General features: G+C 35.5%; 7 protein-coding genes across 11 annotated transcripts in view; 3 read left to right on the plus strand and 4 right to left on the minus strand.

Annotated features, from left to right (window-relative positions):
* LOC143464970 (cilia- and flagella-associated protein 221-like) overlaps positions 1–6,456 on the plus strand; it is an 8,126-nt gene extending 1,670 nt beyond the window's left edge. The window contains exons 4-21 of the mRNA XM_076963059.1: positions 1–97; positions 270–438; positions 1,046–1,170; positions 1,258–1,383; positions 1,481–1,628; positions 1,713–1,893; positions 2,403–2,574; positions 2,772–2,836; positions 2,953–3,072; positions 3,186–3,374; positions 3,553–3,792; positions 3,941–4,026; positions 4,339–4,381; positions 4,445–4,545; positions 5,250–5,345; positions 5,449–5,568; positions 5,660–5,713; positions 5,835–6,456. The exon at positions 1–97 is cut by the window's left edge and continues 114 nt beyond it. Of these exons, the coding sequence (XP_076819174.1) occupies positions 1–97; positions 270–438; positions 1,046–1,170; positions 1,258–1,383; positions 1,481–1,628; positions 1,713–1,893; positions 2,403–2,574; positions 2,772–2,836; positions 2,953–3,072; positions 3,186–3,374; positions 3,553–3,792; positions 3,941–4,026; positions 4,339–4,381; positions 4,445–4,545; positions 5,250–5,345; positions 5,449–5,568; positions 5,660–5,713; positions 5,835–5,946 (2,244 nt within the window). The 3' untranslated portion in view covers positions 5,947–6,456. The remainder of the gene's footprint in view (positions 98–269; positions 439–1,045; positions 1,171–1,257; positions 1,384–1,480; positions 1,629–1,712; positions 1,894–2,402; positions 2,575–2,771; positions 2,837–2,952; positions 3,073–3,185; positions 3,375–3,552; positions 3,793–3,940; positions 4,027–4,338; positions 4,382–4,444; positions 4,546–5,249; positions 5,346–5,448; positions 5,569–5,659; positions 5,714–5,834) is intronic.
* A 139-nt stretch (positions 6,457–6,595) lies between these two features.
* Positions 6,596–13,764, minus strand: LOC143464969 (uncharacterized). Of its 2 annotated transcripts, none has more exons than XM_076963058.1 (14): positions 13,444–13,764; positions 12,863–13,064; positions 11,961–12,196; positions 11,671–11,782; positions 10,764–11,536; positions 10,309–10,606; positions 9,970–10,209; positions 9,790–9,892; positions 9,536–9,617; positions 9,235–9,385; positions 8,808–9,002; positions 8,446–8,675; positions 8,155–8,322; positions 6,596–8,042 (listed from the first exon to the last, which is right to left on the minus strand). In XM_076963058.1, the coding sequence occupies exons 1-14, from the start codon at positions 13,616–13,618 to the stop codon at positions 6,826–6,828; spliced, it is 4,182 nt and encodes a 1,393-aa protein (XP_076819173.1). In that variant the 5' UTR covers positions 13,619–13,764; the 3' UTR covers positions 6,596–6,825. The 2 variants fall into 2 exon arrangements, with proteins under 2 accessions (XP_076819173.1, XP_076819172.1); XM_076963057.1 differs by having other exon boundaries at positions 9,235–9,397.
* Positions 13,765–14,516: 752 nt separating this feature from the next.
* Positions 14,517–26,062, minus strand: LOC143465927 (CTD small phosphatase-like protein 2-A). 2 transcript variants are annotated; one of them, XM_076964455.1, is made up of 13 exons: positions 25,932–26,062; positions 25,735–25,809; positions 18,550–18,683; positions 18,387–18,451; positions 17,814–17,903; positions 17,567–17,710; positions 17,168–17,341; positions 16,882–17,021; positions 16,702–16,764; positions 16,550–16,629; positions 16,340–16,466; positions 16,155–16,250; positions 14,517–15,925 (listed from the first exon to the last, which is right to left on the minus strand). In XM_076964455.1, exons 1-13 carry the CDS (start codon positions 26,016–26,018, stop codon positions 15,851–15,853), a joined length of 1,350 nt encoding a protein of 449 aa, XP_076820570.1. In that variant the 5' UTR covers positions 26,019–26,062; the 3' UTR covers positions 14,517–15,850. The 2 variants fall into 2 exon arrangements, with proteins under 2 accessions (XP_076820570.1, XP_076820571.1); XM_076964456.1 differs by lacking the exon at positions 25,735–25,809.
* A 6,207-nt stretch (positions 26,063–32,269) lies between these two features.
* Positions 32,270–39,141, plus strand: LOC143465929 (kelch-like protein 10). Its single transcript, XM_076964458.1, has 13 exons — positions 32,270–32,574; positions 33,446–33,554; positions 33,731–33,873; positions 33,934–34,113; positions 35,593–35,699; positions 35,799–35,953; positions 36,078–36,180; positions 36,365–36,528; positions 36,642–36,733; positions 36,992–37,097; positions 37,365–37,505; positions 37,654–37,871; positions 38,041–39,141. Exons 1-13 carry the CDS (start codon positions 32,387–32,389, stop codon positions 38,303–38,305), a joined length of 1,971 nt encoding a protein of 656 aa, XP_076820573.1. The 5' UTR covers positions 32,270–32,386; the 3' UTR covers positions 38,306–39,141.
* Positions 36,668–42,196, minus strand: LOC143465930 (tetratricopeptide repeat protein 19, mitochondrial-like). Of its 3 annotated transcripts, none has more exons than XM_076964462.1 (9): positions 41,766–42,196; positions 41,561–41,653; positions 40,787–40,857; positions 40,478–40,599; positions 40,020–40,172; positions 39,729–39,939; positions 39,258–39,406; positions 38,970–39,144; positions 36,668–37,193 (listed from the first exon to the last, which is right to left on the minus strand). In XM_076964462.1, the coding sequence occupies exons 1-9, from the start codon at positions 41,864–41,866 to the stop codon at positions 37,156–37,158; spliced, it is 1,113 nt and encodes a 370-aa protein (XP_076820577.1). In that variant the 5' UTR covers positions 41,867–42,196; the 3' UTR covers positions 36,668–37,155. The 3 variants fall into 3 exon arrangements, with proteins under 3 accessions (XP_076820577.1, XP_076820575.1, XP_076820576.1); XM_076964460.1 differs by having other exon boundaries at positions 36,668–38,701; positions 41,766–42,194; XM_076964461.1 differs by lacking the exon at positions 41,766–42,196 and adding an exon at positions 41,742–41,760 and having other exon boundaries at positions 36,668–38,701.
* A 1,012-nt stretch (positions 42,197–43,208) lies between these two features.
* On the plus strand, positions 43,209–52,392 carry LOC143465928 (cilia- and flagella-associated protein 251-like). The gene is made up of 22 exons (XM_076964457.1): positions 43,209–43,536; positions 45,054–45,236; positions 45,963–46,249; positions 46,472–46,620; positions 46,766–46,937; positions 47,102–47,205; positions 47,381–47,483; positions 47,992–48,147; positions 48,374–48,463; positions 48,619–48,706; positions 48,986–49,211; positions 49,367–49,552; positions 49,694–49,753; positions 49,913–49,992; positions 50,111–50,244; positions 50,445–50,609; positions 50,768–50,994; positions 51,084–51,323; positions 51,412–51,646; positions 51,708–51,798; positions 51,868–52,005; positions 52,075–52,392. Exons 1-22 carry the CDS (start codon positions 43,335–43,337, stop codon positions 52,269–52,271), a joined length of 3,513 nt encoding a protein of 1,170 aa, XP_076820572.1. The 5' UTR covers positions 43,209–43,334; the 3' UTR covers positions 52,272–52,392.
* A 1,843-nt stretch (positions 52,393–54,235) lies between these two features.
* On the minus strand, positions 54,236–60,524 carry LOC143466122 (kelch-like protein 10). The gene is made up of 13 exons (XM_076964737.1): positions 60,235–60,524; positions 60,050–60,158; positions 59,806–59,948; positions 58,829–59,008; positions 58,612–58,718; positions 57,855–58,012; positions 56,234–56,336; positions 55,828–55,991; positions 55,670–55,761; positions 55,462–55,567; positions 55,195–55,335; positions 54,771–54,988; positions 54,236–54,629 (listed from the first exon to the last, which is right to left on the minus strand). Exons 1-13 carry the CDS (start codon positions 60,420–60,422, stop codon positions 54,347–54,349), a joined length of 1,992 nt encoding a protein of 663 aa, XP_076820852.1. The 5' UTR covers positions 60,423–60,524; the 3' UTR covers positions 54,236–54,346.
* Between the last annotated feature and the right edge of the window lie 424 nt (positions 60,525–60,948).

Consider the following 60,948-nt stretch of genomic DNA (forward strand, 5'->3'; position numbering starts at 1 on the left):
AAAATACTTCCACTGTCGTCTGATTGTCCGGTTGAATTTGAATTTCAAATTACAATCCTTCAATCACATCCATCTTTTAAGGTTGAACCTCTCTCAGGTAGATTCTTGTTTGAATTTTTTAAGCTTTTTTTTAAAAGACATTAAGTTTGTCTGCTTTACATGATAACATACAACAAAATAATGAAAACAGAAGAATTTAAACCAGTGACCACTGACTTTTATGAACTTGGGAATTCTTTGTTCATTTTTGAGAGGTTCATGAATTGTAGGTGTTGTTCCTGGAGAAGGTAAAACAAATATTCATGTCACTTTCACTCCCACTGAATACGTCACTGCACACATGGCAATGCAACTTGTCATTTCCCAATTTAACACAAAGCCGCTCTTGTGTGATGTTACTGCTAGCTGCTCTCCAACTGCAATGGTTCCACTGAGCAAGTAAGATTTGGGTGTCTTACTTCACTTTTTGATGCACCTAAGCATTTGAACTTACGCATTTTGTTATGTAAAAATACTTGTATTAATTGTTTTATTGTTGCTCTGATTAGAGTGTGATATTAATGACATTAACTTAAATGATGTAACTATGGTAAACTGAGCTACAACTACAAATTATTTTTATAAATTACCTTATCATCTTTGTTAACATATTTTTCAGACTGTACAATCACATTTTTGCACAAAACGGTTCTTGCTAATTTTTAATCTATTTGTGCTTTACAAAAGCTTCTTTAAAATGCTTATAATACCTGGCCTCAGTTCTTGGGTTATATTGTCAGTAAATGTCCTTCAGTTTACTTTATCCTTATATGACAACTTAATAATTGCTCTCACAAGAAGATTTATAAAACCTTTGCTATGCCAATACTGGTAAACAAAAATATTTAAAACCTTACTTAAATTGTGATATAAGAATGCTTGGTTGGTAAACAGGAATAATATTACCATAAAACAATGTGCAGTGCAATTATGAAGGATATGTAATTGGATTTTGAAATACATGCAACACTGATTTTCATAAAATTCCTTCAATGTTGTGTCATAGATCAGTGAGAGATTTGGATGAACTTTATCGCCAAACAAAACTACTTGATCCTCGGTGCATTTCACCGATTCAAATAGCAAGGAGACGACAGAAAGATGGAAGGACAATAGTTCCAAAGCTTTCTAGTAAAAAGTGTTTCATTCAAACAAAAGCAATATGTAAGTTTGTTTAATTTGTATTACAAGTAAATTTTCTCTGATAATTTTTTGAAGAAACACCAGCCAAGGAGTTTGAACATGATGGCCTTCAGTTTCCAACTCTTATCAACTCACAACATGCAGTAAACAGTGTATTAATTCAAAAAAAGGGAAAGCGGCGTGTTAAGGACTTGCGTGAAGGTGGTGGATTTCTGTTCCCAAAATTACTAGTTGCATATGCCTATGTGTTGCAACTGCTGATCAGTGTTTTCCAGTTTTATATCTGTGAATGTTTTAGATCCTGTAGCAAAGTCCAATACTGCAGTTGCGGTTCAATCTTCAGAGTCAATGATTTCGGTGGAGAACACGAGGCAAATGAAAGAAGCTGCGTTTGAAAGAATTGTTAGACAGGATGTGGTTGAAGAAAGAGCCAATCAGCTTCGATGGTGTGTGTTTTTTTGTATACGCAATGAATAGATTAAGAATAAAAATACTTCTACAACTTTAATGAAGTTGATTGTGTTTAAAAGGCAAGTTCATTTGGGTCAAGATCCTATGTCACATCAAGCAAAACTTGATGTTTTGCAACAGAGAGATCTAGCTAATGACGATTATAAATTTGTCAAAAAGAAGTATCCTCGACCAGATGAGGAGTTGTGTCGTACCAGCACAACAACAACCTATAGACGAACGTGGAGAAAAGCAAACCAAGTATGGTAGTCATGAAAACTTTGTTTTAGTATTTGGCATTACATTGCTTCCTTTATTAACTATTCGTACCTTGTTTAACCAGCATTCGATTATCCGATTGCCTGATGAAGCGGCTTTATGACGTAGCAGTATAATAAATCAAACAGACTGTGAAGCCTCCTGCAACTTTAGCTATACAGTGTGTCTGATACAGTCTATTCTCATTAATGTTATTGTACTTGTAGTTCATCATTAAAAACCTAAGCTATATCTTAAAATTTTTGAGATGGCTTCATATTCAAAATGCAACTTGAATTGTAAAACAATCGTTTTATACCTGTATTTTAAATGTAGGAATTCAATTATGCTTTTTTTTGCGTATTTGCTCAAATTTCTAAAAACATTATCCCAACTAGACCTGATAATCAAGGAAGCACTGTAACAGCTGATGGGTATGTTTTCAAGCTTGATTGTTAGTGTGTATGCGGTTAATTTGTTAATTAATTAATTTTTTTCAATTCGTGTTTTAGGTACCTCAATCATCACCACATTTTGACTTGTACAAAAACAACCCTTGGTCTGTTCGACATAGAGCATTAACACGATTTCAGCAAGCAGCCAGAACTATTGTTATTCGTTGCCGGGCTGATAAGAAAGTAGTTATGTTGCGGAAGATGATAGAAGATTTTAAAAGTGGTTTATGTGTGTATTACGTTTTAGTGTATTCTTATAAACAGAAAGAAAGCTTTCTAAAGTGATTGTTGTCTCAATAGAACTGAAAAATGATTTACTGTCTTACTTCTCAAAGTAATTTAGCTACCATTTAATCTCGTCATAATAATAGCATTGATTTTAGTTTGAAAGCTATCATGTTGTAACAGTGGTTTATTTGCTTTCAGTGCCCGAATATTTACCCACAGTTACTAGTGATAATTCATTGTCAGCAGGATTGATGCCATTACAGGTTTGGAACTTTTATTCATACAAATATGCTTTAGTTGACAGGGGGAAATGTAGTGCAAGTAATCTGACAACATTAAGATACTAGTAAAATTCATTAAAATATGCTTGTATGTGTAGAGCGCAAGAAACTCGCAGGATGAATATTCTGTTGAAGATCTATTGGTAAACTTTACCCCGGAAACTGTGAAGCCGTTTACATTTCCTGTCTATGTGTCACCTGACACTAAAGATGACATTGTAAGTTAAAATATGACTAATGTATACATTTGTAGAAATCTTTACTACATTTGTCACTGACATTAGTAGCCATGTTAGAAATTGTTCATTTTACTGTCACTGTATTTACAAAGGCTCCTGATGCACTTGGAGAAGTTCCAGTCGAACTCGCTAAAGTGAATCCAAAAAGATATGTCCCATTTGTTGATTTGGTTGTTCCTCGTTACTATGAATTGGCAGGGTATAAACGACATGATGTCTCCGAAGCATTTCATAATTATGTGCCACCTGGACTTGCAAGACCTTTACGCACTGGAGCAGAGGTTGTAAATATATTGTGTTTGCTACATTTATTATTGGCTTATTGGTATTGCTTTCCATAAAATAAAGACTAAACAAGAAATGGGCAACACTCTTACTATTAAAAAATAGATGTTGTTTAAATAAGTTTATACAGAATGGTTGTTGGTTATTTCACCATATTGCACCTTTTGATCAAAGGATGAAATCATACAAGTGACTCTTCCACCACATCTCGAGCAAAACAAATCTGCTTACATAGCTGAGCTTCTTGACAAACCAATCCCATCAGGAGATGAAAGCAGTGAAGCAATTTTTAGCAAATTATTAGAAGAAAAGACCGAAGTGATGATGGAACCTCAGGAAGAGACTCGGTCATCTGGTTTAATCCCTCCAAGTGGATTGTTTAAGAATCCGCGCTATCATAAACTTCATATATTTGTGAGTGATTTTATTGCTTAAAATTAGTATGCTAACTATTTTGATTGTTAACATAACAAGCTCTCCTCATTCCAGAACGCTTATTAAAATACTCAGAAAGCATCACAAATAACCTACTTTTCGTAAAATGCTTGTTCTGTTTCATTAGAATCCGGTTCCTGGAGTAACACATCATTACCTTCCCATTGCACAAACAGAAGTTGATCCAGATTATCATCTCTGTCCAATTCCTCGGTATGATGTGTTTTATCAACGAAACACTAAATTATAGTTCACTTATTACAGCTCAGATGATAGCACGGATGACAAAAAATATGATTGAAGTAGTTGACTGATGTATGAACAACACGTAGTTTAAAATAAAATCATTGATTTAAAAATTTTAAATACAAATATTTAGACTGCCCTGTTAGGAAGACTAGGTTGAAACAAACTTACCTGAAATAGGATTTAATATATGTATCACTGTGTATATACTTACATATTGCTTGGAAGTAATACCATGTTGAAATGATTATCGTTACATGATACTTTTTGTCTAAACAGCTACACAAGATTGCCAGGAGCTAACAAATTTCTGGATAGAAAGGTATATTTTGCTCAACAGCAAGGTGTTGTATCACATTCCTGCACAAGTTGTGTTTTGTTCTAGGATGTTATTAAAGGAATGATGTCTTGGAAGAAGTTTTCGTCACATGGTTTAGGAGCTCTTGCTCAGGCACAAACCCTTACTGATGTATGGCTTCCACGCTGGTAAGTCCATAAAAATATTGTCCTGCATTATAATGCATTCGCTTTGTTATACCAAAAAGTATGGAAAAACGAATGTAAAAATTGTTTTATGGAAGAGTTAGTTATTTGGGCCATTACTTGGTTACTTTTTCAATGGTTAACAGCTGAACATTTTTGTCAGTGCAGTCGATTTGAGATGAATGTTAATGTATTGATGATGTTTTACATGTTATAATTGATTTGGTGCCACCATGTACTTCTTGATTATTCTTGTTACACAAAATATACCTCACTCAATAGTTTTATAAAAAACTATATATTTCTGCAAGAAAGTATAACCAGACTAAATTTCATATAACCATGATGAATTGTAGTTTACTTAATGCAACACATAATAATAGTAGTGTAAGAAAACTTTTTGAAGTAAATGGCTTTGACCCGACTTTACATGATCCATAGCTTAGGTTGACTCGATTTGAGTCAAAAATATATGATTTTGTTACATTACTTTCTTTCACATCATTATTTGATGTCACCAATCACCATAATGTTTTGCTGTCACCCCTTTTCACCTGCAGAAATTAGTTTTTCAAGTCATTGCTTTGTCATCTGGGGTTTCTGTTATTTCACAAGATCAATACCATTATCTTCAGTGAAACATGGTTAAGTACTTAGCCCTATACCTGATTTATTAAAAAGGCGTAACAGTAGTACTTGTTTTACAGGAGTGATTGTTTTAGTCAGGGAATGATTCCTTTAAATACCCCACAGCTCCTTCAGGAATTTCCCAAGAATGATGAGATCAACTTGTTAGATGATGAGTATGACAATTTTTTGTGTTTCTTGACATAGTAACTATAGTGCCCCCAGCCTCCGAGGATGTTTTGTATGGATTTTTATAAGTAAATCTTGTAATGAATTTAGGGAATCACAATCACCGAATTTTTGTCTCCTGACTGCTGACATGATTCGAGCACAATTCTGCACTGAAGACGAATTAAAGAAAGAGTGGGAGAAGAGTCAACAGGAAGAGGGCAGTAAAGAGTGAGTTTAGGTTTTGGATTAGTTGATTGATTTGTTCACAACCAATCTCTATCTACCAACCAATTTCTCATGTATGTTATTTTTTAACTAGGGAAACAACTGCTTTATCCCAAATCCCCGGAGAGAACATTGGACCTACATTCAGGTATTAAGCCTAAATATAATCACAATAACAGATATTACAGGCACTCTTTATTATTACTTAGTGACTTGTGCACTGTGTTGTTTTATAAGATATATTAATTATTTAAAAATTTTACTTGCAGCAGAGATAAACGCCAAGCAGAATTAGAAAAGGTTGTTCAAGCAAAATATGACAAACTTGGTGAACAAATACGGGAGCATTTGAAAACCCTCGATTTGGATTGTGACACCTGAATTTTTAAGTTTTTATATGCTAGACTTGTTAAAAATCTACTTATGCAATGCTCAAGGCAAATTGTTAAAGAAACTTCTTCCTTTTATTAATATATATTTTAATGACATTTCAAAGTATCTCTTTCATATTGTCAGCGCCCACATATCTGCATATTGTTGCAATGCATTGCTGTCGTGATGAGTTTACTACCATATCAATTGTGTATTCTAACACACAGTTGCTATAGAAGTACTTTGATTGCTAAATCTAAATAACTGCATATCTTAAGCTGGTACTGGAATTTTATCTGGACGTTTTTTTATACTGTTTTGAAAAAGTTTAAGTTAAGAAATGTTTAAGAAAAAGTTACTTATTAAGTTATAATAGAGTTTTTACATCAGCATATAATTCTGCTTGTGAGTGAGGTCTTATTTATTGACACTTGAAGGTGTGCCTCAGCGTGTGTACACATTTTTTATATTTTTGAAATTACATATTGTGTATTAATACAAAACTTATTTTTTAACGTTCACATTGAAAAACTAAAATACTCCCACAGCAGATACAGTGACAATCCCATGACAGCATCTGAATGATAACAGGCAAAACAAACAAAAAACTTACTGGTTGTAAAATCAGAGACACAGTGAAAGTGCTTCAGGTTCTACATAAATAAGAATAAGTACTAACATACATTCAATGTGCCTGGCATGATTTGTACAGTTTTTAGTAGCGATACAAAAATAGAGTGGTGCTATTCAGTGTGTAAGTGCATAGAGTGCAAAGAAAGCATTAAATATTTTGTTTCGCTAAAGTATCAATATCTCTAAAAATTATTTGTCTACATACAAGTGAGTCCAGCTAGGTGAGGGTAACACTAAATTGTTGGTATCATCTTGCTATGCATCAGTAACAGTTACAGAGTCTTCCTCATCCATTCTTACAAGAGGTACTTTGACTCTTATTTTCCTAACGGGTAAAGAATTGTTTCCGTTTTCCATGGGGAATTGATCTATTATGGTGGTGTTTTTATCAGTGTTCGGACTTGAAAAATTAGTATATGAATCAGGGGTTTTCGCACTATTTTGTGTTAACATGTTCTCCACATTTTTGCCATTAAGTTTTGTTTGAATAGATTCCAATGCTCCATTTTTCTTTTGTAAATAAGCACCAACTTTAGTAAGAGCGTCCTGGTTCCTCCTTAAATCTTCATGCTTTTCATTAATTTTCATGAAATCAGATTCATTTTTTTCATCGGTAACAATGCTAATTTTTTTTACTTCATCATCTGACAGTTGCGTCATCAACAAATGTTCCTCACTAGCTTTGTTTTGCAATAGATTTACATCTTTACTGTCCATTAATGATTTGTGTTGCGATAGGTGAACCTCAGTTGGTTTCACAGTGGACACTTCCTCACTGATTGACAGTTCAGCAAGAGCTGCCTCAATGGCTGATACAGCCATCTTTTGTGTTGTCTTTGATATTAATTTGACATTAACATCATCCAATTTCTGTTCTGGGGAAAGAAAATTCAATTTTTCCTTTTTATCTTCACAAGGCAAGGTTTTGGTTGATTGAACTTCTGTGACATTTTTGTCATCTTTTATCTCATCATCACTTATTAAAATCCTGTCACCCCTACTATGTTTTTTTATTGGAGCATGTTTGCTAGCAGGTTCTTTGAGAGTTGTATTTTCTTTTGCAGAACCAATGCTTGTTTTTAGATCAGCATCCTTCGACAAGTCTTGTTTCATGTTAACTGCCCTTGCTGATTTTTTCTTTTTTGGCTTTCTTTGCGTGGTGTTGGCTTGTACATGTTCAATTTTGGTATTCTTATTTGCCTGTTGAGTTTTACCTCCTCTGGTGACAGCCCATGATGAAGTCCTTGGTTTAGCATCATCAAATTTAGATGTTTTTCCTTTCTTTTTAGCATTTGTGGAGATACCAGTACCAGTTTGTTTAGTGTTTGCCCGAGTTTCTTGGGAAATTTTTCTTGTAGAGTTTTGGGCACTTGTTTGGTCACTGCTAGTATCATCTGTTATATTGATGGTTTTGGTTTCCATAGAAATTTTGAATGAAGGTTGGCTGTTAAATCTTTCTTTGTGGGCCTTTGCTACAAACAATTGGAATACGAGTTATCTATATATTGACGTTTTAGATGATTAGTATCTGGTTGTTTTCTTGCTAAGGTAATGCTAATGCTTTATCTTAGGCATTTCACTCACCATTTTCAAGGTGATCACTCTGTAATTCTGCATTGAAAGATTGTCCGTCAGATTTAGTCTTGCGAGCACACATTGCTGCACTACGAAATTGTTGCTTTGGCAAAGATTTTGTGCTTTCTTCCATCTCCCTTATATCTGGAGCACTTTTGGAATATTTTTTCCACCTCACTGTTTCATTCAATAAAATTAAAACAGTATTACGTTTTTATATTTTTACTGGAAGCAATTTAAGTTAAAGTTTATGATACTAGGAGACAAATTATTATTGATTCTTGAATAAAAAAGCATTACATAAAGCCTTAGCTTGCAGTATAGCTCTTTTCATCTTTGCTTTCTGCTCAGCCTTTTCTCGCAACTGTTTAGCTTCTTTCAGTTGCTGTTGGGCTTTTTGAAGTGATAGGGAGTGTTTACGAAGGACCCATTTGTTGTATTCAACTTCTGCTCTTTCTTTTCGATCTTGTTGTACCCAAGATTCAACACGTTGCAATGCCTCATGCTGAGCGTCATCCACTATAGCTAATCTGGAAAACAGAAAATGCCATGATAGATTTTGCACGATTTCTTACCACATAGCAGTCAACTTACAATAAGAAATTTCGCTACTATGTTGAAAACCTATCGTATGTGTTGAGCGAATATTTAATGTATTTTACTTCTTTGCTTTGTCTTTTCCTTGTTTCCAGTTTTCAAAGGTCATAACTGTTGACTTGCTTTTCCAGTCGTCATAAAGTTTTTCATCATTGTGGTGTTTACTTGCTTCTTCAGCCTGAATTTTAAGTTGCTCTTGTTTTGCAAGCTCATCTTTCTTTTTAGCCCAGGCGGCAAATTTTTTCTCTCGCAGTTCTTCCCTAAATCAAAGAAATTTTATTTTATTAGTGTACATAGTAGAATGTACATACAGTAGTCGACTCAGCATGATTGGGTTTCAGGCGAATAATTGCTTAATTTTCCTTAAACTGAGCTAAATTTTGTTTTTTTTAATGGAGAAGCAGGGTTAATATTACTGGAATTTTTAGAAACGATTGGAGTTACTTTAATTAATAGTAATTACGGTGAGCATTTATTATTAATACAACTCACTTATTTTTTCTCTCTTCTTCACTTATTAAGTGGCTATTGTCTGATTTGGAATTCTTTTCTTCATATGCATCTTTTTCTTTGAGCCAATCCTCAAATGGTTTTCCATTTACAACTCTTCGCTTCACAACAGGTTTGTTTACACTTACTAGCTCTGCAATAACACCTGAATTTAATGTACATGACGCACACAGATTAATTGTGCCATCAATATTGTGAATGTGAATAAATACGAAGAAATGTCTAAAAACATTATGTATGATAATTAGAATTTATGTGGGCAGTAAAATGCTGAAAATCACACCTGATTTTTCTTTCATTTCATTTCTCTTTGCCTCAAGCCACTGGTCAAAAGTCTTTCCCCATTTTTTCACAGCAGTTTCATGCTAATAAACAAATGCAAAGATATTGAAACTTGTTAAAAAGATTTCAAACATTTCTTATTGATCAACCCACTCACTATTTTGTGTAGCTTAAAAAGTTTTGTTTATTGTTCACAAGGTATCACGGCACATGAAATAAGAGAGCAAAACAAAATTTAAGAACTAAAAAACTTACTTGCAGTGCTTCAGCTCTTTTTTGGGCTAGTCTTTCTTGTTTCTTTGCTTCTATCCAGTTCTCCCAAGCTTTTGCATTTCTTTCTTTTCGAATTTGATCTTCCCTAATGTAAATATTTTTCATTGTTAGGAAACTACTTCCAATATTATAATTAGATATATATGTATAACCATAACTTGCCTGGAGGGCAAACTTTTATCAGCCTCTTTTTCAACATGATGGGTGGGCTTGCTAGGTTTTTTAATACTCTTGTTAGTGTCATGAACATCGTGAGTAACTGGTATGTGATTTGATCCTGGATTCTTCAATTCTCCTAGTTGCCTTGACGATGATGTCGAAGATATCATTTTCTGATGATCTTTGTCTTGTTTCAAGCTATTATCTGCAGCTGTTGACCCTCCTTGTAATCTTTCATGACCACTGAAATGTACATTCATCATAATTTGAACAACAGTGGGTCTTAAGTAATTAGGCACTCTTGAAATTATGAAATTTAATTTAACACTACTGAGTGTTTACCTTACACTAACAGGCCTGTATCCTTCGCTCCTCAGTGACTCATTTTTACCAAGTAAATTCTGGCTAAGTCTAGATGGCTCAGCATATGTTTGAGGTTTCTTGGTTGTGGACATAGATCCAAAATGTTCGAGTTTAGATGAACTAGCAGACATCTTAGACTTATTCTCGGCAGAAACAAATGAACTAGAAGCGGTATTTTGCGTTTGAGCTCTGGCCTTTGCAGCTGAAGAATCATTCCTCGTAGGTGGAGAAACAGCTTTGCCTTTCTGTTGGGGTACTGTCCAATACTCTGTATGTACTGTAACACATCACATCACTAAGTTGTTACCTAGGTCGTACCTAAGTATGAGGCTTTCAAATTTACAACATCAGGAAAAAATTAGTAACATGACAATCTCAAGTATCATTACTTAATCAAAGCGGTAAATGACAAATAAATGAAATGCTATACTCACAACTGGATGTTATATCAACTTCAAGTGACTTGATATTATAGTTTGATGATTCAAGGCATAACTTGTTATACTTTTCTGACAAAAATCGACTTTCATACTTGGAAGGAATGGAATTTTCTCTGGATAGTGCTGATTTTAACTCTGGAAGAAGTTTCGGCACATTGGCTGTTTGAGGTCTACTAGTTTCTGAGACAATGGTTTTAGGAATAGCAGTTTGTGGACGCAAGTTTGTATTGGAGGGAAATGTGGGAATCAGATCAGTTTCAGCATTTTTAAGGAGTCCTACCTTTGCATTAGGTTTTGATATATCTATTCCATCTTTTATTGTAGGTTTCCTTAACGATGTTGAGTTATTTAAAGCATTCTTTGAGGAAAAGTGCTGACTTTTAACTTTTGTAATATTTAGAGTAGATCTTGGTCTTTCATATCTCTTCGCCAGTTTATTGTAATCATCCAGTTTGGGCCTTTGAAGCATTGATGATTGTGCCTTTGGTGAATACAACAGTCTGTCAGCTTTTGGAATAAAGACTGCATTTGTTGGTTTTGTAAACAAAGTTTGACAATCTTTCAAAGGTTTAGAAGCAGTGATTTGAGAAGGCTGTAAACCTGATGGATTTTGACTTTTGTTTAAAAGTTCAAATGAGGTTCTCGTTGGAGAAGATGGATTTATGATGTTTAGAGACCATTGATTCAACCATAGCCATCTTGCACAGTCAATAAAATTGGAAGCAACTGCTAGATCCAGCGCAGAACTTCCTTGCGCGTTTCTACATCTATAAACGTACACAAATAAAATAAGGTAAGGTGTATCCACTATTTTACTAAAATGACATCGCCAAACAATAAAGTGATAGTACATGACTCTTCTACTCTAATACACCATACAATGTGATGTCGCTCTATTTACCTCACATCAGCACCATGCGCTACCAACAACTGAATAACTTCTAGATGCCCCTGAAAGGAAGCACTGTGCAGAGAACTATTTCCAAACAATGTTGTCTGATTTATGTCAACATCTGCAAGCACGATAAAAATTATATTTTTGTATTTCAGTGACAAAATTATGATGTTGTCATAGCAAAATTTTACAGTGTTTTCATTTCAAAAACTTGTGAAATTTAGATTTTTACTAATGTAGTTAGTGCTATTGTATGGATAACATTTTAAATTCCATGGTACAGTTTCACAACTAACCATACTGAAGAACTGCTTTGCACACTTTTACATTGCCACGAGATGCAGCAACAAACAAGGCGCAAAACGCATTTTCTTTTCCAGAATTTTCAAGGATATTAGCAAATTCTTGCCAAGCCTTTGAAGCACTGTTTGACTGTCTTTCTGTGAATGTTGATAATTGGTTCCGTAAATGCGATAAACTACCAATCCATGCTGCCCGGATGCTTTCTTCCCAGTCGCCTGCCACTTGCAACCTTGTAATCAGTTTCATAAACGTGTTAACGTTCATTCATTTGCAGTAAATCAACGTTTACATAGTTTAGACAGAGAAAAAGTCGACAGCTAATGCAGAAAGGCTAATAATACAGTAAATTTGTTTGCAGGAAAAAACACTAAAAAATTCCGAATTACAATGGTCCTATTTTAGAATGCTGTCAGCGTCAAATCCTCGTTTCATTGACCCCAAAGATTTCGTCAATGGGGATTCCCAAGCTTAGATATTCTATCTAATACAGTACAGCAGGCATGCACAACTCAAAACAGTACACGGGCCGTTTTAGGGAAAAAATTTTTTTCGCGGGCCGCGTGCTAACGTTGTTGTAACTAACGTGTAGCCTACTTTATATAATGTGACCGATTAACCGTTGAATAAGAGATATCGTTGAGAAGATGGTTACTGTCAAGAGACGGTTGCCTCTCGCACTACAGTATCTAGTTGTTTTTAACGCTTAGCGGCGATAAAGCATCGGATTCGTTGATTATGTAACTGTAACCGTGGAGAAAATGCCTGAATGAGCGAAATCACGGAATATCTCGTGGGCCGCATGAAAAGGTTTCGCGGGCCGTATGTTGTGCATGCCTGCAGTACAGTATACGAATTGTGTTGATTCTAAAAATTTTAAACAAGTTAAATATCTTACTTCAAAGTGCTTCCATTTTTGATATTTTCATTTATCACGAGGTGTTGATTGTTTGGAACAAGTTTACCATCGATGTTGAATAAATTTATTATATGCGCCGGTAAGCCTACAGAGAGTTCAAGATGAGCTTTCAACTGAAATGTTGCAATTCCGCTTTTGAGATTTCGCAGGGTTTTTATCTCCGGATATCGCGAAGATGCAGCTACAACAAAATAAAATGGTTTTGTGAACGATTTAACGCAAATAAAAGCACCTTTAAAATACTTGCTTTGAGTAAAATATTCAAATTAAAGATCAAAAAACTTCTTTTTCTATATTGTACTATTAATCTATGAGCAACAATATCGGTTATTTGGTGCATAAACTTCGCTATTGTGATGTGATCGTATTTGCATTTGAGTGCTTAGACAGTTTTAGGCTCGGTTTTCAAATGGGTGCATGTTTACCTTGCAAACACCGCAATAACCATAAATCCACAATATTTTTGTCATAAACTTACGTCACTATACAGAGAAAAAATAGGCATTTCACAGAATTGTTTGTAATGTTTTAGTTTCGGTTTTTAATAGCAAACAACTTACCATTTTTTGACCATTCTGGGAGTCGAACAAACACCACAAAAGTATCAGCTGCGAGCGATTGTGTGGAAAACTCATGACGAGGTCTATCAATGTCTTTATTTTCTTCCCCTTTCTTTTGCTTCAAGTGGCGTTGCATCCAAGATTGCCATCTGGGCAAAGGATACTCAACAGCCATGACAGCAGTTTCTTTGGTTTTTAACTAACATTAAACTCAGATTTTTAGTTATAACAACCTTAAAGCAAAATCTCACAAAACATTATTAAGTCCACCCTCTTTCCTATCGAAAAAAAACGATATTCTTTCGCTAATAGCTAGGTTTTGTTAACCATTGGCTGTCTTTTTCCATGTTGTCTGTTTTGATAAAACGTCTACTTCGTTCACTGAAGACTAGACTAATAAATGGCGAAACGAGTGGTTTTATTTGGCTCATCTAACGATAAGCTGATATAACCTATTTCGATGACACCTAAAATGAAAATGTAGATAATGAAAACCTGAAGATTGTCAACAGTGTAGCTTTGGCTTTCAGGCTGCCATAACGACAGATGACATGAAGAAATATTGAAAATGGTTCCCTTTGTCGTAAACGTCGTCTCGCATGAACTAAACCAATATAAGGCTATTTGATCTGCACACATTACTCTAAAATTGGTCGGGGTAAACAATGGCGCCTCACGAAATAAACCTTTCATTACAGGATTACGTTCGTGTTCATAATTAGCCATGTGGAAACATATTTCTGAATTAAGAAGTGCTAAGCTCAGAAAAAAGCAATATGAAATAATATTTTGTGTGTCTGTTCCCGTGTTTTATTACGCTGCAGCGGTTTGAAAGGTTGATTCGCAAGAAATTGACTATCCTAACGCGAAATTTTTGTTAGGTCAGGTTAACGTGAAGATCCACTTAAGCTATTAATCACGCCTCTGTAAATACCGTACCCAGTTTGCCAAATAAAACCCTAGCACACTTCAAGCCTTCAACCGCACAATCACGTAAATCCGTAGCTCGCTATAACTGTGTCTTGTCTCATCAGGTCAGCAAAACGATCAGAAACAAAATTCATCTGAGCACGTAACGAGGAAAAACTTTTATTTACATAAAATCTACCATTCATTAACAAACACATTAGTTTTCTCAAGAAACAAAAAATAACAAAATCTGTTCACTGTGTCCCAACACTCAAAAATTTGTTGTAAAAAATGCAACAATCGTAAGCTCTTCTATATTTTATAATACAGCATATATTGAAAAAAATGCTCGTTTTGAGCTCAAAACATCATGTAATTGTATACAAAGAAACCTAACCATTTTCTATGTGAATAAAGCATCAGCATATGAACCAAAGCGCCTCCAAAGCGATGGCCAATACAATAATATCAGTTGTTTAACTTCGTATTAAGTATGTAAACACTGGTTACAAACTTCAGATTGTGTTATAGCTAATCATGACCTGGGCAGTTGATATAATAATAGACAAAAGCAAAAACAGCAGTGCAACTCTCCCTAGCAAGTTCTTGTAAATTTGGCAACGATAAAAATCTACGAAAACGATGGTAAGCATATAATGGTAATCTAGCGATGCAGATTTTGAAATAAACTTTCCTTTGTTTAACATGTAAATATCTTTTTTCATGAAGTCTGTTAAACAAAGTCAACCGACTGCACAATTCAAGCAAAACTTTAAAATATATGAGAGTAGTAAAAAAGTACACCTTATTTACAGTATTTCAAAAACTGGATCGTTATGACAAACCCTAGCAAAAGTTGTTTAAAAATCAAATAATCTCAGTACACTTTAAACGACATTTCATCCACAATTATACTGTTAAAACAAAAATTATTATGTAACCTGATAAAAGAGTAAATATGTCACAAGGCTGTTATGCTTCAGTTACAATGGGATCGATGATTTTGGATGCGTGATATAAACCTTAATACAGCTCAATAATAAGCTATATATGACGCTCAGCATCGCACTTCATAGTAATTCACGTCGATATTGAACGATGCAAAAGGTATTATTAACAGAAAGATTTATCTTCAAAAACGATACTGTTGGTGTGACAGTGAATTGAACTGCATCAAACTCATAATTAATAGATAAGGGCAATAGGCTTGTAATTAGTATTTATGATGGGAACATCGAGGAACTGTAAGGCAGTGAGTGTGATTTCTGTGCTGCATAAAAGTTTATGCTGCAGATAGATGGCTTCAACGAAATGGAAATGTATTAATTCGACAAGTACACAAGTGGCATTGTGAACAGACATAAAAATGATCACTTTTTTTAAATGTTTAGTTACTTAATAATGCTCTCATGGATGCATCAAGCCACGACTGAATATCAAAGCATACTCTAACATAATAAACTCTTTTTGTACTCGCAAACACTCTTGGAAATAATCTTTAATTTTCATCATCACTGGGCAGTAATTCATGCATCTGGAATTGTTTTTCCACTAAAGGCCTTACATCCCCTTTCTAAATAAAAACACAAATTAGTTTTAATATGCAAATTCTCTTTTTCTAATGCAAAATAGCGAATAAAATTATATGCTATATTCAATACTATACTATATTATATAAACTATATTCAAAATAGTGAATATAGCACAAGTGAGTGAGTTATGCGAGCTTTATTACAGTCCCCTTTGTTATTGTAGAAAGTAAAATAAAATGTGATTATTATATTAATGTGTTGTTATAGCACCTGCTGAGTGAGGGTCTCCAGAAACGGAACCAGTTTAAGCAGTTCATTGTCATCTTTGTCAGAAAACCAACTTTCAATTGGGATGCCATTTGACAACTGCAACAAGTGGGCCAATTTACATCTACAATTTTGGGTACAACAATGCATCACAGAATAAAAAATTTAAAAATGGCTGAAGTGTTTACCTGATATGCAAATGCTTGCGGGGAATTGTCTATGATGACAGTTTTACTAAGATCTCTGCCTAAGATGTTTAGGTCCTTTATATAATTGCCTTGGACACAAACACAATGCTCTCGAAATAACCGATGTCTGAATAGAAACATAACTAAGTTTTTGCACATGAAACACTGAACAAAAATACAGCAATCTTAGCAACAGCTACGCAAGCTAACCTGACGAACTGTTTCCCACCATCAAGCATGTTCAACAGTTTATCAGCATACACTCTTTTGGAGGCAGTGAACAGAATAATCTGTGTGGAAATGCCCATGATTATTAACTAACGACTCAATTTTGGAAGCATCATTACTTTTATACAAATTACCTCATAGAACTTTGACATTTTCTCGAGAAATTCTTTATAATTAGGACGAGTGCGAACAAAAACCTGCCGTATAAAAGCATCATTGATCAATTTACCAATATCTTTAATATTACAATAAAAATAAGTCATTGGTTAAAAAAATAGCATGTAGATATCTTTTCAACAATCAAAGGCTTAAACCTGGTAAACAACGTCCTGAAATAAAACAGAAAAAGTGAGATCAGCATCTTCCATTTCATTCAAACTGCAATGCACCAAAGTCTCATCTAAGTCTAACACTAAGGAAAATTCTGGCGAGCTTCTAGTCTTCAACGGCAAAGCTAAAACAAGCAAAAATACAATACAAAACCACTACCATACAATTACATAGAGGATTGACATCACATAAAACAAGTGCTAATACCAGCAAGTGGTTAGACATCAACTTGACTATTAAAGAACAAAATCAACAAATCAGCCTAATTACCTGGTTGCCGACAACGTTGCTCTTTGGTGAGTGGTGGCAAATGCTTGATGAAATAAAAAGGATCAAACACATCCCAATCCTCTTCATATTGATGATTGGGGTCAGGAGGACTGGTCATGGAGGGGGAATTAATTTCATATCTTACTTCATTGGATGTTGGTTGAGAATCATTTACTTTTGAAATTAGACAGAGACAAGTTTAACCAAAGAAATGGGGATATAAAAGGTCGGGCAACCCAGCACAATGCATTTCAATATAAATTTAACACTAAAGCAATGTAATAATTTGTTTTGTAGAATTGTAATCGTATCAAGCAGCAATTTAACAAAAATTTCATCTTGGATTCAGATTAACAGTAACTTGGCTAAAAATCAGAATAATGAAGAAATTTAACTAACAGTTGGGGTTGCTTAGTGCAATGGTCTTCAAGTTTTCCTCAATATCAACATCAGTTGTGGAGGAGACCTCAGCGACTTGTTCTTCGAGTTGATTAAGATGCTCTTCAGTGCTAGTGCTCGACTCACTGCTGCTGACTTCTTCGTCTTTGGAAAGAAGAAAAAATATTATACAAATTTTTTAATGACAATAAGTTATAACATAACATACCAAGTTAATTTATTTAACTGTGTAAGTAAGACAACCCACCATTGGCTTGACCGAAAAATTTATATACAGGTGAAAAAATTGCCCCCAGAAGAGATTTAGAAGCTGATTGCCTTTTTTTCTTTCTTCTCCCTATACCACAAAGTTAGCTTTAGATACAATGTAAACAGAGTATACATAGTACATAAATACGCTGTCCATGGAGCTACAACACTTATTAAAACCCAAAGTTCAGTTATCAGCATTAAAGCCTCCAGGGAATATAATTCCTATCAAAAGTGTTTTGCATGGTACAAGATTAAAACAACGGCCTCATGATTCTATTTTTATCCAAGGTGCACTGCACACCCACTTTAGTCCAGCAAACAGGATATTATTCTTTTTCGAGAGAGATTGCGAGAGAGAAAAGTATTTCGCCACAATAGCAATGACTCACTTCATGATACTGGCCCGGACTTACGTGATCACAATTTCAATAAACGAAATAAAAATATATCGCAAACGAGCAAACAACAGCATAGATATATGGCTTTAATACTACAGTGTACTTTTAAAACCAAGAAAATTGCATGCTTTTCTGCCAGAAAAACTTCAAATGTAATCACAAACCAATACCTCTCTTAGTAGGCTTTTTGTCCAATGTGTTACAGTTTATGACATCTTTTTCAGTTGGCAGTGGCCTGTTTTAAAAACATGAACAAATCGTTTCAAAAATACAGTTTTCGACGTAAATCTGTACACTCAAAACCTTAAAAAGTGAAATAACTAGTTCACCCACTTGCAGCATGGCTTTGTTTCCTTCATCACTGGAGTAGAATGAATTAATGAAGAGTCAAGATCTTCATTTACAGCACAATGCCTCCTCCTTTTAATACGATCTGCCCTTTGCAACTGAGGTGTTCGATCAGAAGCCTACAGAAAACAGTGCTAATTGATACCTCTCATAATTATAATGCATGCAGAGACGCCAAAGTCTGAAAATAATGTGGAAATGCAAACATTATTATCTCCAGTGGAGGTAATTAAATGTCCTGATTCGCCCTACAGCAAATTGACCTGTTTTTATTTCCTTGCAATAATCCCTCACTTATCACCTTTCATAATTTAATTAGAAACAATTAGCGCGGGAACACCAGGGCCACTGCATGAAATAGGACTAAAACGCACTCACAATAGACTTAATCCTAGAACAATGATTGCAGACAATCACACCTGGCAAGACGTCTCTACTGTTATGTTCATACAATGACACGATTCTTATTTCTTATAAACAATAAAAAAAAACACAAAAACGTCAAGATTTGCTTCTGTGCCTCATCTGATTTAGCTCAATTCGTAAACAACACGACCAAGGCAGTGTGATTACTCGTTTCCTGTCCGTCTGTTGTTTTCAAAGTGCCGTAAGCCGCTCGAACTCAAATGATATGGTGCCAACAAAAAAAACGTTTTAGTGTCGATCGCTAAAATTATTCACTGACTTTAAAGCAAAAAACTGTGCTACCTCGTTTGCATTCTGACATTCATGCAAAAAACATTATCTTCATTACAGCGCTTGTTTCTATGTAATTTCGACTTACAAACTGACGACAAGTGTAGAGTCTTAAAATTAAGATGCTGAGGGATCATTCAAAAGTCCGCGAAGGTAACTGCTTCTCAAAGCACTCCGTAGTACAACTCTTGAAGTTACTGGCTGCTGAAGTTTTCCAATCACCCAAAAATCACAGATGCAGACTACCAAGTTGCGATGTTAACCGCACGAAAAATCGTGGCCGCGTAAATAATTAATAATGTTTTTGGCAAATGTCCAATAACGATGTCCTACCAAAATGTGCTCGTGCGTTATGGACTGTGTTCATAATGGCCGTTAAGCATAAATATAATAGAAAAATATCGCACGTAGTGAGTGTAATGCACCTAACGCACGTAATCCACAAAGCGCACGTAAGTTCACCTCAGTATTTACCAAACGTTTAATATTGCTTTCACGCAACGATGAGGTGCGACAGCCAACCGAAAGGAAAGAGTCCAAGTGCGCAGAAATATTTTGCGCAGTAAGACAACAGAGTTACGAACAGAAATAGACTCAGTCAGTCTCATATAAGCTACTTTGGGTTGGACCTTCTAGTATTTTGGCTTTAGTACATTAGTTTGGGTACAAAATTCATAGTATAACTTTCTTAATTATAAAAAGAGGAGCTTTTTATATTGAGAAAAGCGAATTTGCCGTTAAAGTCAGGACTTCGGTGCCGTCCTTATTTCTAAGACCCGTTCTCACTTTGAGGAAACACGTCTTAAAAGATATTATTGTTCTACCAATTAGAGTTTCTTGGCTTTTCAGAAAAAGGCCTCGACAATAACTTAAAAAAATATAAGTATGTTACAAAAACACTTATTTGAAGTGGGAGCGCGCACAAAACAATTTTGTCTTATAAAAAAAAAAATCTCTATTAACTGAATTAACCTTGAAAACATTAAAAAATTTAATGGTTAAATAAGGTCACAGTTATCCGGAACCTGTAGTATTGTTATGGACATTTTCGCAATATATTTGGCCGCGCAGACATATTGACATGCATATGCATGAGAAATATATTTTGCCCTCTCGTTCCACAAGCTGTAAACAAGGACCGTATACATTTCTTTATTACGTCAGAATGTTATGGGCACCATCACGCCTTTTCTGCGATGCACAAATGTTTGTACATTACGAATAGTTAAACGATTTTTTCATGAGACGGTTTTGGAGACGGATGCATGTTTAATAAGAGAGCACTGGTCAAGTCTTGGCAACGTGAAGTGTTATTGATGTAAACATTAATTTTAATGTTAGATGACTAACCTTAGTGCAGCATTAAGAAATTAAAACCATTGGTAAACATGCGGATTGTATTCTGATTTCATGTTACCAACATGTAATGCAGTTAACTTTGTTTTTCATTGATTGGTGGTGTCACAATCTTTATACTTGAACTTGAAAAGGTCTTTGCATGACTTAAAGTCGGCGATGAATCCTCACTGCTCGAGCCCCAGTTACCGAGCTTATCTTTTGTGCAAGTCCCGATTGATGCAGCTATTTTTTTTGACTTTTTTATTCCCTGTCTGTTGCCAGAATTTGGAACTGTACATCAGAATTACTCAACAGAAGCAAGTGTCGCTCATACCTTGCCAAGGTCAAAGGTATTACAACGGTAGCGCAACTGGGAATCAAACCCGTTATGATCGAGGCACGCGAAACGCTCCGCACCGTGCCTACAATTCACTGAAACGCGTCATGCCCGATAGAATAATTTCTATAGATGTTTGTAAATGGCTCAGCTCCAGTAGGCATACCTAGAACTAAACTTCATTTGCGGCTTTTTTGTGCGCATTGGTGGAATGCCTTCCGTAGTTTCTCGTGACAAACCTAATCAACATCATGTGATGGTTATGCGATCATGTATTTCAGGCTGAAACCATACGTTTCACTATAGCAGCTGATAAAAAAATTTCTCAACTTAAGCTGCGTTCACATATTACGTTTTCAATAACTAGTTTTCGAACGTCTATCGTGAATACGACTTATTTCAACGGCAAGTGGTTTTCAGAATATTTTAAGTATTTTTGGACGCTAAGGTTTTAGTACGATTTACTACGACCCATTTACGATTTACTGTTACTTATTTAGGACTTTGTCTACTAGCCCAGTATAGTTGTGGTGTGTTATCATTGCTTCTATTACGTTCGATCATCAGTGTCAGCGCAGTTTTTCGTCCGTGGGAGAAATAAAATGAAGGAATAAATCTAACAGTTTGTTGGTATAGTACTACAGTATATTAAAATCAAACTTGGCCAAATAAAGGAATATAATACCGTATTGCGCATCAAAGAAAACGAAGACCGCTAACTAGTATGGAGACTTACACAGAATCATTTGCAAACAATGTTTACAAATTAATTCTCTGCTAAATAAGAATAAGCTGCAGTAGGCCTATACCAATACCAAAACAAAAGCATAACCAAGTTACTTCGATAAACTACGCTCCAACCTAATGCACTTTCATTGCTGTAATGTCAGCTGTTATTATATCCTAAAATGACAATATGCTGTCATGCGCGCTGGCTTATATGATTTTCGCGATGGCTGCTGACACATTTTCGTCATCAAAGCTGTTATGGCCGGACATTATATAGGCTTTCTCTTGCATTTACAAAGTGCGCTACCGCCTGTTGCGCTGGCTTTTCTCTCACCGTCGATATCTTGAAAATTTTTCTCATTCTACCTTCAATTACCGCAAAAATTTTCAAAGTATTCTAAAAGATTTGCTCTATGTGAACGCAAAGTTCTGGAAATGTTGCACATGTTTTGAAACCTCGAACTTGACATCGTTGCCCTCGTGAAAGGAAAGCTTGGAAATGCAGCGTGGAAACCTTTCTGGTATACTCAATCAGCTTTCACGTCTTACATCGGTAAAGTTTGGGTTTTAAACTAACGTAGAGATAACCAGGTCAGTTTCCGCTGTGGCTTGGAACCGATGAGTAGACAGGAGTCAGGACAAGACATGGATGGACCTTGATCAATGGTCCAATTGACCTCATCTTATGTTTCAAGTATTACGAAATCCATTTATTATTGATCAAAACGAAAACTAAATCGTAAATGGTGACTTGTTTGTGACTTTGTATGTGGTAAGACTTGACTTGGCTTCACTTGGGAATGTAATTAAATGACGTAACTTGTGTCACAACCAGTAAGACCTGTTTCCATCACTGCCTTAAAGTGACAAACGGTGGAAAATTTGCAACTTTAGTTTGTGAGTATGTTTTGCTTACAAGCAGCCATAGTTGTTTTAGTCTTTGAAAGGATTATATAACAGTCACTTAAACTTTATTTTTGGGCCACAGGCACAGTGCAGAATTGTTTTACAAGCAATTTTTGGCTGGTTGGTTAGAAACACTGATTTAGTAGATCTATAACCTACTAATCAAGACAAAATATTCCATGGTCAGCCCACACTTACTTGTAATTAATTGATCTAAAGTGCATCAGCATTAGCTCTAGCACCACAACTGAAGTTGCACCACTAGAAAAATGTCGTGTACTAACGTGATGTTAACTCATAAGTGTTACAAGTTTGTGAAATTCCCAACAACTACCTGTACCAGAGGGAGACCTGGTAAATCCACATCAAACGTTTTCCACGTGTATCACCCACAGTGGCAACTTATGGCAAGTGTGACACATGCTCAAGCCAATTAAAACAAACATGTTGGCTGTGTGATAAATGCCAACTTTTCATTATAAATGAATAAAGAACAAATTGATTCATGCCATCACACCAAAATTTGTGTCTATGCACACAAAATGTTTTGTCAGACGCTACTATACTGTCCAGTCTGGTATGGCTCTGATCAATCTATATAAACTAGAAACTACATTTCGTAACAAGAAACCAAAAAGCTGATAAAAGATACAAGTACAGACAATTGAATTTCCTAGTGTTTGGGTGTGTTTCAGAATCAATGTTGTGACAGACGGAAAAACTTATACATTTATGTAAGAATTACCAAAAAATGTTAAAACAAATAACACAATTGGGTATTTTATGCTGGCATGACCAAGCTTCTTACCTACAAGATGATTTTAATTTTATAAGATATTTTTACCTTCTGACGGATGGAAGGAATAAAAGTTTTATCCCACAAAAGTTTAAAGGTTTTATCATAAAACCTCACGTTTATAATGGTGCAAGCAATGTGCTCAGTTTTATCTCAACTGCAACTAGAAGTAAGCATTTTTACCCCAAATCCTCTAGATACTATCCTTATGTCATTAACTATGTACGGTATATTGCTTCGTGTGTTATACATATTTTATGACAACCTGCTAAATGCAGACATTTTGTGACGGACAGAGAAAAACTTTGTAACAAAGTTATTTGGGTAAAAACAAAGTGATAGTCAATTTTTTACATGTTCTTAAGTTATAATTTTTACTTTAAGTGCCAATAAGTATCATTTATCAGCTCACTTTTTACAAAATATTACACAAACAGTAATAACTTAATTCTTGCAGATGAAACAAAAGAAACAATAAGTTCATTTTGTTTATCAATTTTACATTGAATTTTTTCTGCTATTTTGACATAGCAACATGCTGCGAACAGTGAAAATTGGGTATTACCCAAGAAAGCAGCCTTAACTTTATTTTAATTGAAATTTTCGTAGTTCAATGCATTATCTAAGTGGATCACTGCTTCCTCTTGCTGCAAACCATCAATGTCCAATCTGTATTGTATGCCTTGTGCTCTTTTTATGAAATAACGCATTTTTAGTGAAGTTACATCGTTTTTTTTTGTTTTGTCATAAGCTTCCGAGCCACTAATGTCAACTAAAACTTTTTCAGGAAACAATGGCCACTAATTTTTTTCCATGTATAGTAAAAACTGTTACATATGCAATAAACGTCATCAAAATTTGCATCTGGACATTGAGAACATAGTTCTTCGGCCAAGATTTTTTTCATTGGATTGCAAGTTACAGTATTTAACAAAAGATGGTATTTTGATGGAAGAGAAATTGTGTTATTAACTTTATTCACTGCTTCACAAAACAAAGTAATGTTTTCACAAATCGGGCATAAGCAAATGTTTCTCGGGATGTCTCTCTGATAAGTAAATTGTTTGTCAAGTTTTATAAACCTGTACAAAGTGGAAAAGTTTATGTTGTTAATTGATTCCTCGGAAGAATCCTGCATGAGTGAAGTGAGCCTGATTGTCCATATTAAGCAATGTTTTCGTTTGAATACTTTTTCACCATGTTTTCTTTGTATATAAACTTGGTAATTTTGACCAGGTAGCACATATGAATCATCAGGTCGCTGCAAAAATGCACAAATTGCTTCTGCATTGGCGTCTTGGTCCACAAATTTTGGTCTTCCTGGTTCACCAATCTTAGGTTTCCGGGGCACAAACTTACAATTCAAAGACCTTGCAAGTTGAGTAACTGCTACAACCTGTTTCGTTGGGCTTTTCGGAAGAACGTTTTTCAAATTATTTATAGATCTATTCAAGGAAGAGTGATTTTAAAATCCTTCATTGATTTTTACAATTAAATTCCCTTTTTTCTGACTATAGCTTAGATTTTTTTCTTTCACAGTCTTTCTTCAGATAACTTTTCCTTGCTTCACTGTCGTGTTTTAATGCTTCTCGCTATTTCTGCTTTCTTTCTCTGTTTTTTTTTCCAATTTCTTTCATGCTCCATTTACTATTTTTTTAGATTTCTGTTTCCTTTGTTTGGCAGACATGGCTGTTTGCCCAATTAGTTTTCGACTCATAGTTATCTTATGTCCAAAACTAATACCAAAAATTAACATATATGTTGTTAAATTACCAACTTGCACCAAAAATACAGTTTATGTATTAAAAACACATTTTGTGACGAACGGAGAATAATTTCAAAAGATATTATTTCTACCTGAAACTAGGAAAGGTATAATAAAAGGTATTCTGTTAATTGGCAGAACCAATACAGCTGATTTTTCCATATATTCACTTTTAACAACAAGCCTAAATGTACATAAAATTTTAAGCCATTTTTTTGTGACGGACGGAGAAAATATTTAGACGATGATAATCTAAGCCATTTAAGAAAATCCTACTAAACTGCAATAATTGAGCTTTTTGATGTCCTAGTGATAACCTAAAACTCGATTAAAATTCCTTACCCTGCTTTCAAAACTACAATTTATATACCGGTTTTAAAATGGAGTTAAAATCAAGGGAAAAAAAACTTTTAACTTGTGGTCACTACCAATGCAAAAGTTATAATACAAAATAGACAGTAGCACTAAATTGTTCAACTTCTAGCCATCTAGGACTCATATTAAGCAAATTTTCATCATGATTCTATAGTTAAAAAATTAAGTTGGTTGTTACATCATTTTGAAACAGACCCGTTTACAAATATATACATTTTTTAAACATACGTTATCTTCATTACTCCCAGCTATAAAGCGCTTGATTGATGTGAAAATGCTGCTTGGTGTAAGCTGCTGTTCACTCTGATAAAAGAAATTTCAAAATTACCTTGCTGCTAAAAAAAAAAACAACAAACAAAATATTTCTGATGTAACAACCAAAACAAGTTAATATAATAGTGTATATTAAACAAAAAGCAACGTACTTGACATGGTGAATGCTTCCGTTTATTTGCTCTTCTAGTGGAAGTGGCAATTGGAGTATCAGAGAGCTGCCTATGTCGCAGCTTCATTACAGTCTTGTTACATTTACTATTATTTACAAATAGCTTACAAATATTCTGTCCAAAAATATTTTAATCAAAATAAGTGTGATAGTAAGAAATGACAGTATTTCACAAGCATTTATTAATTAAATTGTTTAGCTAACGAAAATACTTTGTGTTTTAGCTAAATCATGCCATTAAGAAATTTATATTCTCATTACACACACATATATATATACAGAAATTTCATTTGCAGTTACACCACCTTATCTGATAAGGATCAACCATTGAATAACTTAATGAACCTGATTGGAAAGTACGACAGTTTTCGACGAGAAATCGTGCATGCAAACACACAAATAAATTTATTATAAATTGGGTGAGTTAAATATTCGGCATGCACTTTGGTGAATCTCATGCGTGCAGGTGTCACACTTTCCACTGTGGTTAATGAATAGGCCATCTAATTAAAATGGCAGTATTCAACAAAAAATGGTGCAAGCAAAGACAGAAATTCTGGTATGACGGTGTGCCATGATAAAATTCGTCTGTACACACATGATGTTTCATCGTAAATTGTCATAATTATTAAATTTCTTTGGTTAATAAGGCGAATCTAGGCCTAGTATACTGTATACAAGTGCACAGTCACAGCATGCCTTTGCATGTTAGACCCCAACTACTCAAATTGTAAGGTCATCTGGTTGTGCACTTGTATATTAGACCCGACGAAGCTTCGATAGAAATTTAGGCCTAACCTACGTTTGAACTAGTCGTACTATAAGTTTTAATCAACAAAAGGTTGCTGGATATGTTCATTATCATAATATTTGTCTTTTTTCAATCAACAACTGCCAAGGCGATAGCCTATAAGCTACCGCACCGGCCAAACTGCAAAGGATGGCCATTTTCAGCAAGATCTTGGGTGCACAAATCATCCAAAAATGACAAGTGCGGTGCGCAAAAATGTTCAGATGCAATTACACAGTTTGACTTGTTCAATCTTTAAATCAATTGAAAATTGAGTGCACAGAAGTTCTGTCTAAGTAATTAAGTGCAAAATAACGCACTTTAAGTGCGGCGCAGGCCTACGGTATTGAGCGCGCCTGTACCAAACTCTGCAGTCTGGCGTACCGGTATGATATGGCACTCTAGGCCTAAAAGTACCGGGACCATACTTAACACTGATGAGGTTTTGAAGCCTTGGCTTTTTAACCGCCAGTAGTTACGTGGGCTCAAGAAGCACATGTTGTATATCCGGTATTTTACCATAATACGGGTATAGTAAATGATTCAAAATTCAAATATTGCTCAAAACAATTCGATATAAACAGCCTTTCCCGCCGGAATCCATGAAAATCAATTATTGAGTGATTCAGTAGTAGGGGATTTCAAGCAAACAAACCCGGATGTTAAAACGAAATAGTCTCACACCAGAACACCATCATTTGTTTATTTCGTTATCATGGTATGATTAGCGTGATTTCACAATCTTAATCCTCGGACTGAGGAAAGTCTTTGCACGACTTAAAATTGGCGATGATTCCTCGCCGCTCGAACCTCGGTTAGTGAGCTTGTCTCTTCTGGCAGTTGCGATTGAATGATGGAAACATTTTTTTTATTTGGACTTATTTCCCCCAACTTTGCGCAAAGCGTAGCAAGATTATAATAAAAAAAAACAAGAATAGGTAGGTTCAGTCAAGCAACTAACATCCTGTGTAGAGAAACCTTTAAGACCAACCACTCCGTAACTGAGCTGTCGTGTTATTGTAGGTTATAGCCCTATACCAGTGGTATTCAACCTTTTATGGTTTGTAGCCCCCTGCTCATCAATAAAAAAACTAGATTGTTACTGTTACATTGCAAAACGCTGTTTACTTCTCTAATGCATGTGCAGTGGCCTTCGCGCCGCTACTTTTGCATAGCAGGCACAAAAACGTGAGAAACTTGTGCACCGCTTTGACTCGTCTTCCCCTACTACTACTCTATATCTCACTATTGAGGCATCGGCTCGTGGCCCCCGGTTGAGAAACCTTGTCCTATACTAAAGAAGTATAGAGTATGTAGTATAGTACCCTATACTGTATAGATTATCTCACTGCTCCACTACAGTATCGGAATTTTCATCGTCAAAACTCTCGGACTGCGGTTTATACTCATGGTATCAATGTTTCATATTTACAATTAATAGGGATGGGTCGATACGAACCTGAATAGATTCACCAAATATCACCTTTATGGAAGATTCGGGCGAACACGAATACCAACAATGGCGAACCCGAATACAATATTACTTATATATTTACTGACTTTTGTGAAAAATGATGATCTAGTTTACCGACAAAGCTAAATTAACTAGGGTCAATAGTACTTACAGTAAAGGTCGTTTTCCTAACGATTTTGCTTTTTCAATCGTTTTTAAACACTATTTTTCGAAAAAAAGCGATTTGTTTAACGATTACATCATTTTACAAGCAAGACTTGACAGCTTTTGGATGAAATTTTGTTGTTTGGTTCTAATACGAATAGATTCGGGATTCGTTCGCGTCGACCTTCTTGATATTCGGGTTCGCACGAACCCGAATAATCTTTCTCGCGGCACATCACTAACAATTAAAATGCGTCTTTGCAGAAATATTTTTGACTTAAATCAAATAAAAACTTGAAAAGAGCAATAAAGTTTCAGCATACTAAGTTTTTTTGGTTTTATTAAATAAAGTGAAAAACTTGATTGTGCAATTTATTTAAATATTTACAAAAGAAGGAAAACGGAAACGGACGTTGAAAGATTAGCCTACGTGGGTTTACTGCTCGGGGTTCAGCAACGCTTTGCTGTGCTATCCGATTAGGCCTATCCAATTGCGTTCCCAACACTAACCACAAGATTGTACTCGAGACCAGAACTTTTATGAGACTACTCCTTTTAAGTCATTTTTTAGGTTACAACTGTAACAGATGTATTAAGAAGCTTATTGTTAAATTGTTGTTAACTGTAAGTAGCGTCCTTTGTGGTTAATCTCTACCTATAGTCCCTCGGATTGCTTGCCAACGTGCTAACAAGCCGGTACGTATTCATTCCAGATTATAGGCTTTTACACGTTTATTCACTACTCACTTTCGCATTAAATATGTTGTTAATAGCCTCAAAGCCTGAGTCACTCTATAAACAGAAACACATTAGATGGTGTAAGAAGTGGGATTCCGATAGATGGCACTCAGCTTTAGGTCACCAGATCCCATGCAGTTTGTCTCCAGACATGTAGCAGAGTCATGGCGTGACTGGGAAATGAGCTTTTCTATAAGTTATACTTTGAGTTGCAATACTGTTGAATTGTGCTGGTTCGCAGACACGGAAGATATTCCGGTGTTTTACGTTTTCTGGTGATGAAGACAACCAAGATGATTACAAGACTGTACTAAAGAAATTCCGTGAGTACTGTGAGTCTGTGACCCAAGAAAGAATCTGATTTTCAACACTTACAAGTTTTGGCAACGTAACCAACAGCCAGGTGAACTTTTTCACAGCTAGGTAATGGATTTAAGACAATTGTTTGATGGTTGTGATTACACCGATCCAGATAGACAATCAACGTGATAAAGTTGTATTTGGCATCCATGACCCGCAGGTTAGAGAAAAACCGATACAACATGCTGATTTGACGTTAGCTATAGCCAGGGTTGCCATACCGTCCTTATTTATAAGATTTGTCCTTATTTTAAAGGTCCGTGTCTTAGAAAATATGTTTGTCCTTATTTCTAAGATATGTCCTTATTTTCACTTTCGTCCTTATTTTTAGGGCGGATGTGGGCACTTTTGTCCTTATTTTGGGCATTTTGTCACTACGATACCATTTTGTACCAAACAGATACCAAAATCATGAACATGCAGATAGTGTCTTGTTTTTTTTTTTTTTTTTTTTTTTAGGAACATTGGTTGCTTTCTCTTGTTGTACAGGTGTTTCTCTTGTTGTACTGTTTAAGGTGGTATTCCTCGTTGATTTTCTAGTCGTCCTTATTTTTGAGTTGAAACTGATGGCAACCCTGGCTATAGCCATAGATATCTGTCATGCAGCATAAGCGAGCAAAGCCCAAATTAAGGAAATGAATGATTCCAGCACTCACCAGATCAATAGCATCAAGCGCACAAGTCATTATGCAAAACCTCCTTTTACTCGTTTCACCCCACTGAACTGCAGGTATTGCGGCACACAACATGAGCCCAGACAGTGCCCGCCTTTTAGTAAAATATGTTGCAAATGTGGAAAGCGTAATCATTTTGCGGCGAACAATTAAGTTAATTAATTAACAAGGTGAACAATTAAGTCTGAGGGTGAGAAAAGCAGACAACGACCTTATGAGACTCATATATCATTACCCACAATAAACATTTCAACAAGAAAATATTGTAGTGAAGTGGGTCAATCTGTCAAGTTCAGCTACCATATACAACCATTTTATTACAGCCTCATGCCGAAAAGTCACATAAACATATAATTCTGTTGAAAATATAAGCAAGAAAGCGCAAAATGCAAAAAAGGAGGACATTTGGGCATTTTTCAGTGTCCTCGGAGGACAATTTGTTTTTCTTTACAAAAGAGGACAAATCCTCCTAAAAGAGGACATATGGTAGCCCTAGGGTAGAGACCCATAATGCCTCAGATTGCTTGCCAATATGCTAACATGCCGGTACGTATTCATTCGAGATTATCTGTTTTTACACGTTTGTTCACTTTCGTATTAAATATGTTGTTAATAGCCTCAAAGCCTGAGTCATTCTAAGCTGAAACAAATTACAACAACTGTTATCTTATTTAACCGTGATTAGTATCTCTTAAAGACTTAATGGAATAAAAGGTTTTTCAATTGAGAACACATGGGTACAAATGCGCGTGGGTGCAAACCCAATTGAATTCTTTCGTGTGGTTCTGTACTCTGTAGTTGTGATTATGGTTGTGATACATAATTTTATATTCCGCGGTGTAACGCTTACACTGTGTAAGGTAATTGCCAACGCCTCTGAAACTTAGTAAAGTAAATTTTTAAGTATTAAGAAACACACATGTTTTTGCAAATGTAACGGAATTTCGTCGGTCCGTTCTGCCAGGCTCTTGCTGTATAACGGCTGGTTGCTACAACCAGATAAAACACTAGAAAAGGTTGGTTTCAACGACTTTACTTTAGACGGTACTCGTGTAATTTTAACACCAGTAAAAACGAAGGTTCAAAACAGCCCCGCTCGCAACGTCACCGACCTTCATACCGTCTTCGTACACCTGTTCTCTCTCGCCACGTATACCACAACTATCATTACTTAATAGCATTCGTTGTAAGTCAGGCGCTTGCGTGAAATTAGTGCTCTGGGGGATACAAACGAATACCACACAAGCCACACACGCAATTGAGACGTATTTCTACTGCTAAACATTGTGATCGTGATTATAGTGAGCAAAACGATAAATTGGGGAATTTACTTAGGCTACTAGCATGTTGAAAGTAAAAGTATAAAATATATAACCTATACGTGTAAGGTGAACTTGTGACTATACAGTACACAAGTCAAGGCTACAATAGTAAACAAAACAACATACTAAAATATTCTTGACATAGAAATTGTTTTTGTTATTTTTTTTTACCTCGGCATCACTATTTTCGAACAAAATGTATATATTGCGGACTCATATTGGGATAAACGTCGGGCAAATCCTAAACGTAAACCCTTCAAAAGTCAGTCTACGCCGGAAAAGTAGCTAACCTATAACAAAATAGAAACCATGTGACTATATTGTCTATTTTGCATGGTAAAATTATTACGGAGGCAAATGTATTAAGTAGCCTAGGTTTTTAAATGTAACTTAGTTTAACACTAAAAATGTTTTGTGCCTGAATTCTATAAAGATTACGAAGGCAATTAGTGCGTCATTTGCTTTTGAAGCTACGGCCTAGATAGGGCGAAGATAAAAGTTGGTGAAAGAGGATAACCTATAATCACATTTAGATAAAAAAAAAGTTAAATTCAGATATTTTTGCCCTGAAATTGAATTAAAAATAAAAACGCTATAAGAAAACGAACGTTAGTTTGAGAATATTTCCTGAAGTTGCCATCTTTGTGGAGAAACAATGCATGATATCTATTATAAAAACAACTTGTTGTTAGCATTTTTTGGTTTGACGACACCGGATAACAGGTTATTTTGTTAGCATTGTTTACTCATAATGGTCATTGTACTTCATAAATATTGATTTTCCGACATAATTCAAGAAATAAGCAGGTAGTCTCAAAGCAGACTTTTTGGAAAGTTATGACGATGCATTAGGATTTTCGGCAGGATAGTTGTAATGGTGTGAAAAACTGCAGTAATCTTGTTTGGTTACCTGTGCCTGGTGATAATATAAAAATGGCCTTAAGCCAAAGCGATTCGGATTCTTCCATGGTAAGCAAATCGTCACTTCATCTGAATAACGCCTGGCAGTCTTTCAACGAATGCAGACACAAAGGGAACTTTTGTGACGTTGTTATCAAAGTTCTGGACGTCAGGTTCCCAGTTCATCGTTTGGTGTTGTGTGCCTGCAGTGACTACTTTAGGTAAAGCAAAATAGTAACAGTAGTTTAAGCTAACCTACCAGAGCTGTATACGAGTACTAATTTTACATTTTGAGTACAATTACCAGGCCTGGTGGCAGGCAGGCTACCAAGTAAGTACCGGTACTCAACATAGGTAGGCCTACACAAGACTCGAGTACTTTGTTGTAATATAGATATTACGGAAGAAATTCTTTAATTCCTAATTATATTTTTTCAGCTATCGATCGATACCTTTGCGATCTTATATTTCATAGCACCATAAATTCTTGCACATAGCTCTTATTGAAATAAATTTAAAAAAAGACTTTGGAAAGACGTATGGTCAAATACAGAACTATTGCTTAAACTAATAGTTTGATAAATCTATTTTAGAATGATCAATATGCAATAACGATTAACGAATCAACTATAAAAATTAACAGGCAAGTTCCAATTCAAGTATTTTCAAAACAATCAAATACACCCCAGTATAGGGATTTGGGAAATTAGTAGGCTACTCGAGTCGTACCTAACTCGAATAAAGCAGCTCTGTAGCCGGCCCTGCAAAGAATCCGTAGGGCGTAGGATATGCACATTTGTTATAGGCTATTTCATTGGGAAAAAATTTACGTTCAAAGGTATTTTTCATGGTTTCTTGTTAACCTAACGTAAATGTCACAACTAGTAATCTAAAAACCTAACCTAAATCTTCTTTCGAATCTAAATCTATAACTTCAATTAAATAGCTTGACTTGAATTTTGGCATACCTATTTTCGTAACCTAACCCTCATTTTTATCCACGGGTCGCGTGACTTACTTACGGTGAAATAATTAATCATTCTGTTTGCTATCTATATTCTAACTCAGTTTCTTGATTCTTATCTTGTGTAGATCTCTATTTCTGGGAAAATGGAAAAGCAGCGAGAAACAGGAGATAGCCATTCCGGGTGTATCGCCAAGAGTAATGGCATCGCTTTTAAATTTTGCTTATACTGGTCAGGTAAGAAGTCAGCCGCATGATCAGTCGTATGCGTGATGCTGCCGGTGAGAACTTGCTGCCTGGCATTCCGCAGACACAGTGACCTGCTGTGTGGAAACCATATCTCGCAAGTTCTGTTCAACTGCAAATTTGCAATGCTTGATAATAATTTCGACTTTTGAACGTTTCCGTTGCAGATTACCGTAACAGCTAATAACGTCAAAGACTTGCTTCCAGCCGCGGATCAGTTTCTCATAATTTACGTCAAAGACAAATGCTGTGCTTTCTTGAAGCGGCAATTGACGCCGACAAATTGCATAGGAATAAGACAATTCGCCAGGTTTGCTTTGCTTTGTCATTCGTAACTGTACAATGTTTTAGTTTCTAACTTCTGTGTTAGGGTACATGCTTGCACGAGATTGGTTGATGCCGTGACAAAATACATTCTTCACCATTTTGAAGAAGTCTCGAGAATAAGCGCAGAGTATCTTTCCTTGACGTTTGATGACATATGCAAGCTAATTAACGACGACCGACTCAACGTACATGAGGAAGAGTGCGTTTGTGAAGCAGTATTTAGGTAGGAACATCGGACCGAAGGTTAGGTTATACCAGTACACAGAAACCAGGTTGCAGAAATTAGACATTCTATTCCAAAGGTGGGCAATCTGCGGCTCGCCGACATGTTTTTTTTGGCTTTTCTAGCTGAATAGTAATATCTATCATTGTTCATTATCCATGCATTGTTTACCGTATTTGTATTGACACTACTATTTTGCGGCTCGCTGGTGTTTGTAGTTTTCCGCAAGTGACTCTTTCATGGAACAAGTTTGCCCACCCCTGTTCTATACCTTATTTTGCGTGGGACGACGTTTACCAGTGCAGTACCGGTATCGTTATTGTGTTTCTGACCTTAAGACCGGCGCTACATACTGCGGGGCTCATGTTCATAACCGTTACCCTTGCCCTTTAATTATACCTCATTTATAAAAGACGAAGATCAGCGTTTGATTGTATTTCTACAGTACTTTAATACTGTACGTTAAACCTTATTTAGGGTTGTATTGAGGAGTCTAAAGATTTTGTGATTTTATGCCCTAGAAATCGTTTGTAAACGTCTCGAAATGAATTTTCATATTAAAACGTACGGTAAGTTTCAGCAAACCTTATTTCTCTGCCAGAAAGCAATTTTTGCGATGGAAAACAGTATATTGTGGTTTTAAGTTAGTACTTGACACATCGATTTAATATAGCATTCATTCTTCTTGCCATTACATAGCTGAAAAAAGTGGAAAAATCGCTTTTTTTGTCACTCTATGACAGGCATGTGCAACCTTTTTCACTGGAGGGCCAAATACAAAATTTTGAATGACAACGCGGGCCACATGATTTTTTCAGAAAAAATTAGTATCATAAAACGACTTTCCTATGCAGTTTATATAGGCTAGTTAAGAAATAGATTTAATGTAGTCCACGACACGAAAATGCGAAAATTTCGAAAATTTCCATTGCTTTGATGTAAACTGCATCAAATATTGATGGCTAGTATGAACTTCTAACATTTTGCTGAGCACCACGCGGGCCGCTTGGAACAACCTGGCGGGCCGCACTGCGGCCCGCGGGCCACTGGTTGCACATGTCTGCTCTATGATGACAACTTGTCTGTGTTAAAAGATGTTTCTGAAAGTAACATAATACACTAAGTGACACATCCTGAGACTTAATCCTACTTCACCACCTTTCAAACAATTGGATTAATAAAATCAACACCTGCTCGCTTTATTTAAACAAGCCAGGCAAGAAAGTTTCCAATTATGGCAAAGAATCTTGAAACACTGTAAACAACAACTTTGTAACGCCGTATTACTCACTTATCGTGTAATAAGGATCAATCAAGTTTTCAGATCAAAAGGAACAAGTTAAGATTGTTTCACTTTATGCTTTAGTTAGTGCGCGGGGCCCAATTTCAAAAAATCTGCCCTGGATATTAACTTGTCTGTCCAATACATTAACCAGTTGCTTTCATTATTTGACAAATTTTATGCAACTTTGGTGACAGATGGGTGGAAAACAACAAAGAAGAGCGAATCCAACATCTTACGCCTTTGCTGAAAGGCATTCGTATGGGATTGCTTGACCCCGAATACTTTATGATTCGTGTGAAAGGTGCGTATAAAGGTCAAGAAGGCATTACAAAGAAAACAATTATTTTCTTTGTCTTAACTAAAATTTGGCTACAGCAAATATCCTTTTTCTGATTGTCAGAGAATAATTTGGTGATTGAATGCTTGGCGGAATGCCGTACCTTGATAAAGGAAGCGATGAAAGTGGTCTGTGATTTGCACTCGCACGATGGAAGTCTCCTTTCTGCTCAAGATAATCTCTATAATTCATTGTTGCGTCCTCGCCTGCCGTTTGAGGTTTCTTTTACGCAGTATAGCCTTCAAGTTTTTATGAAACTTAAAAGATTATTAATTATTATCAGTAGACAGCAGTTATAACGCAGAAACATGATTGTTTACCAAGCATATGACATTGTGACAGGTCCTGTTTGCAATTGGAGGTTGGAGCGGGGGAAGTCCCACAAACGCAATAGAAGCATATGACCCGAAAGCTGAAACCTGGTTAAACGCGAGCACATTACCAGGTGTGTGGTATTCTTTTGGTTTCATTAGCATTTTGTCACTGAGATTGCTACATGACAGTTCGTTAAAAAAAATGCGCTTGTTCTATATACATACGTTTACAGACGAAAAAGTTCACTTATGTGATAGCTATCAAGAACATTTGTTTATTTTCGTGTTTGTGCTAATTTATTCATTGTTTTCTAGACAACGACGATGAAGGCCAGTATCTTACAGTTGCTGATGAACCGAGAGCATATCACGGCGTTGCGTATATCGCGGGATACGTTTATGTGATTGGTGGCTTTGACGGCACCAATCACTTTAATTCGATGCGAAAGTTCAATGTGACCACGTTTGAATGGACTCAGGTGCGCATATGATGGACTCCGTACATAAGCGTAAAAAGACCATTGTAGGACGAAATTTTCGTAAGTCTATACTATACATATAGTGGTGGGCTTAACAAGTTAAATATCTCCAGGAACCTTCAATGCTACACAAACGATGTTACATAAGTGTTGCCGTGTTGGATCGCAATATCTATGCACTTGGAGGAATGAACGGACAAGCAAGGTAGGCTATCATTTAAGCAAAGTAACATTAGGCCTATATCATAACCTACGTAAAAATAAAATTACATTTTTAAGTAGAATTTTGTCCATATTAAACTGTATTCTATTGTTTATTTTCCCCACAGAAAATGATAAAAAATAAACAATACAATACAACACATTGTGATAGCAACAAAATCCTCACAGGAACAATGCTATATTATTACCCTGATAGGTATTTGCAAAACAAAAACAGTTTATTTTCAAAAATCTGCTTTAGGTTAGACGCAGCCGAATGTTACGATCCTTTTCAGAAAACCTGGAGCATATTGCCAAACATGAACGAGAAGCGAAGTGATGCAAGCTCGACCTCCGCTCGAGGAAAAGTAAGGTCTTTGCGTAGAATGTAATTTCTGATAAAAGGTGGGTTATGATTTTAGTTGTTTATAGAGTCGTTTCTGGCTTCATGTACTGTTGGACACCTGTGAAAAACGCTAAGTCGGCTATATTATTATGACTTTTATTAGGTAGAATAATCGTAAAGCTACACTTATCATAATGAAACAATTTGTAACGCTACGCAAATAACATTCTAACGTTTTGCCACTTTATGTTTCCGTTGTACTGCTAATAGGTTTGCGTTGAGGTTATAGGTTTACATAGCAGGGGGATTCAACGGACAGGAATGCTTGTTTACGGCCGAGTTTTACGAACCGGAGTCATCTGCTTGGACTTGCATTACTCCGATGAGGAGCCGACGATCTGGAGTCTCCATCATCAATTTTCACGGATTGGTTAGAAACAAAGTGTTTGAGTTTACCCTACAACTGAACTTGCTTTATCGACGACATAAAAATGACTACTTCTTCTCGGTTGTTGGAATTAACGTTTTCCTTTTGTAAACTCACGGGCTCTACTGCCTAATATACGTCCTACCTACAGATATACGCCGTTGGTGGTTTCGATGGTGTAAATCGATTGCGGCACGCGGAGGCTTACAACCCTCAAACTAACACTTGGAGAAATACAAACAGCATGTCTACACCCAGATCTAATTTCGGGATCGAAGTTATTGACGATAAACTGATTGTTGTGGGAGGATTTAACGGACAACGAACGTGCTCGGACGTGGAAGCGTACGACGACACCAGTGATGAATGGTTAATACAACACTGTTATAACACAACGCTAATTTTTATAATTCGTAGCATGATATGTTAATAATAACATGTTTAGAACAACATCTGCCCAGTAATAATTTTTTTCCCAAGTGCTAAGTATTTCTGGATGTAAACCCGATGGTAACATTTATGTTTTATGTGCTTGCAGGTACACTATCAAGGAAATGCATATATGCAGAAGTGCCTTAAGCTGTTGCCTTATCACTGGACTTCCTCACGAAATAATCAAACGTTATTGTGTGCCCCGTGACTTGCCGCAGGGCTTAAGTGAAGATGTATCTTCCTCTATCAACCAAGATGAGGAAAATTTAATTTCAGAGCGTAGCGACGAATTAAGCAGTGATGAAGAAGCTCACCAAAATCCCGGAGAAGCAGAGGTCGAGGATATTGATGAAGATTTTGATCAAGGCTAAACGTTTGTTGAAGAATTATGAAACCTTTGCTCCAGCAAAACTTATTTGGCAAATAAAAGGCTTTTCAAAAACAACAAGCTAATGTATTAGAGTGAGAAATAAATGTTGAAAACTGGTGGCACAAAGACATAATTCCCTACTGAATGGCGGATAATACAATAAATGCCAAAACCGAAACTCCACCAAAGTATATCAACTCAAGTTCCTCCGAACCGTTACGTTAGAAAATTAAATGCATCACTCAGTTGTTTGAACCATCTTTCTTGTCATCACTTTTGTTTTTAAGAGGCAGGGTATTTATTAGGGAAGCAATATGAGATTTTAGTTCATTGTCTTTAGTTTTTGATACCTCCACCAATGCTTGTTTAAATGTGGCTTCTGCTTCTTCAGTTCTTCCTGAAATATTATTACCACTGCTTTGTTAACAGATGCAAAAGTATCTTTGTTTGGCAAAGGTAACAAATAGCAAAAATTGTTTTTTATGGATGTGGAAGTGGATAGATATGTAATAGAGGGGAAAGTGCGACTTTTCAAAGAGTTTTTTAGCCTGTTAATTATTTACTGCTCCTAAAATAACTGAAAAGCAGCCATGGATTAAGAGAAGTTTCCCTACCTGTTAGTATTTGCTATACTACAACTATAACTTAAAAATCCCGTTGTTTACCTTGTTGTACATAAATATAAGATAGGTTTGCATAAAATATCGCCTTCTCAGATGCATCTGCAATGCTGGGATTTTCTTCAGCAACTTTTATTGCCCTTCTTGCATATTCCAGGGCTTTGTTGTAATCACCCATTGTCGATTTGATGGATGATAAATCATTAAGTAAGACTAATGTCTGAAAGTAAATATGCTTGGTGCACCATATTACCAAGTATGCAGGAAATGTAATAATCTACTGTGCTCATATACACACCTGTAACTATTCTGAACAAAACATTTAAATGTTACCCGTATATCCTTTTCACCAAAAAGAAGCTTGCTAATTTCTAATGCTTCAGCTGTGTAAGCAAAGGCCAGTTTGTTTTCAGAAATATCATGCAAGTATCTTCCATATGAATCAAGAATCATTCCAAGCAGAGCAAGACCATTAGAATACTCTAACAATGCAAATGTAGTTATGGTAGTTGTAAGTTTCATATATTCGAAATAAGTAATTTGTACTGAAGTGAGAATGAGCAGATTTTAACACATGCAAGCTGTTGTTGTAATTGTGATTTAAGAAAGAACCTATAAAAAAACTGCCCAAAACTGAAATTAGCTCAGAAAATATAACTGCATTGGTTGTAGGTAACTATTGCTACTTCAATTACACATTTATAGCCTACAAATTATGTTTAATTTTCAGCTCGTGTGTCTAAGACAATGGTAGTCCAGCTTGGCAACCTGTGTAAACTGAGTCACTGCTACATGTAATTATACCTTTAGTTTTTAAATTTTTCTTTTCCATTTCTTTAACGTTATTCCTGCATGTTTCAGAGCACCATTCATAACCTGTTATTGCTAATTCCTTTTCTCCTCTTTGAGCATATATACTGGCTAATTTCAGTGAAATTTCCAGTACAGCTGGATCAGTTTGTGAGGTGCCAGTTGCTATAAGGTTTTGTAGTACATTTCGAAAAAGCGGTTCAGCCTAAATAATAATGCAAGATTTAATTGATGAAATGTATAGCATGATCAACATGACAAAGCCTAGTAGAAATAAATTTCCACCTTGTCAAGTTGGTTTGTTGTCAGAGCCAAATTTGCCAGAAGATCTTGAACTCGTGCAATAACGCGACGGTCTTTTCTTTCCAATGCAATGTGCAATGCATGCAAATAAAGCATTTCTGCCTTACTTGTGTGTTCCCCTTTTACAAGCATTTTCTGCAAACACAAATATAGTACAATAAATAACATTCATAGTTTGTCTTCTGCTTTTGTTTTCATCATTATTTATGTTTATTTCATTTATTTTTAGTCTTTATATTTTTTCCAACTATCTTAAATGAGGATTAGAAATAAATATATCAAGTTGATGTTTTATTAACTTCTATTCCAGGAAAAACATTCAATTCACTTCTTAAGATGACAAATTTCTGTGTATAAGTTAAATGTTCCATTCAACAATAAAACTAACCATAACGTATTTTTATCCAAAAGTGTTGTGGTAAATGAATAACTGTGCTTACTTTACCCTTCTGGATAAGATCACTTATATCTTGGTTTTGTTCATTAAGATCTTGTTTCATATTTTCATCAGTACTAGTCGATGTTCCAAACAAAGAGAAAGACAACAAAACAGACAAAAAACCTACAAAACATAACATAGTATCTTTATAGTATGTTCATCTCAACATCTGTTAAAATGTATCATAATCTGTCAAAATCTGTTTATGTCAATCATGTCAAAATCGGATCATGTCATAATCAATCATAATAGAATCATGTCAAAATCTATGTATGTCAAAAACGTAAATTACGGAAAACTTACAGCCTACCTGGTCTACATTGAGAATTTTTTTGAAACTTGGGGCTTGCCTTCGAAAGTTGTTGATGACAACATATTGGCCTATAACAATGCAGTAAAATTTTTGATTTAAAAAAAATGCAAGCAACATAAAGATTAAGGTATGCACAATTTTCGCAAATGAATTTAAAAGAATTACATGGTGACTATATGAAAATCTGGGACCTTCACAAAAGCAGTACAGGATTAAACTAAACAAAATATAAACTTTGTAACATTAAATTGTGCTAATTGTTAAAATTAGCCCTTATTCCTACAGAATTCTTTCGCAGATCTAATGATATTGTAATGTTATTATCGTTTTATTTTGTATGTTCACCAACAAACACTGCTATATTTTGGCTTTGGTTTTTATAATGCATCCCAGTTTCTATTATCTCCGGGTTATGTAACCATTACCACAGCGCACAATGCATTCTCTCTATGTTTAGTATAGTTTTGCAGTGATATTGAAAGCATCTCTTTCAATGAGTTCTGAAAACAATAGTCCTTTTGCTGTGAATCAATATAATACAACTATATTCAAGAACACTGTCAGTTTGGTTAACATGCTTTGATGCTTTGGTCAACAAAGCTTAAAGGAAGTTAGCAAACACGCATATCAATGGAGTCAGATTAACGATTAATTAACTAACTAATTATAACCAAACCACTAGTTGGTACAAAATGTTACATGAAACCAAAAAGATCATTAAAACAAGCATGATTAAATTTGAAAATATTGAACAAAATGCGATAACATTACCTTCTTCTAGACATGTAGCGGAACGATAATCTCATAGAGGAAAAGGAAGAACAAACAAGTTGTGTCATAAAGAAAGTCCTGAACATGTTCACACTAAAACGAGAAAAGTAACTAAAAAGATTTTCTTTTTCTAGCAATGTATTTCATGGTAAACGATTTTAACATGCAATATAATACATACTAAAATAGTGTAAAAATTCAGCACCCCAGGGTGTGTTCTGTGCCATGCGTACAACGCTGCAGGTCAGTTTGCCTAACATCCAGACTGCAGAGTTTGGCATAAACCAACTCAATACTGCTTTTCATGAGCTTCACTGCCGCACTGAAAGTGATTTATTTTGCACTTAATTACTTGGACAGAACCTCTGTTCATGACTCAATTTTAAATTGATTTAAAGACTGAATAAATCAAATTGTGTAACTATAGTGGTGTCATTCAACCGATTCGCACCTGTTCGCGCGAACCGGTTCTTGGAATTTTAATGACCTCTGCGAACCAGTAGTTTACAAGTGTATGCATAGTGCTGTTTTTGCTCTAAACAAGAGGAAAACATAAAGCAAATTGACACCGCAGTTGCCATGCTTGCCGCTTGATCGTATCTTACGCCCAAGATCTTCGGCAAAACTCATCTGGAATACAACCTGGTCAGCGTTACCAATGTGACAAACGATTCAAAGCTTTTGAAGGGGAATCACTTTCAGTAATGGGTATTACCCTTTTCAAAAACAATATATCGCTGATTATAGATTTTAAGATGTTTATTGGCTATCGTTATTTCATCTCCACGGAAAAATTCTAGAGAGATTTAAATCTCTTTGGTTAGAGGTATGATGAATTGCTAATGAATTGTTTACTACCTTTTGAATATGAATTAAGGATCCAGTAAATCCGCGGATAATTTATGTTTGATACTGACGTTACTTGTCAGAAACAAAATGAGATTAGAGCGCTGAGCACACAATAGCGCAACTCTTGTTCGAAACCTACTGGAGGTGCCATTTTAATATCCTTAGCCAGGGCTGTAACAAGGCCTGTTCTTGTTTAGTGGTCTAAGTGAACAGTTTCAAGTTCGGACAATAAATATGTATAAATAATTCATAAAAAAAAACAAATAAAGACGTAAGTGTTTATCCAAACTAGCACAAAGAAAAGCTCGGTAACTCTGATTTAAGCAAAAAGGCTTTTTTCCAAGTTTGAATTGTACAAAGGCTTTCCTCAGTCCAAAGATAAAGATTCTGATGCCATATCATACCACTCACGAAAATATCCAACCTTCAACATTCCAAAGACTCATTTAAATGCAATTTTTTTTATATTAGGTGTCTATGATTGTATTTCTGCACAGATATCTATGCGATTTATATAGACAACACAGTAACGTAGCAACCAGCCACTCTACCAGGTTCTTGAAAGTCTTGCGTATGGGAGGTGAAAAGCCTAAACATCGATACTTTATGTCAAACTTGATTGATAAAACCTTATAAAATATATAGTTGTATGTAAATAATACATATAAAGTATATGCAACAATCAGATGTCCGTCTAAATGAAGAACATTTATCCAGTACCTGTACGTATCAACGTATTTGTGTTGTCAGGTTGTTAAGCCTGTAAGTGTTAATGTTTGATGCTTCTGTGTTTCTGTAGGCTACTGGAAGCCTTGGTTATACAGCTATAGCCTGTAATCTGTACTCTGGAGGACCTAGGCTATAGCCTGTAAGCTAAGAAAATTTATGTGTTTTATGAAAAAGTTTTCTTGTAAATTTTTGTATAATGGCTGAGAATGGAGATATAGAACAACAAACTCAGACCAGCATTCCACCCACTCCAGTTGAAGGTGCTCTTGCTAATCAAAATGAAATCAATGAAACAGCTACGCTGGAAGAAATCGATCATCTTCCAGAAAAAAAGCCAAGTTCTCCCCAAAATGCTAATACAGAAGATGCAACAGAAAAGTCTCAAGAACCAAAAACTGGTTTGTTTTTAGTAACGGTTTACTATCATTTAAGTAGCCATAGCTATATAAAATAATGTACCGCAGTACCACTACTGGTAACAGTAGAATGGCAGCTTTGAGTGTTTAAACTGAGTTGGGCTGGTAAAGTTACAAATAAAATTTGTAGTGATTTTTGTAAAAATTATGTGCTATTGTCACCAATTTAGGCTGAATTGTATATTGTAACTGCAATCTAGGCTGCGTAGCCTATAAATTACGTTATACTAAAAATCTTTTTGAGAAGGTTAATACAATAATGACATTAATTTGTTTTTTTTTACATTGTTTCTTCATCAACCATTACAATATTTTACATTCAGTTTGTAGTGAAGAAGTAATTATACACGCTGAACCAGGGTGTATTCTGTGCATACTATAACAAATATGACAACTGCGATCTCCAAAAAAGGAGGCACTGTGCACTTTTTCATCTAAAGAATTGAAAAACGGAAGAGCAAAGTATATTTTCTCCATGCTTCACCATGGCCATATGTGTTGACATGCTGTATGTTTCGTGCAGTACCTCAATGATATCATTGCACACTTTGTGAAAAACATACAGAGCACTTTGTACATTTCAACTATAAAAACATTTTGTACATAACTTTGCCAATTGTCACAGTTGGGGTTTGCAAATTGCAACTTTCTGTGTAAACATGAGCAAGAACTAAAAACTTTGCAGGCTTGTCAGGCTGTGCGACATTTTTGTTGAAAGTTTAGTTTGACTTAAGATTTTTACATGACCAACTCCACCCTTTGAATAGATATAATGTAAATCTACTTTTAAATTAATATATAGATCTACATATATATATATAAATAAATTAAAAATGGAATTGTTGTATGTCAGTTGTTGTAGGAATAGGTTATGATGTGATATAGTCAGTCATTAATTGATATTTTGAAGTTGTTCAGGAAACTTACACGATGCAGCCAGGTGAACAACTAATCACAACTAACTTTTATTTTTTAGCATTTCAAAGGAATTTTTGGTGTCTCGACAGCATAGCGTTGCTAAAAATGTTTCAAAAATCAAGTTTTAATGGGGCACATAGTGTAAACGCAAACTCAAAAAAATTTATTCAAATTGTAGACAGAGAATTTTTTCATTCTCTTTAAAAAGATTGGTTTTACTTTGTATTCAGGTGTGATGTGACAATGATTAAATGAGGGTGAACAAAGCATTTAAATTACTCATTCACACAACATGTAGTAAGTTAGTTTCAACAAGCTTTTCTCCTAAAACTGTGGTGCCCTATGGGCCACATAACATAGCATTGTATAAGGCCTATACTTTATGCCTACTCATGGCAACATTTCATTTAGTGAAAGCAATAAATTTGCTTTGTGAGTCACAGGGTGTCTATTCATCTCTCGCCCTGCATTGAAAACCTCATATAAACTTTTTTTAGTAGATTGTCCCAGTGTTTAAACATTTCTATAAATTTCAAATATTAAGTAATATAATCATCTTAATTTCTACAATTCCTCATTAGAAGCTGATTCCAAAGAAAGTGTAGGTTCCAAACAAACAGACGAATTGCAACCTGACGAAAGAGCTGAAGATGTCCAACATGACGAAGCTCAAAACGAACAAAATGAAAACGAAAAACTTCCCCCAGAAGAGACTGAACAGGACAATGCACTTGATCTCAAAGATACAGGCAGAGTACCACAAGGTTTGTCAAAAAAAGTAGCAAAGCTTGCCAAATATAGTTTTTATTCTGAAAAAGTACATAAGCCTGCAAATCTTTTCTTAAATAGTAATCCTCTCCAAATCATAAAATGTGCAGTACCTTCTGTTTTCTCCAATTTTTTTGTGCATCCAGAAAATGCATCTTCTTAGATGCTCTTGAGCATTTTCATACTGGCCTTAACGTTGAAAAAATGAGTTTCTTGTATTGATTTGAGATCATTCCCAACCTCTTCATGGCCACCTTTAAATCTTTTTTGCCTTCCAAAGACATGTGCGTTTAAAACTGTTGTCTCAATGAAAACAACAGACAGCATTGACATTTTGATGGTGTTTTACCAATTTTACAAGAATTCTGACACTATTCTTCTGTTAAAGACATAATATTGAGTAATAGCAGAAGACACAATAACAGTCATTCAAAAAGGTGCTAAATAACTCACTAGGAGATCACAGATAAGAAAGTAGACAAAATAAAAAAAGCTATTATTTATTTTCAGATATATGTGTTTAAGATTAAACACAGCATAATCAACAAACTATTACATTGTGACATACGGCATAAATATCAGGGCGTATAATTGACTTCTTCTCAATAGGCGTATTGCCCAGCTTATGGTTATTTTTATTTGTGCATTTAACTTTATTGCACTTTATTGTCAATACTTAGTTAGTGGTTTATAATATCTTATCCGACTTAATATGTTTATAGAAGATGATGTAGAAAGCAAAAAAGCTTCACCAAGTCCACCACCTGGTACACCTGAAGAAAAACCTGGAACTCCAATTGAAAGTCAAGATGCTGTGGCATCCACTCCACCAGCAGCGGTTTCTCAAGCTGATGAAGGAAAAGCAGCTGTTTCTGAAGAAAAAGGTGATTCTGGTGAAGCAAATTTAAAGGACGATGAAAGCAAGCCTACTGTTGTTGAAGACCAAAAAATGGCTTCAACTCCACTTCCTTCTGCAGGCATAACAGATGACCTACCAGCTCAACCAGAAGTTAGTGTTTTGATACTTATCATATGTTGTGCTTTTCAAATGACTAATGTGCATAAAATGTAAGTTCTAGAAAAATAATACTGGATATACATACACTAGACGCAACAATAAGGAAGATTTTTTCACTTAACTGTATATCGCCTAATTTAATAATAATGTAAACTACAAAATCAAAAGCACATAAATTGTTTAAAAGAAACATTCATTTACCTAAATTTTTAGTCCCCGAAACCTCAAACACCAGTGGGTACAGCTGAGTCTGAAAAGCAAAAAAAATCTCAAAGCTCTGAACATGGCGAAATACCAAGACCTCCTTCTGTACCTGAAGAATCAAATGTCACAAAAGCCATTGCTGAAGATAGTTTGTTGCAGTAAGTATTTTTTTCTAGGGAAGTGATGTGAATAATTGATACAGATATGTTTTTCTGTAAAATCCACGTTGAAAGTTTTTATCGTATTGATAATAAGATTTTTAAATAGTGTTGCCAAATAAATTAACGCATCTGTAACTTTCAGACCTGATGAAGCAAACCAGCCACTTAACTTGGAATGGACTTTTGGCCTAAATCGACGAGTTCCATGTATCAATTTAACTGATGATCATCGATCATTGATTCTTTATGCTGCCTCCCACTTGGCTGTGCTTTATGACTACAAGAACAATAAACAGAAGATACTTCAGGGCCATGTGAGTTATTACAAAAATACTTTTACATTTACAGTACTCATGACTTGCTAACTGGGTAGTCACATTAGGTTGCTGTCACAGATGATTTTACCTTGCAGTCATTCATACAACATAATACATCTCACATAATTCTGATGAAATTCATATTCTTTTTTTCTAAATAGGGCAACGCAATCACTTGCATGGTATGCAGCGAAGACAAACGCTGGATTGCTACTGGTGACAAAGGCCCAAAAAGTTGTGTCATTGTCTGGGATTCCTACACTGGGTATCATCTTACAACAATATTTTATTTAGTTGTGTTGTTCTTTGAAAGATACCTATGTAAACTTCTAACAGCTACACTTGCTCAAGACTGATAGGCCATAATGACCATAATGTGTTTATAAAATCATTATCACTGGCATTACTTATAAGATTTAGCACCAGCTTGTATATTTTAGGATTCCAGTCCAAACAATTTTTGACTTGCCTGGAATTGTGGCATTAGGTATGTCTGAGGATGCAAAATACATCGTTTCTATTACATCAGCCTCACCACAAATGGTAAAATTTTGGTTGCTGGCTAATAAGATTCGTTACTAGTTATTCAAGCTTTAATGATGCCTAATACATGCAATCTATTTGTCTTTATAGAAATGTCAGTTTTTTTATTGTATTGATGGGTTGCAAGTGAGACATTAATTTATCACTAGGTTCTGGGTTTGTCTCACCTCGAAATTGCAAAACAAAATGCTGTAAAATAATCACATTTAACACTGAATTCAAGATTTAAATTTAAATTTGAATCACAAAACTATACTCGTAATAACCAACATGTTTCAGGACCATTGTTAATTTTTAAGAAAATTTGACTGTTGTAGTTTTTTCGGTTGGTTTAACGTTTCATAAATATCATGTCTCCTGCTGAGTATAACATTAGTATCTGTCTTGTTTTAGCATATATTTAGCAAAACGTTCTTAGAAATTTTAGCACACTAATCAACCACATAGGTCAGCAGTCACCAATACTTGAATGACATAATGATACACTTGCTGCTTCGTTTATCTGCAGGTCTCTATATGGGACTGGACAAACACATCTGAAGAGCCAATGTTTTCTGTAACCTTGGATTCCACTTATGGTCAGCAAACATATATCAAATTTCACCCACAAAACAACCAAGTTTTTGCTACAAACAGTGAAACACAAGTTATATTTTACTCATCGGTATGATTGTGTAGTAATTAGATAGAACGTTAAACATTAGTTAAAGTGAAAACGCAAGTTATATTTTGTTCATGTATTGGTATGATCAAATGATAGTTAGATAGAATGTTTAACGTTATTTAAGCTGATGTTTTATTGCATCCATTTTTTACATTTAAGTCATACAGTATTCTTTCATTTTAAATACTTTATCATACCAATTTAAAATAACAAGCGCATTTTTCAGGCATCTGGGCAGCTTAAATATGATGCTCCATATTTATCTGATACTGTCTTTAACAGAGGTGTAGGACTTTACAGTCAGACTATATTCCAGGTAAGTTAATGTATGTTATGCCGTACACAATAAAATGTCCCCAAGTTATACAATAAAATATAAATCACTGCCTAAATCATTATCTAAATTGTTTTAACCCCATCAATAGAAACTAAATATTGATTGGTAAAATGGAAATATTTGGCAACTTTTAGACTGAACCATCCAAAAGAGCTCTCACAGCCACATCACTAGGGAACATAGTTGTGTGGAATCCTGAACGACCCAATGTTAAAAATGGAGGTAGGGTCGTACAAGATTGTTCTAGATTAGACAGATGTGTATAACATAGTAGTGTGCAGTATAGTGTACTGTTATAAAATGCGATTGTGTAAGTGTTTACGAAGTATATGTAGGTTCATAACGGAGTAAGGCAAAATTAAAGATCAATGTAAGCACACAAGGCTTAATTCAAAAACGTTTAACAAAAATACACTCAGCTTTTTGCGAGATATGAAAACTTTTATGTCTAGTTGAACTATAGATTTGAATTAAACGCCTTTTGTTATTACTGTTTTGAAGGAGTTGTGGCAGACTACAAGAAACGTGCATTAAAACTTGTTCGTGTGAAAGATAGGGGTCTTACTGCACTTTCTCAAACTGAAAACTTTGTTGTCACTGGTGACATGGCTGGTCATGTTACCTTTTATGATGACCAGCTAAACCTTATCAATTGGTACAGAGATTTTCGCCTGGGTCCTATCAATGGAATCACTTTTAAGTATTCACCAGAATTTGTATCAGGATTGTAAGTTTTTTTGCTTTTAAATGATATGAAAACTTGTTAGTTTTGCGTTAATGTTCGATGGAAAATTCAACTTAAATTTGTACTACCTATGTAGGGCATTTTTGTATAATTTACACAAGTTTATTATATAACCTACATTTTCTTTCCTCATACAGGTCACCAAATGGTAAGAATTACCCTGATGATGCCACAATACAAGCTCGCACATTTGTCGTTCGAGATTTTGTGGTGTCTACCAAGTCAGCAGAAATCACTCATGTTGAAGCAGATGGTACGCTCGTTACTCCAGTACAAAAAGAGCATGATGCTGCAGTGCATGCCTTGGCAGCCTGTCCCACCAAGTTAGTGTTTTATTCTTTGCTAAACTATGTCTTCATGAATCTTCAGCTAAATTTTTGTATTTTTTTAGATTTTTCAGAGATCATAACTGCTTCAAGTTAATATGTTTATCATTTAATGTGGTCATGTTTTTTGTTTATTAGGGCATGGCTTTGTATTGGAAGTTATGCAGGATTACTTAAAATATGGAACTATGAAACAAAGTATGTTGTATGCCTATATTTTATTTTCTTGGATACTGTAAAACGTTTGGCTGTTGTTGACAAGAGCAACGATTTTCATTTAAATTAAAACGTTGAATTTGATGCAGAAACTTGCTTTCAAACCACAGTTAATTTTTTCCTTTACTTTTTGGAATTTAGGAAAGTTTTGGTGACAAGGGTTTTTGAAAACAGGTCCAGGATTCAGTGTATGTCTTTTAGCCACGATGGCTTGCAAATGGGTAAGCACAATAATTTAAGCTTACTGGTAAAATTCATATACTTTCAAGTTTAATTGCATTTTCACTGCATGTTCAAACATATTTTGGTAATCTTAATGTTGTTTTTTTAACTTTGTAGCAATCGGAATGACATCTGGAGCTGTGCACATTGTTGACTCAATCTCACTGAATGATGAAATATGTTTCCATTATGCTCGGGATGCAATTACACATTGCACATTTTCACACAACTCAAAATACCTGGCTACCGCGGTAACGTTGCTACTATATACATATTACAAGTATACATATTAAAGAGGCAAATACATAAACAATGTATGGTTGACACGCGCTGTCTTTTATGTACTGTTATTGTTATAACAGAAAACAGAATATATAAAATATAGTGACAATTTATTAATTATATGTTATCATCTATCAAAAATCAGCAGTTCTTTACATGCTTGTTGTAGGATGGTCAATACATTACTACAGTATTTGTTCAAGACAAAAATTCTGAATGGAAATACCTTGGGAGATACCGTGCTCATTATGAACCAATTCAAGACTTGAAATTTGGTGTAGACCTTGATTCTAATCTACCTCGCCTTTTATCGCTGGGAAAAGATAGAGTTCTTGTATGTAAAGTAGTGGCCTTTTTGGAAAGAAATTTTAGTTTATATTGTTGATGTCTTTGTTCCAATAACATATTTCTTGTTTTTGGTTACAAGATAAGCTTTTTACTTGTGGGAGGCATTGAAGTTGATTTTCTACTAACGTTTCTATTGTTTCATAGGTTGAGTATGACCTTAATACAAGTACTAAAGATGATCTTAGACTCCGGTCTGTTGACCGCATTGAGCAAAGTGCTGTGCCACTCTGTTTTGCGTGGTATCCTCCAGTCACTAAAGAGAGCTTCTTGGTCGCTGCCAATGATCAGTACAAGATGAAGTTGTATAACACCACTACAAAAATGTGTAGAAGAACACTTCTTGGGCCGACTTACGGATCACCTGCTAAGCGGTGAGGGTTTTATCTTTTTTTAAACGGTCTAGAATCTAGATTAACAACTGAAACGATCAATTTGTCAAGTCAAGTTTATATTTTTCAAGAATGTTAGTGGTTCCACCAGAACCAGGCGCAGACCCATCTGTAGATCGAATGCTTTGCTATGCAACCAATAACAAAATTGGTCTTCAGTTACTGCCTTTGGACGGGAATCCACATCGCTCAGTATCATTCATAGCCCATCCAGACGGTGTATCAAGGTTGGTATGTAGCAATGATGGGCGATATGTGTTCACCGCCGGTGGTAAAGAAGCGACCGTGCATATGTGGTCGGTGAACAGAACGTGAGTAACTAGCATATTGTTGTATGTCGGTAAAATCTGGATAGCTTAAGGATAATCCAGAAAGATGAACCATGGAAACGCTTTGTAGGTCCCTGGAGGCAGTCGCTGCTTTGGGAGGTGAAGATCTTATCCCATTTTATGGTTTACTTGATGGAGGAAGAGAAGGGGAAATGTTTGCGGAACTTGAAAATTACTTTTACTACGCCCAGCTGCGAAGTCAAGGGATCAACACAACCGAAGAAAGAGAAGTTTCCACAGTTGTTCCACTTGATCAGGTTCCTTTTCTCATGCGGGCACTTGGCTTCTACCCTTCGGAGCAGGAGGTAAAACTGATTTGATTTTTATGTTCTTGGTTATTTTTATTTCATTTATCCGTTTTTGCAGGTTGAAGACATGCTAAACGAAGTAAAATTTAGCCAGTATGTAGAGACAGGGCAGTACGTTACTGAAATCGATCTTTCGGATTTCATAAAACGTGAGTTGGCTGTTGTATCGGTCGTCGTGTTTCATTTTACAGGCTTGATGTCATCCTTCTTTCCTGCAGTGTACATAAACCATCGACCTGCATATGGTTTGTCGCCTGATGAGCTGTACAAAGCATTTGAGGTGCTCGGTTCTGTCAAGAGCGATGGGGAACCCGCCATAGACCGAAGCGATTTGCTCAGCATTCTGCAGCGCAAAGGTGACTTGCTGCTTTTGGAAATGGAGCCTGTAAGTGCGGTGAAAAGTTCAACAATATTTTTGTTTGCAGGTGAGCACATGACTGAATACGAACTTGCTGAATACCTGACGACATTGCTTGGATACTGCGCAGAAGGTGGCAGCGCAGAATTAGGGGAAACACGTGATCACGAAGAGGCCAGCAAGGATTTGGAAGAAGTATTACCAGACTATATCACAGCGAATCAATTTGCCAGTGACATACTGGGCCTTAATTTATACGAGTGATTTTTATACATCATGTTTGCAAATAAAGACTCACCGATAGTATAAGATTTTCTTTGGTTACACTTTACTGTTAAAACTTTGCATATTTTGTAAACGCATGTTTTATAATAAACGATACTTCTAAAAATTTTGCGAAGTTGCTTTTTGCATTCCGAATATCCGGTATAGTGTTTCATTTTAAAACAGTGAAATTAACCTTAAAAGTTTAACGGAAATCTTGTTGCTAGAAGAAACAAATTGAAAAGGAAACTGTCAAAAAGATATACAATATGGAAGAAAGGTTCAGTATCGATATTTGATACAGTATAACTTATTAAATGAAATGCAAGTCAAATATTGTCTCTAGGGGAAAATCACCTAAGATGCGTCACTTTTGAGAAAAAAGCTCTCACTAAAAACATGATATGCTTCGGCTTATATTTTTATATGTCATGTTAGATATGGCATTATTTATTCGAAATTAAGCGCAATTAAGATATTTAATTAATTCGAAACTAAGTTTTCTTGTTATTTATTAAGCGACTTTCAAAATAGAATGACTTTTTTGTCCCGTCTTCTGTAACCATGGTCAACCAAGACAAAACAGTATGTAATACGTATAGATCTTCAATAGTTAAAAACCTAAACCTAATTTCCTTATTTAAGCAATAATCTTTTTGAAAAAATGTTTTTGAAATCATTTTTTTTCCACCATACAGTTGCACTTTTCCCGCTATAGCATATCTACTTCTATAGCCTTAAAAACTTTTGCCAAACAAAGATACTTTTGCATCTGTTAACAAAGCAGTGAGAATAATTATTCAGGAAGAACTGAAGAAGCAGAAGCTACACTTAAACAAGCATTGGTGGAGGTATCAAAAATTAAAGACAATGAACTAAAATCTCATATTGCTTCCCTAATAAATACCCTGCCTCTTAAAAACAAAAGTGATGACAAGAAAGATGGTTCAAACAACTGAGTGATGGCATTTAATTTTCTAACGTAACGGTTCTGAGGAACTTGAGTTGATATACTTTGGTGGAGTTTTTTGTATTATCTGCCGTTCATTAGGGAATTATGTCTTTGTGCCACCAGTTTTTAACATTGTCGTCATTTTTCTATAATATACTCTATTACATTAGCTTGTTGTTTTGAAAGGCCATTTATTTGGCCCAATATGTTTTGCTTGAAATAAGCTTTTATAATTCTTGAACAAACACAAATCCTCTTCAGTATTCTCGACCTTCACTTCTCCAGGAGTTTGGTGAGATTTCTTCAAAACAAGTTTGTTTTATCTTCAGACTTTCGAGAAGCCAACGTCCCGTGCTGAGCAGATTTATTGTCACAAAGTGTTTCCATGTCAGAAAATATCTTTTAGCGTCAAACAATAACTAGTAAGAGGCAAGCTAGGTTTCGTTGCTAAACGCAAAGTGGTTAAATTTTGTGTGATGGCGTTTGTTTTGGCTAATAACCTAGTCTGTCTTCCTCTGAATGCTCAAACAGTATCGGTGACGGACGTGACCATAGTTTTACCTCATTTCATTTTACCACGTGATTCTTTCCCAGAGACCCGACCTAGACGGCTGAACGCCAATGCTCTGAAATACTCTAAAATACAACACACTTTTGCTTTACCATAAAAAAAAATTTTGGTCTTTTATAGCAAAAATTACAAAGACAGTTTTATAAGCATAAAAGCGCTTAATTTTTGGATAAGTGTAAAAAATGTATGGGAAAGTCTCTCTTTTAGTGCAATTTTTAATATTCCAGTGGAAGACACTGTTTAATAATACGCTACTATTGTAATAACTATCACAGGTAGGGCGCTAAAACTGGTCATGCCCCAAGGGCTAATTCCCCTGCTATACACTTCTGGCTGTAGAAGCGTACATATAAGTTAAGTTTACCTTATACTACTGTACATTCGTATATTAATTACTATACGCTTAAAATTTACGCAATCGTTAAGCAAGGTGGGACATATGCTATAATACAGTATAGACCTACATGCTAGACTATTTGTTTGTATTCTACCACTGGCGCAAAATGTCTCCCGATATAGAGTTTTATTGGAAACAGCAAATAAAGAAAACGTTTATAAATCTTCCATGCTGCCCATTTGATCGTCAACAACTATTATTTCCTCCGGAACCTCGTTGTTGTCGATTTGTTGCATCTCTTCATCTGCAAATAAGCCATCACTCCGATCGGATTCACTACTCTCCAACTCGTGGTTCATAAAGTTTTCTTCATCAACGCAACAATGCGACGAGATGTCCCGGGGAAGACAATACTTTTTTATTATCTCGTGAGGAAGACCGCGAATGATGCAACAGCTCAAAGCACTTCTGCATATGTCCATGTCCTTGATTAAACACCTGAATGAATTAAAACATTTCATTACCGAAAATTTTCATCATTGATTTTCCTTCGTTTACACCCAACCAATAGTTTATGATGCATAAGCAAGGTGGGGTGCAACCGCGTAGGCATATTTAAGCGGTCAATTATTTATTTACCATTCATTGGTGGTTTCTTCATAAGCTTCTACAGCGGACGATGTTCTTTGACCGTTATATCCGCCCACAACAAGTAGCCTGTCATCGATAACTTCGATACCGAAATTAGATCTTGGAGTTCCCATACTACTAATGTTTCTCCATGTGTTACTGAGCGGATTGTAAGCTTCGGCATGACGAAGTCGGTTGACGCCGTCAAAGCCACCCACGGCATATATCTGTAAAATATGTCCAAAGTCGAATTCCAACAACACTTTTTGTAAAGTCATTAGTTGTAACCATTGACATCGCAAGAATTAAACAGGAATTTAAGGTATGTGTGAAACGTTTTCTTTAGTTAACGTTGTAACTAGCAAGTAACCCTAATATAGGAAATATATCTTCAAATATCTGCTTAAACAAACGTAGGACATTCGCATCTGACCAGTCCGTGATAACTTATGATAGAGACTCCGGATCTTCTACTTCGCATCGGAGTGATTCGAGTCCACACGGAGGCGTCCGATTCATAAAATTCCGCAGTAAAAAGGCATTCCTGTCCGTTGAAGCCACCTGCAATATAAACCTATACAACCTCTTTCAGGTTTATTGTTAATAGGTTTGAATCGAACAGCATGTTAAGTGAGTCCGATCTACGTTCAGCCTATTTCGTTAGATCTACGTCTTTATTTTAGCCATTGTATAAGGTTACCCTTCCTTCCATTGAGGTGGCACTGGCATCACTTCTTCGTTCGTTCATGTCGGGCAACAGAGCCCAGTGTTTCAGATACGGATCATAGCATTCCCCTGAATTCAATCTTAACAGTACTATGGTTACATAACAGGTGCTTATATGCTGTATATGTCAATTACGATTGGTTGCTACCAACTGTTGTTGCTGTATATACTATAGGCTACACCTTGATTCTCCATTCATTCCTCCTAGGGCATATATTTTTTTGTCTAGCACAGCGACACTGATGTAACAGCGGTTATGCATCATCGAAAGCTCCTGTAAAAACGTCGCTGTTTAAAAAGTTTGTTAAAGTCGTCAAATTAAAATTAAATCAAAAATTACTTGAGTCCATTCAAATGTAGAAACGTCAAACTTTCGAACGGTGTTGAAATAATGGACACCATCAAAACCACCAATCACATACACAAAGCCACTGACGTAAGCAACGCCGTGATAAGCCCGTGGAATGTCCGAAAGATTCCGACTCTGGCCAACGAAGTTATTGTCTGATATAGATAAGAAAAAGCTTGCAAAAATGTACCGACCAAAACCAAAAGCTATAATGACGAATAATTATGTCTAAATATGTTTACTTTCATAATTCTTCACATGTAGCCTATGTACAGTAAACTAAATGGACGTATTTTCACAGTGCTAACGCTAAGAGTGGTGCTGAACGTAAAGCGCTGGAGTGTAAACAACTTGAAATAAAATACTGACAATAAATCAAAAATGATCTTATATTTACCTGACAAAGTGCTGACGTTAAGCCAGTTTTCAGCTTTTGGGTCATAGGCTTCTATTGCATTTGTGGGACTTCCCCCACTCCAACCTCCGATTGCAAGAAGAACCTGTATGTATAGAAACTGCCATGCAAGGGTACAAAAAACATATCTTACAAAACAAACTTATTACACAGGCCAACAAAAAAAATTTTTTTTCAAAAGGCATGATATGTTAGATCGATTTAGGGGTATATCAGGGGCGCTGAGTCCGAAAATGCCATTACTTTGCTGAATTGGCTCTAGTTTTTGAGATATTGCTTTTTTCCTAAATACGCCATGAAAAGTTACAAATGTATGCTAGTGAGTAACGTAGGTTAACAAAAACTGAAGCCATGTGAAGCAGCTATTTAGTTTTGCCCAAATGTTGAGTTGTCTGGCACAAATTTCTCGCTTGGGAGGTAAATAAGACCTTAGATTAGTTTATATCATCTCCCATCAAGCACTAACATAAGCCTTAACATCAACACATAGCATAACATTCTTGATTCGGCAACAAAAATAACGTTTTACCGGGACAGAGAAGAAATGTTAATGCAATTTTTCTCTCAAGAAGATAATTTTGTGTACTGTAAAAACATCGAAGGACTTCTTTCATCTATGGGTGTACTTGAGTATAAACCAGAAGAATGGAGTTCATTCATTGACAGCTCCAAAAAAGGCTTGAAATGTGTGCTACTTCACAACGAAAATAAGTTTGCCTGTGTTCCAATTGGCCACTCAGTCGTTTTAAAGGAACACTACCAAAGTGTAAAGATGATCTTGAAGAAACTTTCTTATACTGAGCATAACTGGGAGATATGCGTTGATTTGAAAATGTTCAACTTTCTCTTAGGACAACAAGGCAAACTTTCTTATACTGAGCATAACTGGGAGATATGCGTTGATTTGAAAATGTTCAACTTTCTCTTAGGACAACAAGGCGGCTACACCTGAGATGGGTATATTTTTTCGTATAGTGTTTTATTTTGAATACTCCGTGGCAAATAAAAAAATTGATTACTTGTTTATTTCGTCTGTTTTTACAAATTGTCGTCTTTCTTGTGTTGCCTTAGGCATACTTGGTTTGTTATTACCAAATTACTGCTATTTATTGTTCACTTCAAGCAACTTTTAATGTGGTATTGGAAGCTTAGTCTCACACATTGCAATATGTTAAGAGAATCTGTTGAAAAGACGAATAAATGGGGCATTTTTTGTGTTGAATATACGGAAAAGAATAGACTTATGCAGCACTTCTTCATTTAGCTAATCTCATTGTGTCTTTAGCTTTTGCCCATTCTTGTGGTTTTAGTGCAGATAGACTTACAACAACATTTAATATAGGCTGTTCTTTAAGATAAAATGCAACCTACGTTCAAAATTAAGAGGTACCAAAAATATCAAAATTCGCTAATATCTTAAAAACTAGAGCCAATCTGCAAAAACTAATGGCATTTTCGAGCTCAGCGCCCCTGATATACCCTAAAATCGTTCTTACCTTCCATGCCAAAATTTTTTTGTTGGCCAGTGTTATTCATTGTCATAAATTTGCACGAAAAAGTGTAGGTGTAAAATATGATTTAGTTTGAATTTCATTAAATTTACCTCAATTGGGAGTCTCGGACGAAGAAGAAGGTTGTAAAGATTTTCTTCTGTGGGAAGACTTTCAATGCCAGCATGTGCGTGCAAATCGCACACCACCTTCATCGCTTCTTTAATCAAGTTACGACACTCGGCTATGCATTCCATTACCAATTCGTTACCTTTATACAACAACTATAACCACATTCCACATAGTCTAATGTTCTTTGTGCAATAATTTGTTTCAAATTGCTAATTAATTTCAGGTTGGCGATATTTCCCATCGATTACTAAAGTTGATGTGTTAGGTAACCTATTTAGTAGTCGCCAATTACGAAACTAAAGCTTCTAACTCTAAAGCGTAAGTTGTCAAATATAGCAGTAACTTAACTTATTTAATTATTTGTTGAAACAGAGGTTCAATGCCAATGTTATAGCCTTATAGGTATGCCGAGACTCTGTAGAGCCTTACGCCCTGACAAAGCCTGCTATTTCCTATTCTGTTTTTATATGTCACATTTCGTGTTTGCATTCACTGATTTAGTAATTATTTATCAACATAAAACAAGTTATAAGTTTCAAGCAATCAAATAAAAAACTCAAGCAATTCATCAGTTTGAAAGATCATCAACAGTGCAATTGTGTCGGAGCTACGCTCCTTTCGTTTACGAAGAAAATTTGGCTTTATGAAGTAAATTCTAGAGCCAGAGTTGATGGAAGTATTTTAGTTGCATCCGTTTGTAGAACAAACTTAACTGAAGCATCTTAAATCTAGCTTTACCTTTAACTTTTATCATGAAATATTCTGGTTCAAGTAACCCCAAGCGAACACATTTAAGAAGACCAGTAAGATGTTTAAGACGAACTCTCCGATCGTGGATGACCCATCTGTTCTAGCATGTACAAAAAATACAAAAAATTGTTCGTTGCCGGTAAATTACAGGCCAATATGTATCACCTGGAAGAGCATAAGAAAACATTGAATTGTAAGGAAATACCGAAATATAGCTTCACAGACACTTTCCTCGCCATGAACATTTAGTCTGTCATCGCGAATAATTTGTTCTACATCGGTGATCGGAAGAAAGAGGTATTCTTCACTTAACTGCGACACTTCTTCAAAATGATGTAAAATATATCTTGTGGAAGCTTCAACAAGCCTCATGCAGTAATAAGACCTATATGGTGATGTACATACACATCAAAAAAACATCGAACACAAGACTACACACAATTGGCTTAAGTTGCATGGATATAGTAGCCTACACTGAAGAAGTATCGTGACAAGCCGGGGCGGATCGCAGAGTTCGGGAAATATCCCGGTGGGCCGCTGGAAGGTAAACTTTATAAAACTTGTTTTGGGCGTGGGCCCAGACCAGTGTAGAAGAGGAGGTCACACGGGCCAATTGGCCTGGGCCTAGGACTTTTTATGTGGCCTATATTATTTGAAAATAATATTCACTGTTTCGCTTAATTCCTTGAAGGAAGTATGTAGTAATAACACGAAAGTTAAAAGGTATTGTACCAGTAATACGAATGTTTGTGCATTTATCGATTATATTGGTAGCTGTAGCTGAGAATGGGCAAGATGTGGCCTCTCAAATTGTGTTCTGGTTTACATATAAACTCTTATATCGCAGTGTATAAAGAATACAAGCTTTAAAATTTAATTTGTGAAAGTTTCCGTATTAAACCTGTTTGACTTTATATTTATGTTAAGTCAATTAGCTATAAATGAAACTAAAAACGTATTTATTTCATCAATTTTTTTTATTTAGACCACGTTATTTTTTTATAACGTTTAAACCAAATTTACTTTCTGGCCTGGGTCCACATTGCGCTCTGTAAGGTCTTTCCTGGGCCGCTTTACTTCTAAAAATGCCGGACTGTTTTAGTTTGCTAATCCGCCTCTGGTGAAAAGCAACATCAATTTACACTATCCTCGGTTAGCAAAACGTTGATCGCAAATTTGTACCTAGCGTATTGACGGATTCCAATGCAATTCTTTGGTGTTAGATGCCGCTTAAGAAAAGCACAGCATTTATCTTTTACGTAGCTAATGAGAAATTGATCTGCCGCTGGCAACAATTCTTCAACATTCACAGAAGTAACGGTCACCTAAAGCAAATAAAACAAATTTGCTGAACACTCCTAACGTCTTAGAACTGTTTTTGTTTGATAAATAGTTTTAAAATACTACACTAAAGCTTATGTCTTACCTGTCCAGTATAAGCAAAATTTAATAAGGATGACATCACTCTTGGTGATACACCAGGTATTTCAATTTCTTGTTTGTCAGTACTTTTCCACTGACCCAGAAATAAAGACCTGAAATATCCCAAACTTATGTCACAAGTCCAACCTGGTATTTACTTGATAACGTTATGATCTACGATAACCTGACCTAAAATAATCGCTACAAGCACACAGGACCAGGCGATGAACAGGGAATCTAGCATCTTGAATTCTGATAACAACATCACAGAAATTGCCCTGGTGCCTACATTCATTGAAGGAGTTCCAGGCGTTATTTAAATGCAGAGAAGACTTTACTACCATAGAAGAATCAGAATCACTTTGACCAAGTACCATCGCGAAAGATATGGACAACAACCTGGTTCCAATCTTTTGACAGAATGAAATTTAGCCTAAACGCAACAATATAACGAAATTTCACCTGACGTTATTACAGGACGGGAGGGCAAAGTCATGTCAACAACTCTCATATTATAGCAAAATAAGCCAAACATATTATGTCGCAAACTTTGATATTATTGCATCACAAAGTATAATTGAAGAAATTTGCTGGGTATTATCATAGGCCAATGCATGGTTCCTAACTTTGTTTCTGCTTATTTGCAGTAGGTCTTATACTTTGTGAAAGCTACTTTCAGTAACTGTTTGCTAAGACAAACATGGAGACAGTGGCGTAGGAGCATATGCTGCCGCCCCTGGCTTTCGATGAAAATGCCGCCCTATGTAGACTGCAGCAAATTTTGAAGTATAGTTTCATGTTCACGCAATCTTTTCAATAAAAATAATTACAGATAATGTGCCGCGTCTCAGAAGTTCTATATTGCTTGAGAAAGAAGCCTCATTGTCTCAGCGTTAAGGCCTA

The sequence above is a fragment of the Clavelina lepadiformis genome, chromosome 7 (genome assembly GCF_947623445.1).
Source record: "Clavelina lepadiformis chromosome 7, kaClaLepa1.1, whole genome shotgun sequence".
NCBI lineage: Eukaryota > Metazoa > Chordata > Ascidiacea > Aplousobranchia > Clavelinidae > Clavelina > Clavelina lepadiformis.

Coding starts and splice junctions, on each gene's coding strand:
- LOC143465928 (XM_076964457.1), top strand. CDS start 43,335: ATGGCTGAGAATGGAGATATAGAACAACAAACTCAGACCAGCATTCCA. Junction 43,537..45,053: donor GTCTCAAGAACCAAAAACTG/GTTTGTTTTTAG, acceptor ATTCCTCATTAG/AAGCTGATTCCAAAGAAAGT. Junction 46,621..46,765: donor GCTGAAGATAGTTTGTTGCA/GTAAGTATTTTT, acceptor TGTAACTTTCAG/ACCTGATGAAGCAAACCAGC.
- LOC143465929 (XM_076964458.1), top strand. CDS start 32,387: ATGGCCTTAAGCCAAAGCGATTCGGATTCTTCCATGGTAAGCAAATCG. Junction 35,954..36,077: donor GTCCTCGCCTGCCGTTTGAG/GTTTCTTTTACG, acceptor ACATTGTGACAG/GTCCTGTTTGCAATTGGAGG. Junction 36,529..36,641: donor CCACGTTTGAATGGACTCAG/GTGCGCATATGA, acceptor AAATATCTCCAG/GAACCTTCAATGCTACACAA.
- LOC143465927 (XM_076964455.1), bottom strand. CDS start 26,018: ATGAAGCTGCGACATAGGCAGCTCTCTGATACTCCAATTGCCACTTCC. Junction 25,810..25,931: donor GGAAGCATTCACCATGTCAA/GTACGTTGCTTT, acceptor TTCTTTTATCAG/AGTGAACAGCAGCTTACACC. Junction 17,022..17,167: donor GCAACGTTGTCGGCAACCAG/GTAATTAGGCTG, acceptor TGCTTGTTTTAG/CTTTGCCGTTGAAGACTAGA.
- LOC143465930 (XM_076964460.1), bottom strand. CDS start 41,866: ATGAAAAGCAGTATTGAGTTGGTTTATGCCAAACTCTGCAGTCTGGAT. Junction 40,600..40,786: donor AAATTCTCAATGTAGACCAG/GTAGGCTGTAAG, acceptor TATGTTTTGTAG/GTTTTTTGTCTGTTTTGTTG. Junction 39,407..39,728: donor GAAAAATTTAAAAACTAAAG/GTATAATTACAT, acceptor TTGCATTGTTAG/AGTATTCTAATGGTCTTGCT.
- LOC143466122 (XM_076964737.1), bottom strand. CDS start 60,422: ATGGTACTTGGTCAAAGTGATTCTGATTCTTCTATGGTAGTAAAGTCT. Junction 58,013..58,611: donor TTTCATGATAAAAGTTAAAG/GTAAAGCTAGAT, acceptor TGTTGTATAAAG/GTAACGAATTGGTAATGGAA. Junction 55,992..56,233: donor TAACGTCAGCACTTTGTCAG/GTAAATATAAGA, acceptor TATCTATATCAG/ACAATAACTTCGTTGGCCAG.
- LOC143464969 (XM_076963057.1), bottom strand. CDS start 13,618: ATGGCTGTTGAGTATCCTTTGCCCAGATGGCAATCTTGGATGCAACGC. Junction 9,618..9,789: donor AAAGAGCTGAAGCACTGCAA/GTAAGTTTTTTA, acceptor TTTGTTTATTAG/CATGAAACTGCTGTGAAAAA. Junction 8,043..8,154: donor GAGTGATCACCTTGAAAATG/GTGAGTGAAATG, acceptor AATTGTTTGTAG/CAAAGGCCCACAAAGAAAGA.